Source organism: Amphiura filiformis, chromosome 2, assembly GCF_039555335.1.
Source record: "Amphiura filiformis chromosome 2, Afil_fr2py, whole genome shotgun sequence".
NCBI lineage: Eukaryota > Metazoa > Echinodermata > Ophiuroidea > Amphilepidida > Amphiuridae > Amphiura > Amphiura filiformis.
Window position 1 is genome coordinate 41,594,020 of NC_092629.1, and position 72,089 is coordinate 41,666,108.

General features: G+C 37.1%; 2 protein-coding genes and 1 non-coding gene across 3 annotated transcripts; 2 read left to right on the top strand and 1 right to left on the bottom strand.

Annotated features, from left to right (window-relative positions):
• Positions 1 to 5,799: 5,799 nt before the first annotated feature.
• Trnak-cuu (transfer RNA lysine (anticodon CUU)) lies at positions 5,800 to 5,872 on the bottom strand. Its single transcript has one exon. It is a non-coding gene; the product is annotated as a tRNA-Lys (tRNA).
• Positions 5,873 to 13,121: 7,249 nt separating this feature from the next.
• Positions 13,122 to 25,961, top strand: LOC140146231 (uncharacterized). The gene is made up of 6 exons (XM_072168015.1): positions 13,122 to 13,336; positions 14,337 to 14,633; positions 17,844 to 17,900; positions 18,389 to 18,478; positions 19,747 to 19,893; positions 22,362 to 25,961. Exons 1-6 carry the CDS (start codon positions 13,237 to 13,239, stop codon positions 22,613 to 22,615), a joined length of 945 nt encoding a protein of 314 aa, XP_072024116.1. The 5' UTR covers positions 13,122 to 13,236; the 3' UTR covers positions 22,616 to 25,961.
• A 3,963-nt stretch (positions 25,962 to 29,924) lies between these two features.
• Positions 29,925 to 50,435, top strand: LOC140146237 (uncharacterized). The gene is made up of 12 exons (XM_072168020.1): positions 29,925 to 30,135; positions 30,737 to 31,033; positions 33,722 to 33,796; positions 36,234 to 36,377; positions 37,123 to 37,332; positions 37,522 to 37,665; positions 39,804 to 40,013; positions 45,580 to 45,642; positions 45,966 to 46,022; positions 46,177 to 46,251; positions 48,771 to 48,914; positions 49,573 to 50,435. The coding sequence occupies exons 1-12, from the start codon at positions 29,997 to 29,999 to the stop codon at positions 49,779 to 49,781; spliced, it is 1,767 nt and encodes a 588-aa protein (XP_072024121.1). The 5' UTR covers positions 29,925 to 29,996; the 3' UTR covers positions 49,782 to 50,435.
• Positions 50,436 to 72,089: the final 21,654 nt, after the last annotated feature.

Here is a 72,089-nt window from a genome sequence, read left to right on the forward strand (position 1 = left end):
TATATGGTGTATGGTAGTAAAAAAAATATGCCGGTGCGGCTCTGCATAGCCAGAGTCTTGTTCAAGAAACATGTTTAAGCTTACCTCACAGGTCATGCAGTATGTCCAATTATTTCAAGATTTTTGTGCCAATAGTGTCCCCTTTTTGGATCACAGGTTCAACCCTTTGGATTGGAATATTAGAATTTATTTTTTGGGATTGGGATGTACCCAATTCTCCACATTTCCAAGAGAATTTTGAACTGCAAGTCCAACGTATTAAAATGACGACCATGGCGATTGCAAAATGAAGTTGGAAGACAAAGTAACAAACACGCCAGTCTCGCTTGATCTATTTCCTAATGGGTAGTTGTAAATTTAGTAATGTATCGAAACGTATGGAAATGGATGGAAAAGGATGGAAATGGGTGGAAATGGATGGGAAAAGGATAGGAACGGATCGAAAAGGATGAAAATGGGTCGGAATGAATCAAAATATGACTCGAACATCTCGAAATGAGTACAATAAGAGCTAAAATTCATCAAAATGTGTTTTCTTATCCTGTGTCTTCATTTGTTTTCCTGTCTTCCCTATTTTTGCATTTCTTTCTTTCTTGCTTTTCTTTTCATGCAAATAAAATTCAAATACTAGTAATCATGGTAATGGAAGGAAGAAAGAACAATTAGGCCTCGATTTTCTTTTAATTAATCAATTAACGCAAGAAAGAAAGAAAGAAAGAAAGAAAGAAAGAAAGCACAATTCTTCTTTAATTTTAGATTAATATTAAAAGATATTAATTAATTAAATAAATAGTTGTACTTTATTTTTCTCAATGACATTATTTATTAGCATTAAATTAAAACTCCATGATTTCAGTTAGGTGTAAGTTGGGACATATGACTTGACAAGCATTACAAAAATTAAAATGCCAAACAATCAGGTTTGAAAAAAAAAAGACCAAATTAAAAGATCGTACATTTATGGCTTTAACTTTTGATTTATATACATTTTATAGGCCTATTCCTGCATATTGTAGGAGGATATCGCTAGTATGAGTTTTCAATTCCCCTGTCAAATAGACCTTAAAATGTGTTTAAACTTAATCTGAGCATAAAATTCTAGAATTTGATTTAATATGATTTAGATATCATATCTATAGACCAATTTGGTGAATGAATTGTGGAAAAATAAACAATTTTTATCAAGACAATTTTCACCAAACTTTTTTATGATGCAGTTCTTCTCCAGGATTGTTACTTTCTATTTATAGTACTTTATAATAGCTGATGAACTACTTCAAAAAAGGATTTTAAAAGATTTATATTTCAATAATTATCTTGAAAAGTTTGCAACTGGTGTATGTACAGGGTGTCCCAGAATGATCTATACCGGGAAAGAAGGTATGAAGGGCATGTTAAATGGTCATATTGTTTTGCATTTTAAGTTCTACGTATATTGAGCTTTCTCAGATTTTTTAGATTTTAAAAATTGGACGTTTCTAGTAGAAGTTATAGAAGATTGCGTAAAAAAGGTGAATTCTAAGTTTTGACAACGCAACCTATTTTGAAAATCTGTAACATTACTAACCGTTCAGCACAAAGTTATTTGGAAAAAGTTATGCAGGTATTTTAGTTGTGCCCTGTTCATATTTCCACTAAATAGCCGATATCTATCTATTATTTATGACGTTACGAAGCAATCATTATATGGAATGAAGGATTTGTGGCCTAATCCCATTTTCTCTTTGGTGGTAGTTTTAAATATAGTTATTGTGGTGTGAGGTCCATGTCATTTGAAATGCTTGCAGAGATCGAACTGGTTGTGGTACAGAAAAGACGGCTCCTCAATTTACTGTACAGCAGCGTGGATTTATTTCAAAAACTTACTGGCAAACCGGCAGCTATGTTGAGACGCAAAGAAGATTCATTAGACGATAGTGTATAACGTAAAGAAGTTTGACGAGCACGGAACTGTCAGGAATCGGCAGAGTGAAGCTTCAGGTGCTCGTAAGACTGTAAGAACTAGAGCGAACATTGCAGCTGTCCGGCAAGCTTTAAGGCGCAACCCCAACAGTAGTTGTCGTCGAAATGCTGTGCCAAACATCCCACGTTCTTCATTTAATCGTATCGTGCCATTTCAAAGGTATGCGAGTCGTTTTTCATCGATTTTACATTATTGCATGCCACGCCAAAAACAAATAAAGATAGCGTGCTGAAATTAACAGAATAAGTAGGAGACATGTCCAACATTATAATGCTGGTATCAAAAATAGATACACTGCCCGTCTTCTATTTTTAGCAATTTTTGCAAACACGGTACAAATCATTCTGGGACACCCTGTATGATGCCATGAACATTTAATTACACAAATTATGTTGAAAATTTGTATACATTATAGCCTTGACCTATTGAGATCTACCAATGTTTCATCACAGATATTGGAATGTTATCATAGTATCTGTGGTTTCATGCTGCTGTGGCGGCTTTTACTTGCCACACTGTCCTGTGATTTGAGCATTTTGACCGACGGGTGAAACACATTTTGACGAATTTTAGCTCTTATTGTACTCATTTCGAGATATTTGAGTCATATTTTGATTCATTCCGACCCATTTTCATCCTTTTCGATCCATTCCTATCCTTTTCCCATCCATTTCCATCCTTTTCCATCCATTTCCATACGTTTCGATACGTTACTAAATTTACAACTACCCATTTCCTAATTTCGTCTCCATTAAAAACATCCTAGAGCATTAATTATCATGCTGGATTTGGTGGAAATCCAACCAAAAATCCTGAAACTCATTGATTTATATAAAGGAAAGCCAGCAAATAGTTCCAAATTATTCAATCGTCGTGTTTGTAAATACCCCGGTAAAATTTCACACATGTCGAAAGTTCGTTCACCCAGCTTGTTTACAAACTTAGAAGTTCGTGGTTGTAGTGCCGCTCCTTTTGATCATGTTCAGATTTTTTACCAAATTTTCTAGGCTGGAAGCCATCAAGACTATCATGGATATTGATAAGTTTAAAGAGGTTCAGCCAATCGGAAAGCCTCTTATATTTTTCCTTGACTCCACAGTTCAAGAAAAAGACATATAAACGTGTGCTGATTGGTTGTATGTTCTGGCCAGGTTGTGACCTTGTCCGTGGACTTCGTGTTTACTTCTTAGTAGTACAGGTACATGCTAGCTGGGCCAGTAGGGATCTGTCATCGCAGACAGCTGAATGGCTTTTGGGCGTAGCATTGAAGTAGGGAGAAGACAGACTTTTTTTCTTTCACTTTTCAAGAATGGAAGAGAAAGCACAAAATCCCAAACTTGGCAAAACTACCCTAAGTACGTAAGACCTCCAAAAACATACCCTTTTACACGAAGTTTACATGAATTTGATACCCTATTCACGTTACGCACGTAACGTGCCCTAGTCTGAAAAAATACCCTTTTTACGTGAATTTACGGACGCGCCTGATACCCCCCTTCACCACTACAGTGCCCCCCCGGCAATGCAGTTTTTGCCAAAGCTCACTACCATTCGTAAGATGCTGTGAACTACCAAATCACAACAGTTTAAAATAGTTAATAACCTTAAAACGTAACGTGTTCTAAACACGTTTTGGTTTGGTCAAAACGTTTTTATGGTTTTAATAACATATAAAATGTCGGATTATATGAAGGTCATAAAAACATCTTTAAAACGTATGATATGAAAAAAAAACACAATAAGACAACATTTGACTTAAAGCCATATAACATTTGCTGAGGAGGACGCCCTCACTGATTCATTTTTTACACGATTATATTGTACTTTATTAAACCAATATACCCTGCAAAAATCAAGACTCTAGGTGCTGTAGTTTTGTCAAAATCCGAGATTTTGAATAAAACGATGGAACCGACGTTTGATTATTACGATGGAATTATTAGTCGAACGCATACACGATGTTCATAACACACAGTACGTACACGGCGTGCGGGACGGTGATCTACACAACAAAGGGTCGTATACCATAACATGACCGAAGGAGTGGTACGCATTGGCGACATAATGCGCTGGTAGTAAATTCCAATTTTCTTTGCTTTGCCGTAGTTGTTCGGCTCAAAAATAAAAGGGGATATGTCTGACAGTAAAAACTAACATTTTATGGCAAAGAAATGGTAATCTATTTTGTTTGAAAATGTTATAATAATATGGCTTTAACAATTGTCAAAATGTTAGCGCAAAATATTGTTGGCAAACATTTTGCAAATTTGTTTAACATTATGTTAGAATGTTTCGCATCAGGTTTTCAAAAATGTTTTCTGAAACTTATTTTTTAACCCTTAATATATTATGTTAACGTTTTTGTAAAACGTTTTGTGCTTGCTGTCATTTTTATCACATTAAAAATAATGTACTCATTTCTTCTTTTTAATTTTGCGATATACCAGTAATAAGAATTTGATCTCCAAATTGCTTACTTTGATCTGAAAAGCCAGTATGATATTCAAATTTGAAGTTCAAAAATTTACTGACCTCTGTTGTTCATTAATTGATCACCAAAATGCTGATCTCCGTTGTTCATGTTCAAATGCATGTCATTAAAATAAGGTCTATTGACCTAAGTTGTTCAAGTTCAAATATCATTTAATTAATAAGGACTACTGAACTATAACCATATATCTGGAATGATTTTGGGGCAAATTAGTGAAAATCGGTATCTTGCAATTTTTTTCATCAGAAAAATAATCACTGTTGGATATTTGCTGTAAACACAGAGACAACAAATTATGTTTGGTGACCAAATCTTTGGAACAAAGTTTTTGGCATGCTTGAAGGATATTCAACAAATTGGACTTGGGCTCTTCAAAATGTCAGGCATTTTTGGTAGGAGTCAATTAAGGTCAAACAGGTGTCAAAATTCTAAAATAATTATAAAATTATAAAATATCCTAATTCTTTTAAACAAAGTAGGCGTATCCCAAATTACTCGTCTGGTCATAGGTTTGCCCTATCTGCGAGCTTTAGTTACGACGCTATCATGGCTATGGGCAGAAATAAAAAACAAATGGTCACCAAACATTAGCACTGGTCTGAGTGGTCTCTTATAATACCTACTATAAGCAATTTTTTCTCCAAATTTATTACACAATGCTAAAATTACAGAATTGGAAAGTTTCTGTAGGCCTAGTATTATCATGTATTTTGATGATGAAAATTCTACAAAAACAAAGGAGTGAATTAGTCTTGGTCTATTAACAGACATGGCACATATCCGTCCCTTACAGTGCCCCCCGATCCCGATATCTATTTACTTAAAACTTTAGGTTTTAGCCGTATAAACTTAGGCCCTACGGTATGTTTTGGTTCTTGTCCAGGTCGGAGGATTTTCATGAATTAATGAAGGAGGGGTTTTTATTATTTTTTATTTTATTTTTTCCTTCAATGTAAATGATTAGGTCGCAGGAAAGAAGGATGCACTTTTTCTTTCTTTTTTTTTTTTTTCCTTTTTTTTCAAATGTGAGATTCTGAGGGATAAACGCTAGAGTGCCACAAAAGACTTGGAAGTGATCCTTGTTCTCTAATCAAGCTTATTTTATGTATAAAGTTTACCTAAATCATTCCAAAGTCTTTTATGTTTTGAAAAATCTAAAAAAAAATCTGACAAATCCCAGAACCAAAACATCATTTTTTGCGGCCTAAACAACTTAGTAATGGCGATGCAATGCACTATTATTTTAAATGCGAAAAGCTGGAATAATAAAAAAAAAAAGCTATCCTTCGAAGATAATTTGGAACCATGAATATGTTTACAAAACTAAAAATTGTAAAAAAATTTGCGCCCAACGTGGGGCTCGAACCCACGACCCTGGGATTAAGAGTCCCATGCTCTACCGACTGAGCTAGCCGGGCATTCAACTACTAATGGAGCATATATAGATTTCATACCAACAATTTAGCCCGATTTACCAAGCCAAAACTCAATTTTAGAGAGATTATAAATATACATTTTTGTTTCATTCTTTTATAATAAAATTGTATCATGTTATTACCTGTCGTTAAATGTACTCTATTTTTGTAATGTCGAATAAAATAAATAAAATCATCTTCTTGAGTCAATGTAGGCTATTAAACTCAATTTTATTTTGGTTTGTTTTGGCTAGTTTCGCGGGAGAATACATATTTCCCGCGGTTTGCTAGTTGCTTGAGCACGCATTTTCAAATTCGTATTTATAAAGCAATACACATGTTGAGCATGCAATAAAGACTAACGAATAATGTATTCATCTGACTATAGAGGGCATAAATACGTTGATTTGACATGCCAGATGGTACACGAACCAGCTTGTGCCACAACCACGACAACTATAGTATAGTAAATAATATTATTATTTATAATAATAATAATAATAATAATAATAATAATAATAATTTATTCTTATATAGCGCATTACATCAAAGACCACAAGGCGGTTTACAATTAAAAACATAAGTAGGGCCTATACGTAAAAATAAAATGCCCATTTGCCCATTGAATTATAATAGGCCCTGTATACATCATTAAGAAATAAGAAAAATGAAATAGGCACACGATGAAAATTGCACAAAAGGGATTGCACGAAAAAAAAATACATGCAAAATGAGCAAAGAAACAACTAAGTGAAGTGTTCAAAGTGACGGCATAAGCAATAAAGCAAAATAAGTTTAACCAAACAAATATAACAAAATATGGCAAAACACAGTCAAACATATTTACACACCAGGTATAATAAAATTATAATGTCATGACTTTATGCATACGAGTCATGTCTAGTTTAGAGACATATGAAATTGCGATAAGACACGACTCAAAGAATCAGTGACTTGTTAGAAGTCACTTATTCGATAATGTGTCTTTAATTAGGACATGAAGTAAGACATGTCCCATTCTGCTCTTATAATCAAGACATGACTTAAAGCAATAATGTGTGATTTGCATAAAGAATAGATTCTTATTTAAATGTTTGTTTTCACTGATCACATTATCCCCTTTTAATTTCGAGCCAAACAAATGAGGTATAACGAAGAAAATTGCGATTCACTCCAACGCCTACAATGCGTGTAGCCTACTACGCTCGCCGATCGTATTACATGTATACTGCACGGAGCATCGCGCTCGACGTGTGTACATACAAGCTGACATCCACAGTACATGTTAGCAAGTACTCGATCGTTGAACTCTGAATAAAACCCGGTCGACCCGGTTTTAATACAAAAAAGTTAAATTTTACTGTTATTAAAGCACTTCAGGCTTAGTCTTTTACGTGGTATTTCAGGGCATTATAATTATGCGAAAAGTAGAAATCCGAGTAAAATTGAGGGCGTCGCTGTGAAGCAAATCACACATTATTGCTTTAAGGCTAGCCTACATACTTTGTTGATGTCTTGTAGCTAGTCATGTCTTGGATAAGGACATAGCTCAAAGTCCTGTCTTTCCACGAGCCATGTCTCCATGCAAGACATGACTTGCATAAGGACATGGCTAAAAGGTGGCTTCAAAGTCGCGTCTTAAGTGTCCTCAGGTAAGACACAATTTTTGCAGTGTAGCTTTGAGATGGTTTCAGCTGGTATCCATACACTAAGAAACTGTGATTCTTTTTAGACTTTTAAGAACTTCTTAAAGACTTATTTATATAACAAATGGTTATACTTATTAATGTATTTTAATGTTTAACTGTACTTATATATACTTATACTTTTATAATTATGTATATTTAAATGTTTAATTGTACTTATTTGTTTTTCATGTCTGAGCCTCGGAATAGTGCTACTATGTTGATGGCGCATTACTTAGTGTTGTTGTTATTATTATTATTAATAATAATATTAATAATAATAATACACCCAACAACCTTACCATTCCTTGCTAACCTTGCCATTGTCATTATTTGCCAACCTCGCCCTTCCTTGGCATTCCACCCACCCAACAACCTTGCCCTTAGGGTCAAAACCACTAAAAACGAGCAATTCGGCGAAAATCCTGTCGCAACCATTCAACTATAATATATTGTACCAATGTGGTAATATAAGGAAATGATCTTGGAATATCTTTAACACATAACAGGCTATAATATCTGTAAATTTGATCATTCAAATCATATTATTTTGGAAGTAGCGATGTTTTGAAGTTGGCTGAGTGGTCAAAACCCCTATGTCGCAAATCATAAACTTCACATGTTTGTGCAATGTGCTTAAAAGGAACACAATGAATATGCCTTGAAATAGTATTAAAATGTACTTTATAGTGTATTCCTGCAAGAAAAAAAAAGGAAAACACCATCCCTAAATTATAAAAGATGATTTATTTACAATTAAAATTTGTCGCAATACTCCGTGTAACCTACGTTACATTGACATGTTATATAACCCTTGATAACCTTTTTATCAATTTAGGTATCATGTTTTGCCTTTATAATGTCAAATTAATAGCGTGAAAATAAAATTCATGTCTGAAAACGTAATGTGGGTATCCATTTTAGAGAAAAGCAAGACAAAGTACCATGATTTATGACCGTATGGTTAAGGAAAGTAACATACGTTACCAATTTTATGAAAATCAAACGGTAGAATATATGGTCGAATCCAACGAAAAGTGTACACGGCATGTTCAGGGCCATAACTTAAAAGTATTAATCAATTGGCATTCATTTTTGTATTGTGTTTATTCGCCTTGATCATACGCTTCGCGCCATATATAATAAGACCCCCTTCTGTGAAAAACTTAGACACAGAGACCCCAAAACATGCTATTTTTACCAATTTTTTCAAAATATTTCTTAACGTATTTTTAAAAACATCTAAATCAGTTATGAAAAGAAGTCATTGGATTGAATCTAAATTTATTTCCTGAAAGGTGTGTATTCAAAGATTGCCTGTTCAATTTTTCACATATTTGTACATAATTATGAATTTTTTGTGATAATTTTTTGAGTGGTATTTTTACATTACCTACGAATACAATTTTTCATAGCACTAGATATATCTTTGAAAAATGGAAATCACTAATAAATGCGCAATTGATACAAGCTTTGATATGTCCAATACTGAAATGCATTGCATTCGGACATCTTTATTATTGTGTTTAGCTGCCAGAAATTCTAAATGGCACAAAGGAAGGTTTGGTAAAAAATATGCATTACCTCCCAATACATGTTAAAAGCTGTGTCATTTCCACAAAATGAGAGAATAGTAAACAATAATTAAGCAATAGGTGCAGGGTAATACACTCTTTATTTCTACCAAGTTTCAATAGCCTGCGTTTAAATATATCTGAGATGTCAACAATAAAAGCAAGTATTCGTAGGTAAATTTCGGTAACCGAATGTTACCTACGAATACAATTTGACATCATGACAGTATTGTGAAACACCGCCATTCATGCCAATGCCCATATTGGTACATTATTAACGAAGGCTTGTATGTTTGCTATCAAATCATATGTCAATGAAAGTTGCGAATTCACATACATGCCCACCATGCAAAACTGAACACGGCTTAATTGTTGAAAAATATGTACTAAAATAGACGACGGTCTGCTCATTTGAAAGAAAAATCAGATTCGAAGACGATTAGAAGGGGATAAATACTTGGATGTGTCAGCTGTCATGTGTGTTTCATTTTAAATGTTTACCGACCTTCTGGTTTCTGAGTAATTTGTGTCCAAATTGGTTTATTCGAAGGTAACTTTTGACGTTTTCGCTAAGTTTACCTACGAATACCATGGACAAAAACGACTTTTCTCATTGTCTCATGATCTAGACAACACAGTGGTGGACCCTAGTATAAAGCTAATTATAGTTGCCCTCAAACGAAAGGCAACAAGACGTAACTGACTCCAAGATGGACTTCACAAGTCTGCAATAACGGTTTTAAGCGATTTGTGTACAATTAAGCAAATTAAAGTCACTTTAGTGCCTTTGTTTCTTATTTCAATCCTCTTTCAACCACTGTGAACCGACATTAAATATACATGATAGGGTCTCAAGTATCAATAAACGCACATAAAGAAAATAATACATTCAAAGTGCTTTATAAAATGAAGATTTGATTGCGATATCCACCAAAAGTCTAATTCTTACCTACAAATACTGAAATGTTACTTACGAATACAGCATAACACATGACATGTGCAATGAAGTGTCCCTACCAATAGAAATTAATTGTCAAAAACTTTAAGCGGTACCCCCGGACAATATTATTACCCATATACGGATTCATTCAACAATTATGTATTATGTAAATTTGCTGTTTAACTACTTGTATATCAAAATGAAGTGTTCAAAATCTTGCTAAAAGCATCAAAACAATTTTGATCTAAGGTAAAAGCACTTATTCATTTGGACGTACCATCTGAAAGAGATCTAAAACTACCATTTTATTCATTCATTATCATACTTGCAAAATGTGAACCTCTAAACTCAATATAGAAATTGTTAAATCGCTCATGTTACCTACGAATACTCGGGATTCTTCACCTATCATTTTATAAAGCATTAGGTGTATGCGTATAATTCCTAATATTCCTGAAAACAGATATCCCACTCGTTCTTATACAATATGTAAATTTATTCATACTCATTTGATAAATAAAATACAGAAACTAACCTAAACTTCATTTTTAAAAATAAACTAGCATAAATTGACTTCTTAGTCATATTGATCACGTTATAAAAATAAAAACAAATATTTTCTGGTTGAGCTAGCATTTTTCTGACACCCCGTGGTCTACATTACACGAAAAAAGTGTTAATGGGAATATTCCATTTGTTTTAGGTTGATTAGTATTGCGATAGTGAAAGCATCCTAGTGGTGTTCCCTCCCTGACAAAAACACTGCTGAATTTAACGAACCAGTTGTAACGTATGTTACAGCAGTAAATTTTGCTAGTTTACTTGTAAATGTCATAGGATACCAATGGTAAGGGTGAAATAAGTCTTTTGGGTTGAAGGAAGCACTGTTCAAACATCCATTTCAAATGGTGAAAACCGATCATTAGTAATGCGCTTCCCTCACTGACAAAAACATTGCTGCGTCTTACAAACCATAGTAACGTACGTTACAGCAGTAAATTTCGCTAGATTACTTGTAAGTGCCATAAATAAATAAAAAAAGTTCACAATATTACGTGCTCATATTTGTCTGGGTCAGAATTCGAAGTGTTATCTCTGATTTTATATGTGCAAATATGACTAGAATAACATTTTATTTTTCCCATTTTTGGAAATCCGAATTGCTCGTTTTTAGTGGTTTTGACCCTTCACCCTCTGCATGCCATGACTACCGCCCACTATAAGACCTGAGAGCAAAATGTGAATAACAACACACGCTATATAAATCAGTACAGACTTTGGGACAAGCATTTGGTGCAGAAAGTATCCAATGTCTGTTGCAAATATTGGAATAGTATATAGACAAATAAAGTCACTGCAACAAAAAAAGACCAAAAATGGAATTTCTTGATTTTTAAAGAGGATTTTACTATAAAGAGATGGCATATTTATTATTTTTTTCCCTTTTTAATTAAATCTAATTAAATGTAGTACATATTTATTGTCATGCTTGTGCGTTTTTAATCATGTTATGATCATTAAAAAGATACAGATAGCGAAACGTTATTGTTTTTTTTCCTTTTAATTAAATTCTTTCGAATATAAAAGCCAAACTTTGGTTATACAGGGTGTCCCAGAAAAAATTACCGGGCGAATGAATTTGGACGTAAGTCGAGAAATAGACATCAGAATCCAGAAAACTAATAATCAGCGTGTAGCTCCTCTTATTCTGCATCGTATACGCTAATTTTACTGAAAACGGCTGACTGATTGCGAAGAAATAAGCGATTACATAACACATGCGTCAATTCACTTCATTCCAAGTTTGAAAGAAAGATCATTCAGCACAATGCGCGGTAGTGGTTAACACTGTCAATGGGCTTCATATTTTGTTCGGTGAAATCCTTCTCGGGTTTTTTAAACAATCTGTTTCTTGCAAAACATATAATTAGGTTTTATTCAAAAACGAAAACCTGCACGATATTGAAAATGAAAACTTTCATATATATAAGATGATGCCCGGTACTTGTAAATAACTTTTTTCGTTAATGTTGATATAAATGTTGCATAAAGAATTATTGCATAAAGAATTCCAATTGGCTTAAAATATTTCTCACACACATTAATGTTTTTGTAATATTTGCAAGAAATTATAATTTAAAACTTCAACATCAATGTTGCATGGTATAAAAAATTACACGTAAAGCTGTAAGCACTTGATCATTGTCATTCTTGGCTCAAATGTTCTTTGGAAAATTAAAATATAACATACTTGCACAACCTAAAGAATTAAAGTTGAGCTTCCAATTGCAGAAATCAAAGTTTTCTCGGACAAACTGTTATTTCTCTTCAGTGGAAGCATGAATAACATAACACCGTCGGATTATAAAATAGATGTGGACTAAATTTAATGAGATACACAATTTATGAAATGGTGAGCGAGTATGAAAAAAGGCGTCTGTTGATCAAACTTGGAATGAACTGCATTGATGCGCGCATTATGTAATCGTGAATTTCTTCTTTGTTTTGTATGTTATGCCCAATAAAATGTGCTATGCGATACATTTTAAATTTTTTGATTTTGATGTCTATTTCTCGACTTACGTTCAATTTTATTCACTCGGTAATTTTTTATGGGACACCCTGTACTTTAATTATAAAAACCCAATACCTATGTATGGCAGTACATTAGGGCCTATTAATTTTAATTATAAAAGAAACAATATCAAAAATTAATCAATCCTGCTGGAATGTTATTATATTAATTTTCATTAAGATAGTTGAATGTATACCATTTTTCTATAGGGGCGTCAATTTGCATATTTTTGGAGAAATCAAGCTGTTTCATGATTTCAGTGAGAAGCGTGCGAGAACTTTTAAACCCATTCGCTCTTATGAAAATATCTCACATGTCAAATGAATTGAGTATTACCATTTATATTTTAAACTTTGAAGTCAAGAAAGGATACATGCGCAGACTCATTATTCATCCCTGCAACTTAACTTTGTTCACTTCCGGTAGGTCGTGTCATCAGAAAAGTGTCATCAGAAAAAGGCAAGATTGGACGGTTTTGTGATGCAATTTTGATACTTTGTATAATGTTGCCATTATTTAATACTGACTTATATACCAGGTAGACAGAGCTAGAAATGTATGCAGACCGGAGATATACACAAAACTAAAGTAAAATGCTAATCTTTTTATGGGACCGCTTTTACCGTACGGCTGAGGCGAGGATGGTCAGCCATTGTTCTTTTCAATTTGTAGCGACTTTCCTACTTTTGATAGGTAATTAAATTTTGATTACTATTATACTGTTGTTGTTGTTGTTGTTGTTGTTGTTGTTGTTGTTACTGTCGTTGTATTTTATCATTATGTACGAGTAAAATCGTTTTTGTTTTCCTACTTAATTTTTAACAAAATGTACATTAATAAAATATAATTATTTATACTTGATTGCAGACCGATTGCGATGTGCCGATTTTGGAAAGGGATAGGCTTTTCGCTTTTGCATTTATACTTATCATGGCGATTGCGATTGCAGACAACAATTAAAATATTCAAAAGGCCACAAAATTACTTTTTAGAACATCCATTGCTGTCAATAAATTATTGGTTTGAATTAATTCATCTCCGAAAGGTAATGATCGACAAAGGTAAATTAATTAGCGAAATATTAGATCTAGTTGATAGGAAATGATTGGTTGATGCATTTACGTGTCAAGCGACGACATCGCTCAGGAGTTGAGATTTCTTCAACTCGCAAAATCGACGTCGTTTTTGCCCCAGCAATTTGTATCGATTGATCGGCTTGACACTCTGAAAACGAAAATTAAACACTGAGCATGCGTGAGAATCGCTTTTCTGCAAAAACGGCCGAGTATAAATTTAGCTTGACGCTCTATGATAAGGCCAAAAAAATAAATGGCTGTGTTTCCCTCCATATGGTACAATGAGTCAGTTCAGAATTTTTTTTCATCTGAGCATTCATTTTAGTGACATGCCCCAAAAAAGGTATAGGTAGGGGGCAAACTAATAATATTACAGAAACTTATGTTCTTTAAAATTGTCGATCATAAATTCATAAGCATGAAATTGCATTTCAGCATTAAACTTGTTAAAATATGAAAGTGAAAAAAAAACACCCGAAAATCTAAAATTATGGTCGATTTTCCTTTGTACAGAAAAACATGTTTGACAAATGATTTTCGGGAAAAAATGGGTTGGTCGTAGAGGGCAGCACAGCATTATTTCTGTCTAATTTAATCTCTCATTGTGTCTTCCACAGGAAATAATCATCTTGTAGGCTCAGACACATGTTTTACTAGTCGACAATTAGATCCTCTGGAAGGCCGATTACGATGGGCGTTGCCTTTTCAACAGCGCTGCTCCTGTCAGCGAATTCTACCATCCCCTTCAAAAACTCGCTTCATAGGCTCTGCTCAAGAGTGTCCATTTCCTTACTTGGAACCAGATACTCCAAATCCATGGTGGTATGTTGATGATGTAATGCCATTGTTTCAGCGTACGAATTGGTTTACAGATAACTTGCAGGGATTGCTTGGGTGTCCTACTACCGGAAGTGGTGAGTGATATGGACGCCATCTTGGATTATCATTTGTTATGTGACAACATTGAATACCGTAAAACCTCGTCTATAAGCATATAGATTGTTTTCCAGGAAAGCTAAATTAATACGAAACAGCCGTAAATATGACAATACAATACATTGGTTTTTACAATAGTACTTACTTGTAGATACTTGTAGCCTATCTGTAATTTATTTGTTCAAACTCCTTGTCGACGGACGGCGCCTGTATTAATTTAGCTTTAATCTAAAGCACTCTATATGCTTGTAGACGAGGTTTTACGGTATTATAAGCAAATTTTGAATGTTTGCCATGTTTGCTCAGATCGGCCAGCGCACATAAGCGTTAAAAAAACCAGTGCATCTAACCGAATTCGAATCGGCAATCTTATATTTATTAAATTATGATGACCAGCACGACGTTCTAACCAATACGTGGATCCCGGGTTCCTCAGCAGAAGTCAGTTTGTACCGAAATTCATTCCCACATAGCGTTTTGCATAACAATAGATACAGGGGTCAATCACCTTTGTTATTGCAATACGCATATGGTACTGTGGGAAGGAATTTCGATCAATTGACTTCCGGAGGTCAAACACAAGATTCAAGTATTGGGCTACTGAGGCATGTTAGAGCAGAGGTTTGGTGCATCGTCGTTTTCCTAGCGGAAGTCATCAAAACTGCATATTGTAGTAAGTATGTGAAGTCACGTAGTGGAGCCGTTCGAACCTAATACATGTACATTTATCAATCAATACGTGTGTCTCTGCGGTTCAATTCAGAGCGTCGTGTTATTCATCATAAGAGGGTTCCGGTTCGAATCCGGTGGTCAGATGCATTGGTGTTGTTGTTTTTTTCAACGCTTATGTGCGCTCGCTGCTCTGGGGAAAGATAAAAATTGTTCATCCTATCAACCCAGAGAACTATACAAGATATAGTCGAGTACTACTGCTGCCCTCATTCATCAACCGTCTGGATTGACGACTGAGAAAACTCCGTGAAAAAAAAAGTGGCGGACTTTTGCAACCAGATTCTATTTGCACTTTAACTTTGAACTTACACTGAGACTGCGCAGACCGTTGTGTCCAAATTGACGTTTTGAAGATTTTGTTGTTTTTGAACTTCAGAGCACGATCTTGCCACAAAGGTGCGGTACAAACGATGCGGTACACAAGCGCCGCTAGTCAGAGTCGCGCTATGAACTGTAACTTATTCGGTCGTCACTACGAAGCATACAAATACATGCGCAGTGTAGTCTAGTCGAGTAGATGCCATTTTTTCCCTTCAGTGTAAAGTTACATTTACGATAGGTACGATAGTACACAGAGTCAACACTAGGTAAATAATTATTTTGTACAGACGGTAAACTAGCCAATAGAAATGCACCTGCAGCGAATCACGTGCTCTGCAATATACTCCGCCAGGCGCTACTGAGTTACAAAATTAGCTGAATTACTACTACGTCGCTCATCATCATCAGTCGGCTGCGGAGCAGGCGACTACAAGCTTTCTCCAACTAATGCGATCTTGGGCAAGCGAAACAATTTTGTTTGGCTGCAGCATCCCTTCAGTATCTCCCAGGAGGTGCTGGACATACTGTAAGTACAGTGTGCGCAGCCGTCCCGGTTTCCTCTTCCCATGTGGTGGAATATAAAGCGCATATTCTTTCACAGGCTCGCCATCTTCAAGACGCAGTATATGGCCGAGAAATTTGAGTTGATGAATCTTGACTCTGGCAACCAGTGGAGTGGTGTTGGTCAGGTTGTAGATGGTTTCGTTTGGAATCCGATCCACACGCTTGATGTTTAACATGACTCTGTAGCAAGATGTTGCAAATGCATTGATCTTGTTTTCCATGTCCTTGGTAATTACCCATGACTCGCACCCGTACAGAAAGACAGTAACACACGTTGTCTGAAACAGCTTGATTTTTGTTTCGATTGGCAGGGACGGGCTTCTCCAAAGGCGTTCCAGTTTCCAGAAAGCTGCCCAGGCTAGTGCTTTTCTTCTTTTTAGGTCTCCAACACTAGAGCCCATCTTGGAACCCAAATACCTGAAGTCTGTGACATGATTGATGGTACTACCATAGACTTCAAGTGCTGGTTGGGCGTTACAGTTTGCAGTCATATATTCTGTCTTAGGTGCGCTGATTACAAGGCTTAGATCTGCTGCTGCAGTTGCAGTCCTAGTAAGCTGTGACTGGGCCCGGTCTATGGAAGATTCCAGCAGGGCAATATCATCAGCAAAATCCAGGTCATTCAGCATCTTGGCAGGATACCTGCTTGACCGACGTGGGTAGGTAACAATTCCAGCGTCAATTCCAGAAGTTGATTTCATCAGAAGGTAGTCTACTAGGATAATGAACAGGAATGGTGCCAACACATCACCCTGAAGCACTCCAGTTGTTACTTGGAAAGGCTCTGAGATACTGCCATTTACCATAACGGCACTATTGGAGTCTTTGTAGAGCACCTGGATGGCATTGACCACAACCTTTGGTATTCCATAATGCCGCAGCACTGAAAACATGACGGACCTGTTGATGGAGTCGAAGGCTTTTTTGAAGTCCACAAAAGTGACTGTTAAGGGAAGTTGGTACTCCTTGAAGCCTTCCATGATCCTCCTCAAAATGTGTATTTGCTGAGCACAGCTGCGACCAGATCTAAAGCTAGCCTGGTTGCTTCTCAGTAAAGGATCAATGTGGGGTCGGATCCTGTTCAGAAGGATCTTGTTGTACACTTTTGCGGCAATGGACGTAAGTGAAATACCACGGTAGTTTGTCATCGCTAAGCGATAAGTATTTGACCAATAAGGTAGCTAACTTTTCCCGACGCAACAAAGGCAGTTCTATCTCATTGGCCTCTCTCTCTCGAAACTATCAAACATGGCGGAACAAACTCGCTATGAGTGGCTGTTGAAAAACTAGTGGATTCGTCCTACTATCATGGCAATTTCTGACACGAAGATATCAGGATAATGACGCTATGCAGTGTGTCCGTGATGGGATAAGACCCTCCGTAGGTTTCTGAATAATGACTGGTAATCAGTGGCGTAGCCAGGACTTTTTCAGAGCGGTGTCAGGGGGGCAAGGCAAATTTACGGGTTCACAGGTGTAATTTAACTGAAAGATATCAATAAACGACATATTTTTTCGGAGCTGAAAGAGTACTTTCATAATTATTTTACTTTTATATTTGACATCATCAGCGGCAAAGACCACCAATCCAGTGACAACTGATATGACCACAAATACACCATCAACAGGTATGAATAATTATAATTGTTTCCTCAAAAATTTTAAAGTAAACTTTAAGTACGAGAAAGAAAGACGAGGCGTCGTCGTCATAAACTACGAACATGTTTAAGTATAGGCGTAGATCCCGGGGGATGGGGGATAAATATTTTGCCAGGGGGGATGGTTAATACAATCATCCCCCATGTTGACGCCTGTATGTGGGTTTCTGACCAAATTAACCTCATATTTGGCCATTTTAGCCCCTAAAGTGCAAAGTTTATTGCATTTATTCCACTTTTGCACCATATTTCATCAGTTTAGCTTCAATATGGCAAAATTTTTCGCGCTCTTCGCGTGCATTTGTACCACCATAAACTTATTCTGTCACAAAAAGGTGCTAAATTCACTATACTTCAAGAAAATTTTTCCAACACAATCCCCCCCCCAATGTCAAAAAGAAATGTACGTCACTGTGTTTAAGGGAAATAAATTCTTTACAATTATCATTTCACTTCAGTTTTATCATCAACAGCGATGACCACTAATCAAAAAACAACTAATATGGCCACAACAACAGATTACATGACAACGCCCTACACCTTTACAGGTAAGCTGTTACTATGCGGGGCTTCTTGAGTCTAAAAGGGCTAAATTTCTCATGATTTTTCACAAAGTTCATTTATTGCACCGTATGCGGTAAATCGGAAAGAATCAACAACAAAGGAGGGGGGCATTTTCCTTATAGTCTCCCTCTTCCCATATTTTTCCTCAGTCAAAATAAGAAATAAACCAAGCCTCCCCCCACCCCAATACCCACAGAAAAAATCGTAGTGCCGCCACAAAATGAACAAGACTCCTAACTCCTATAGCATACTATTAATAGGTATTGAAGCTTACATAACATTTTTGTTTTGAAGCTGAACATTTTCACTAAATTCGCCACAACTTCTGCGAACAAAAGAACAATATTTTTCGTCAGTTTCTTGTTACTATGGTTACGGAACGAATTTCATTGGGGGAGGGGGGAACACATCATCAATTGTTGGTGTGTTTGATACGCCCAGAATTTTAGATGACCATTATTAGTCTTTGGGAGCTGACGGGCACATCAAATATTATCCGTGTTGGTCCTGGTCATTTTGTAATGATGACGACTAACGAATATGAACAACAAGCAAGACAAAACAGATATATTCATTTTAAGGGCGCACCATTTGAGTTCCAGGGGCATGGGAGTGTTTTGTTTGGGGGGAGGGGTGTAATCGCCACTAGTGAGACGGGAAAAATTCGCAACAAATTCCCCACCCAACTCTGCATAAAGGTATACATTAAAATTTTGCTGCCGGATGCGGCAAAAACAAATCCACCCAACATTAACTCCATCCCATATCCTCTGAAAATCAAATGGTGCATCCTAAATAGTAACATCATTACATGTTTTTTTCTTAAAGCCATATTTGCTGAGGAGGACGCCTTCAATATTTTTCAAAATTCTGTTTTTTACACAATTATATTGTACTTTATCACACTGTTTATTAAACCAACATACCCTGCAAAATCAAGACCCTGGGTGCTGTAGTTTTGTCAAAATCCGTGAGTTTGAATAAAACGCGGGCACCGTCGTTTTATTATTACGATGGAAATATTAGTCGAACGCATATGCGATGTTCATACGTACATGGCGTGCGGGACGGTGATCTACACAACAAAGGATAGTAAATTCCAATTTTCTTTGCTTTGCCTTAGCTGTTCGGCTCGAAATTAAAGGGGGATATATCTGACAGTAAAAGCTAACATTTTGTGGCAAATAAATACTAATCTATTTTGTATGAAAATGTTATAATAAATGGCTTTCAATGTATTATTCTTAAACAGGAAATGCTTTAGTACCAGCTGATTGTTTGCAATGCATCTGTGAATCACTCTCGACGGGATGTAAAATGCCAAATGCTCTCGAAATTTCAGAAACCTATCACGCCTTTGCCGTCAGTCATACATCTTCATGGACTGGACCTAGTTTAAGTTAGTGTAAATATTTTATGTATATTATAGTTTGATCAGCTCGTAATAGACTGGAAATGTTACGCTTTTTACCACTACGCCGAAAAGTAGCCCCACGTTAAGAGTACTATTAGTTGACCTGTCTGGTCTTTATTTTGTGTGAAAGTGAACAGTAGACTTGTATATATAAATGCGCTTTTATAAATGCGCACGTGACCAGATGGCCAGCGCCATATTTGCATTACATCACTGTCAATCACTGAAATGGCGACCATTGAAGGAGTGGCTACAGTTGTGACCTTGTTTCGTGGCTAGCACTGGCAAGGAACATTGGCTGGAGGTTCGATGCTATAAATTTGCAAGGAAAAATCATGGATATCAAAGGATCATGATTATTGCACAGCACCCCCATGTACAAACATAACTAATGTTTATTTATTTATTTTTATTTATTTATTTATTTATTTATTTATTTATTTATTTATTTATTTATTTATTTATTTATTTATTTATTTATGCGACGAAAAACGAAAACCCTGTTCTATTTTGAACAAATTGGGAAACAAATTTTTCCTGTACAAATGAATGCCGACCCCAAATTTCGGAAATTTCAGGACAATTTTTTTGGTATTTTCTCAAATTGAAATTTATTTGCAGATTTGTGTGATTTTTTGGGTTATTTAAAAATTTTTTAAAAAAATACCAACCGACCGACCGACCCTACTTGAAAGGTCCGTTCGCCTGTAGAACAGGGTTTCTCTCTTTCTCGCCTTTATACTTATAATTTTATAAATATTATTTGTCCCCCCTTCCCCCAAAACCTCCCCTCCCCCTTTTACACTCATAAATTAATTGTTTTTTGCTAACTTTCCCCTTCCGTGTAAAGTAAAACTTTATAAGCCGGTTGAATCAAACTGAACACAATTACAATATACCATGACAATAATGTGTATGACGAGATCTAACTTACGAGCTGAATAAACCTCAAACCATGCATCACATACGTGATTGTACGTCATATTGTCATATAACGTATGAGCGTGATGTATAGTATACGAGTCTTCCTCAACATCTTCCAGCCGGGATGATTAGATCATGTACAGTCATCTACGTGTTTATACTCTAAATTGTACGTCAAAGGGTGACAAAGGGTGTACAGATTACCGATTTAGCATGGGGGATACAAAAATGTGCTTAAAAACACATTTTGAATTTGTTTTTTGTCCATTTGCGAGCGAATGAGTAAGTTAGAATTGAGGAGGTCGGGCGGGGACATCTAGCCTATTAGTTTGAGAGGGTCATTATACCGAAAAGGGCTAAAGTTATAGTTTCCTCAATTTACGTTATAATTAGAGTTAAAATTAGGGTCAGAGTTATGTTCATTGGCGGCGCTACGGGGGGATACTTATCTTGACTCCCAAATAAATAAATCCATGACCCCTTCCTTCCGAAGAAAATGACAGCCCCTAAGTTCCCTACGTGCAAACATTATCAAATAACATCATCGGCAGCTACCCAGTTCTGACCTTAATGCCAGTAAGAATCACATTTCGTCATCAATATGGCCAATTGCCACGCCCATTTAGCACGGAAATAATGAAATATAACTTTTTAAATCAGCTATATCTAGCTTTTCCGTCATAAATTTTTTTTCCGTAATGGAAAATCCAAATAAAGAGTTTATGTTTCGGGTCAAATTATTTTGCCCTTTGCAATCAATGCCACTATTTTGCAAAACCAATTTTGCTTGTAACCTGTCATTTTCGCCTATACTTTTGCGTGTGGAATTTGTGCACATCCGGGTACCTTACATCGTTGAACACGGTATGGCGACTTGTAGATGTCACGTGCGCATTTATAAATGCGCATTTATATATACCCGAAGTCCACTGGTGAAAATAGACACAGTGTATTACACAAATTTACTAATTCGTGATGCTTCTGGCAAGATGTCACAAGAAAATTCTCAAAATAAAATATTTCGATATTAATCCTCAAAATAAAATATTTCGATATTAATCCGCGAGTTTATAAGGCCGACCGATTACGAGCTCATCAAAGTATAGATTTTTTTTATGTTTTGTACATTAAATATATATGGGATGTTGAAAAGTGCAACTTTCTCTGAAAGCATCATTTTTGGAAAATGTGATTATTTTGACCAAAGAAATTGTTTTTGGAAATGGGGCAACTTTCATTGGGAGGGTAGCAAAACGATTCTGCTGTTCACAACTTTTTGAATTTTTGAAAAATGTGATTATTTTTGATCAAAGAAATTGTTTTTGGAAATGAGGCAACTTTCATTGGGAGGGTAGCAAAACGGTTCTTCCGCTCACAGGTTTTTGAATTTTTCAAATCAACAAAATGTATGTCAAGTTGTGCAAAGAAATGTTTTGTAATTTTAGGGGTCTTTCATTTCGATGTTTACGTTAAAACTTTAAGTTAGATGTAAAGAATAATTATTATTCCGTAATCTTTGTCATTTACAGTTTACCCTGATTGTGTAAGTGACTGGCGGTGCAGTGAGCTCACCGTTATCTCCTATATGGAACGGTTTGCCAGAATGGTTCTCGATCCGCCGACGTGTGAAGAAATATCAAAAATACATAAGAGTGAATATCATTGGTATACATTAGAAAGTGTGAATAATACCGTATTTTGGGGTGTTGTTCAAACGTGTCTGCTTGACGGGTCGCTTGACGATCCGGCATCGTCGTCGGTATTTGAGATTGAGCCTAGATAGCTGTTAACCTCCCTTTTGAAGCTGGGAGGCGAGAGTGCATTCCATCGGCGGGACAATCCAGTCAGTATTATATCAGTATCAGGTATTGTAACAAGTCGTGACTTTTTTATTTGACTTGACTTGACTTGACTTTCTTGACTTGACTTGAAATTAGGTCAAATGACTTGATTTGACCTAAATATTTGGTGACTTGTTACAACCCTCGTATATACAATCAGACCTTTTCACACATGTAGACACAGGTATCCAAGGTTAACTTTAAGGACAATGACTGCGCTAAGATGAACTCATAAGCTTCTGAAGTGTAGGCCATTAAAATGTAGTGGTAGTGCGTTTAAAACTACCCTCATAAGGCACATTTCATTCACATAATATTTTTGATTATATCCCAGCAAACACAAAACATTTTACAGAAAATGTTTAAATGTCAGGTCATATAAAGGGTATAAAAACGTTTCAATAACATTCAAAAACATTTTTGAACACTTGCAAAACATTCTAAACAAAATGTTATTTAAGTATTGACAAAATATCTTTCAAACATTTTTACCCGAAATGTTTTACAATAACGCTTTAAATACGTTTTCATTACCTTTATATAACCAGACATTTTGTGTTTGCTGTGATCTTTGTTACAGCAAAGAGATGTGTAGGTATATATTTTTCACTCCGAATATCTAAGATCTTATGTCACAGTGTAGACGGTTGCAAATTATGAATCCTCTCAACATGTTGGCGTCGTTACATGAAATTGAAAAATATGTTTTCTTGATTCAATTTTACTTTTGCTGAGAAATACTGACGTTGTTACAAAAATGTTGCTATCGTTTTGTAGCTAATTAAATCTTCTTTAAAATACAAAAACATCTTGTCATTTGGATGTGTAATACAAATGTTATGCCGGCGGCGGTGGAGCCCAAAGACTTACACATACCCCACACATATTTCATATCTCATATAAATTCAATAAGAGGGGAACAACATTTTTGTTCTTTTTGAACATTTCATTTCCACCTTATATTACAATTATAATAAAATATAAAAAATAAAAAAAAAAAAAATAATTCATTGACATCCTGTATAAAATCTCTGACTTTGGCATAGCCCTATCTGGTATCTTTGTAGTGTCAGCTGTCCAAATTTGTTTACCTTCATCCGATGTACACGATCACAAGTTAAGTTCTATCGGATCAGAATTAGTCATTTTCTCATATTTTGCAGAGTGTAACAGGCTGTTTAAGACTAATACACGTGGTTCAATACCACTAATTCTTTACAACACAGTTTTCAGTGTAAAAATAGGTGATTTTAAACACGATTCTTTACAACACAGTTTTCAGTGTAAAAATAGGTGATTTTAAACACGATTTTCTCCTACACGACATTCTCACAGTGAAAAGATATTTTTATCAATTAAGAGTAGTAGGTTGAATCCCAAATAAAACATTATGATGACCGGAGACTTTTGTTTTTGTTTTAAACCACTGAAGTGTAAAGACCAGGCGGTGGTGGAAGCGATATCGCCATTTTTGACGTCGCCATTGCATTAACACATAATCATGAAATCTTCACAAACAATTCTAAATTTGTTATGTGGTGTCAAAGCAAAATTATCTTACTCTAAAACCGTCGGGGTACGAAAAAGTACCCCACTGCAAGTATGTTAATTTTCCATTTGTAATTGCTAACCGTGTATTTTCAATGGGGCTTTCAGCCCTGTATCTTCGCCAGCCTCGTACGTCACGTGCTGCGTGTCCTATGACGCCTGGTAAAGACCATAATTTTACAGTGCGCCCTCCTTTTTGGGTCCAAAAAGGAGTACACCAGCTAAGTGGGAAAATCGAAGTGTAGCGGATGAATTTGGTGGAACTATTCGTAAAGACTGCAAAATAAATGGTAGAAAACATAAAACTGATCAACTGGACTCACATTTATTTGAGTGGCTACAGTATCGCACCTATAATCCATGAAAACATGTTATTTCTGCATGTTTAATACTCAGAAATTTGCATATTTTTCACTATATAGCTTGGTATTTTGATTTTTAAGCACCTTTTTCAGATGCCATGCAAGAAAATAGTCCCTCGGGTTTTTTGGTGTGTTTTTTGTTTGTTTTTTGGGGGGTTGTTTTCAAGCACTGCTCAGCTCTAATTGGTGGTATTTAATTATGTATGACAGTTGACCAGACAGCTCAAGTAACTTTATCGAAATGACGATAGTGGGGAATATATAACTATTAAAGATTTGCCGAAGGAGTTGAAATATGAAATACTAGTAGTTTGAAAAGTCACTGTTTGGGCAATGACGTCAGCTTATGAACTACGTTTGCAAGAGATAGAGAAATAAATTTGTGCTTTGCAACCACAGACTACTACAGACCATCCTTCAACAGTCAAAGTCCCAGTGCTTTGTATGCTGTGAATTCTCGCATATTCATGAGGACCGATCGTTCGATCGTGTGTGTCTAACAATCACGACAGCGTTGCGTGCCTTCACGATACAGTGTTCCGTGTCTTCCAATTTACGCGAAAGACCGTAAAGGTATGTGCGTAGCAGTTTCGTCTGTCGCACGTCATTGTGCAATCGGCCCTCATAATCGTGTGATACTGAGACTTTGGCTTTGTAGGATGTTCGTCTGTAGCAGTCTGTGGTTGCAAATGCATCATGCTCGTTTCAATTGCCAATTATGACTAGGCTTTAAACTATTTATGGTCAAACTTGCATTTGCAGATGATCTTATTAATACCCTCCTTGATTGGTTGAAAATTGAACACAATATTCAATTTGGCCAATCGGCAGGTAGTTCTCATAAGGTTAACCCTCTCGTGTCTTCTATTCATAAATCAGAATTGAACTTTTCGGTAAATCCCATAGACCTTTGCGAGTACACCTGAGATGTCTTCATTTGACGTCAGGCCGACTTGCAATTCGCAGTAATGATTTTCTATAAACGATGTGCGCATCGGCGCAGATCGGCGTGACGCCAAATGACTCCATCTCAGGTGTACTCGCAAAGGCTTATGGGATTTACCAAATCATGAAATGTCAATAATGCGACTTGAAATGTCCAGAATATATAGTTTATGACTTGTTAAACAATGTATCTATAAATTATGTGGATCATGTGTTAAATTTATGTGTCAGACTCATCTATTATCAATGGAAACTAACGGGTACCAATCATTTTGATACAGCTTATAGCTTACATGTGGGAGTAGTGTGAGTGTGAATATATGAGTACCAACGCAGGGTTATTTTTTAGAATTTCTGTATTTGAAGAGCTTAGTTTCAAAACCCCTTACATCCACTTGCCGAATTTGAGAACACATCAAAAAAGTCACTGATATATGGGGGTTTGCAACAAAAGCAGTTTTTGGTGGGATGCTCATTCTACCCAAGCATCCCAAAAAACTGCTTTTGTTGAAACTCCCTTATATCAATGATTTTCTTGATGATTTTTTTATGTGTTCTCAAAATTCGGCAAGTGGCTGTAAGGGGTTTTCAAACTAAGCTCTTCATTTGTGCAATAATGGTCTTGATGATGTGTTCTAATACTTTAAATTATGATGATGTGTTTTAATTTATTTCTTAATATTTTTGAATAATTTATCATTTTGTATATTTTATATTGTTCAATCTGTATTTGTGCAATAGTGGTCTTGGTGATGTGTTTTTAATAATTCAAATATAACTTGTATAATGTATATAAATCGTATAATAACGCTTTATTGTGAGAAGATGTATGGATGGTGTGTGTTTAGTGGGTGAAATGGTATGACATTATGCATGGTGAGATTGGAGGGTGTGTGTGTATGTAAGGGGTGAGTGGAGTGTATGTTTGTTACATAGTGACAGGGTGAGTCGGTAGTAACTTGAATGTGGGAGTGGGAGTGTGATTTTATGAGGATGAACGCGGCTACTTTTATCATAATTTTAGTTATTATAAATATTTTATCTTTTAGTGAAATATTCATGTATTAATTTTAGTAATATCTTAATAGCCACATGGACATGTGGAAGATCAATATTGTATTGAACATGTTTTTACCGTGTATAAAATAATAAAGTTATTATTATTATTATTATTATTATTATTATTATTATTATTATTATTATTATTATTATTATTATTATTAGTGTTATTATTATTATTATTATTATTATTATTATTATTATTATTATTATTATTATTATTATTATATTGTTATATAGGCAAATCCAACATATCGGGTACAGAATTAACAATAGAAAATGGAAGATTAGATTACCATAAAAACAAAACAGTAATATTTAGCGGGGGTTTATGTTGTTTTTACATATATTTTTAACCATCTTTTCCGTCTTCATTTTCACTAAATTCCAAAAATATTTTGGCGTTTATAAAATTAAAATAAAATTATCTGCCCCCTAAAAGACATCAACTGTACCACAATTGGGTACCACGAATCGATTTTATATGATGTGCAGTTAATATTCATATATTCTTTTATACATAGGATGCTTCAATTTTTACACAGAAATATTTCATTGAAAACCCTCCCACTTGGCTATTTCAAAAAGATAATCAGACTTCCTTAGCACGTGCAATACATTAGCATTAAAATTTTTCTTAATCTAACAGCATTCTAGAAACACTTGGAGCATGGCGCATGGCGCAGTGAGGAGTGATCTATGACACTGTCACATCAACTCCAGTCGCTTATTCCATAGAATCCCTGATTAAAACAGAGTCTCAGGTGCTCTAAGTTCGTTAGTTGATGGAATATCCTTCACATGCAATTCAAAGATTAGTCCAAACATTAATGTTCATTTTAATATTCAATCTAAAAATATAATCATATCTGTGGTTAGATATGACTGAGAATGGGGTATTCCAGTTGAAATCCATACACCCCTATGGAAGACATGACCTTGAATCAAATGTGGATACCTGAATGGGTGACTCCATTTGAAATCTACATCCCCTGTGTGGGATATTTAATATAGGTGATGTATGGATTTCAACTGGAATAGCCCTATGGTAGAAAGAAAAAGGGCAAGGTATACCAACTTGACGTGGGGAAATAAGACAGGTTAGACGGTACGCAGAGTAGGACAATTGAAAAAAAAACTAATATAGGCACAGAAAATAACTAATCTACACCCCCTGTGTGGGAGATTTAACCCGGAGCACTACCACTTTGGAGGTGACGCGTATGTATAAGAGCCCTTTTTCAGCATCGCTGTCACCCACAGGCCCCATATTTTTTTTCGAACACATGCTCTGTCACCCAAAGACTCTTATTTTTCAATTTGAACAGCAACTTTCATTTTATGACTGATTTTGTTACATAACATTAAAGCCATTTGAAACCATTTACAACTAGAAATTAAATGTTCGAGGCTTCTTTTGTCTCTCACTCAAAGATTCCATTTAAAAAAATTTTGCTCTCCCCAACAGTCCTGTACAATGATTTTATAAAGTCGATAATATATTATCGACTTACATCACTTGCGCCAATTTAAACCAATATTACAGAAAATTCTCTCGATAACTTTTTAAATCTCTCGACAAAGATTTTACAAATATTGTTTTGTGCATTGTATGTGAAATTTAGAATCGCCCAGTGCTCAGAATTTTTGCCGTAAGCGGTTTATCAAAATGTCATGATTCATTTTCAAAATTCTATTCATTTATGTGTGTAGCTGAAAATCATCCATTCATCTGACAATGGGTGGTCTGCTAATTTCTGCCTCCATGAGCTCTACTCGATAATATATTATCGACTATATAAAATCATTGTACAGGACTGCCCAATGCCAAAAATCGTGATCTCACCCAATGACCCCGTATTTTGTATATTTTGCTTTCACCGAGTATCCCTTTACTGTCAAAGTGTCAGCCCTACACATATATCCATTTTATATTGAAGTGAACCGCACGGGAGATTTAATAAGGTCATGTCTTCCAGGTGGTGTATGGATTTCAACTGGAATAACAGAAATGGTAGAAATAAAATGGGCAAGGTATGTCAACTTAAGGGCTGGTAACAACGTTTGCACAATATTTTTGTGGGACATGAGAGCACATCAAACGTATCGAATTGTATTCTGAATACGAGGAATTTTGATTTTTTTTTAAATTGGCGATAAATACAAATTTTATGGTAAATTACTAAAAACTGATATTTGTTTTTCTCATATTAAACAGTCCTCGAAGTAACATTTATTAATCTAATGATATGTACTTAAAGTTAAAGTGTATGTAGCTGGGTTGAAAATTTCGTATTGAAGATGCACATTTTTCCCCAAAAATGCCGAAAATATGACTTCTCAAATGCATTCAACAAAAGCATGACTGCAATCTACCGCGACAGTTCGTCTCACACACATAACAAATGCACTACGATAAAAATAGGTTGATGACAACATTTGATTGCACTGCGCCATGATTACGGTGAAGAACATCGGTTTAAATCCTTTGTTTGGAGCCATGCAGGACCTCTATGGTGTAGTTTACCGGCTTTGCATTCAAATGTGCAGGAAGAACACCCGCTTTGTCGAACGTCACTCCCAGACTGCCTGTCTACAAGCTGTTATGGCCGCGTGAAGGTGGTCACGTGCGTATTTATAAATACGTATTTATTAATATAGTCGAAGCACACTGACAACGTTTTGAATGTGCCCTTGATTTGGTATGGTTTTTAGGGGGTTCTTTTTGCAATTATCTTTTGCTATATATTTATGGTCATGTTTGTGCGTTTTTAATCATGACGTTATCATTAAAAGGATAGAGATAACAAAATGTATACCAGTCTACGTGAAATTAACCAACGGGTATATTTGATGTGCGCTTGCTTCCGATTATATATTTATTGTTTTCCCTTTTTTAATTAAATTGTTTCGAATATATCAGCCAGACTTTGGGTATACTAATTTATATATAAGTACATGGAACCATGTGTGCATTATGTTTTTTAATTAGAAACAAAACATTAAACAATATCAAAAAGTAATCATGGTGGCATATTATTTTATTAAGAAGGGGTCTGTACCATTTTTCTGTAGGTGCGTCAATTTGCCTATTTTAATAGGCAAAAAACTGTTTTATTTCGTTTTATGAGAAACGTGCGAAAAATTTTAATCACCTTGGCTCACATGGCCAATGAATTGAGTATTAACTGTTACATCTATATTTTAAACGTTGAAAATAAGAAACGATATATTGAAGCATTATTCACATCCCTGCAGCAGGCTTAACTTTGTGAGTGTTTACTTCCGGTAGGTCGTGTCATCAGAAAGGACCAGAAAACGAAGAAATTTAATAAGATCGGACGGTCATTGCTATCTAACGTTGCTCTGTTATTTATTATAATGTTGCTATAGGTAGACAGAGCTAGAAATGGATACAGACGGTCGGGAGAGATACATAAAATGTAAAGTAAAAATGCTTCTCTTCTTGTGGACCCGCCTTTACCGTACGTCGGCGGAGGAAAGGAAGGCTTCTGTACAATTTGTAGCGACTTTCCTTCTGTTGATAGGTAATTAAGTTATTATCATTAATAATAATAATATTATTATTATTATTATTATTATTATTATTATTATTATTATTATTATTATTATTATTATTATTATTATTATTATTATGCGATAAACAACACGAGACTCCTGTGCAGCAAAATTTTGTTCAATTTCTGTTAATAATTTTGCTATTCAATTAATACTTAAATTTGATGATCTTTATCTAAAGAGTATACTATACTTTTCAATGGCATGAGGATTTGGTCACGCTTGGTGGTCTTGGTATGTCGTGCCCATGGGTCACCACATGATTTTTAAAAAATTGTGTCGGTCATAAAAGGCAGCACAACCTTATTTGGGTCTGTCCGGGAGGACACACACTTGTGTCCTGATTGGACAGGCTCAAGAAAATAAGCTTATTTAAGAAAAAAAGCCAATTTAAGCAGCTGGCCAGTATGGACAGAAAACTAGAAAGAAAAGTGAAGAAAAGGGGCTAGGAAAAGAAGGGCCACTCCCAACAAATCAATTGCACAATTTTGCTCTTAGCCCTTTGGGTCGAGAAATAAGAAATTGGGAATTATACAAAAATATATAACTCTCTCGTTGCATCTTCTGCAGGAAACAGTCATCTCGTAAGTTCAGACACATGTTTTGCTAGTCGACAATTTGATCCTCAGGAAGGACGACTACGCTGGGCGTTGCCTTTTCAACAGCGCTGCTCCTGTCAACGAATTCTACCTTCCCCTTCGAAAACTCGCCTCATAGGCTCTGCTCAAAAGTGTCCATTTCCTTACTTGGAACCAGATACTCCGAATCCATGGTGGTATGTTGATGATGTAATCCCATTGTTTCAGCGTACGAATTGGTTCACAGATAACTTGAATGGATTACTTGGATGTCCTACTACCGGAAGTGGTGAGTGTTATAGCGTACATAAGCGTTGAAAAAATAAATAGTGCATCTGACAATCTTATATGACTAGCACGACCGTGAGTTTCTCAGCCTACAAGGCGTATTGCATTTAACTATATGAGGGGGGGTCAATCAGGGAAGTTTGATGAATTATACATCACGGTTCAAGAATATGCATCTTACAGGTCTAGTCAATTGGCGCCATATTACAGGAGGGTTAGAGTTCATAGGGGAAATGGAAACGTCAAAGGTTTAGCTCAATTCCCCGATAAATATAACCACCTGTTACGAACTATTCTGTAGTTAATAAAAGGCCTGTTCAGACGATCGCTTGTAAAGTCGCTTGTAACTACATTCGAATGTAAACTTGCATGATTGTCAGGGCCGGATTTACCTTTGGGGGGGCCCTGGGCAAGGCCAAAATTTGGAGGCCCCAAACGCACCGTGAGGAAGGCATGTGCCAATTTTTAGATTGTACTAGGACATTTGCGCGCGAAGCGCGCGAAAAAATTCAATTATAGGTTATTTTGGCCCAAATTGAAGCTGTATACAGGCCATTTCGCGCAAAATTTTGCAATTTGTGTACCCTATTTTGACCCAAAACATGGTGTTTTTCGGCTAAAATGGAAGATGCACACTGCACAGGGCAATTTTGGGGCCCCCAAAATCTGGGGCCCTGGGCCCGGGCCCATCTGGCCCTATGGTAAATCCGGCCCTGATGATTGTAGTGCCCGTCTAAACACATTCGCATGTAGTTACATGCAAGTTACAAGTGACGATTTTACATGTAAGATATCTTACATGTAGTGACCTACATTCGAATGTAAGGTCAGTGTGAACAAGACTTGCATGTAAACTCACATGTAAGCATGACCTTGATGACTCAATCCTATTCTGATTGTGCATAATCATGGCATAATTTACCAGTGAAGGTCACTCTTACTTTTGAGTTGGCTTGCAAGTAAGTCCCATGTGGACACACACTCGCTTGTAGCATAATTTAATTGCTGGCTCGCTTGTATATAAGTTACATTCAAAAGTAGGCTACCGTCTAAACACACCTAAAGATCATTATTTGTGACGTGTCATGTCAAAAGGAGACACTTTTGGGCAGGATCGTAAATGGAGAAATAGCCAAAAATCTACCCGGTGGTAATTTTTTCACAATTTGGGTTTGTTGTGAATTTGTGATGTTATTAATGTTAAAAATATTGTCTGATAATTTAAGACCGGAATATACCTGACATCTTGTATTTTTTGAAAATTTTTTCAAGGTAATTCCTACTCTCAACATTGTCAATAATATTGTTAAAGGCCGATATCTCAATTTCCAATTTTATAACACCATAACTTACGAACTCAATATCTTCGCTTAGGAATGTCTGATTTCATTGGGGAAAACGGCGCTGTGGAGCAAAATATCTCTATATTTAAGATATGCAAAAATCTCAAAATTGATAACCCAGCAAACACAAAAACGTTTTAAAAACGTTTTAAATAAGTTATATTTTGGCTTTTGGTTTAGGCAAAAACGTTTTAATAACATTAAAATGTCGGGTTATATAAAGGTCATGATAACGTTTTATAACGTTTTGTATGAAAACACACTACAACAATATTTTTAAATGTTTTCAAAAATGTTATTGTAAACTATTTTGCAAACATTTTTGCCAAATATTGTGTCAATAGTTAAATAATATTATGTTAAAATATTTGAACGCAGGAAACACAGAAATGTTCTTTAAATGTTTTTTTTTCAAAACCTTTTAATAACATTTAAATGTCGGTTATATAAAGGTCATGAAAACGTTTTAAAACGTTATTGAAAATATTTTGGGCAAACATTTTTCGAAAAATATTTTTTCAACCCCAAAATAACATTCTATTCAGAATGTTTTGTATCAAGTTTTCAAGAATGTTTTTGGAATGTTATTAAAACGTTTTTATACCCTTTATATAACCCGACATTTAAACGTTTTCTGTAAAACATTTTTGTTTGCTGAGCAGTAGATTATCAAAAATGTTTTTAAGGTTATGAAAACGTTTTATACTCTTAATATACCCTTTATATAACCCGACATTTAAACGTTTTCTGACAACCTTTTATAACCTTTCGCGAATGATATCGAAAACGTTTTGTGTTTGCTGGGAACCTGCCCAAAAGTGTCTCCTTTTGACATGACACGTCACATATTATGGTGACTTTGATATATCTGAGCATATCGTAAAACATCTTCCTGATTTAGCTAGGGTGGGGGTTTAAAGCGCATGGTCAAAGGTGCTCTTATTAGACTAGCCACAGGCAATCCGATGGAAACGTTAACAAACACAAACCATGCGTTACAATTACTACATGCGACATTGCCTTTGTGTACTTTCACCCTCCATGGTCATGATGGTTAATCCATCTCCTTTGTAATGGCAATAATACGCATATTTATGTTACTGTAGGAAAAAATATCGGTCAAATTGACTTCCGGAAGTCAAACACAATATCCAGGTATTGGGTCACAGAGGTGTATGTTGGAGTATAGGTAGATTGATTGATATCTATAGGTATTTAGGTTCGATAGTGTGTTCTTAGCGATAGAATTGCATTTTATAGCAATATGTGAGAAATGATAAAAAAACCTATCAACCAAAGAACTATAAGTTACTTACGATCGACTAGCGCTATTTTTGATTTTCTAGCATCAGCAGAGACGACCACTGTTCCTATGGCAACAACAGGTGCCATGACAACTGATGAACCTTATGTTGCAACAGGTAAGAATTAATGCCATTCAACGATGCAAAAATATGTTACTAAATGTTTAAATTTTAACGTTACTGCGCAGTTTGGTCCGCTAAGAAGGCCCACTGACCGGAGGTTTACCGTTACAAACAACGCTTGAAAGTTTTCAAAAATGTTTTTGAATACAAAGCAAAAATAATAATACTTCTAAGCTACTCATATTTTGTACACTCACCTGAGCACTTTCACCGGGTCAACCGGGGTCTTCAGCGGATGTTATTGCTCTGAAGATTGTCGTTGCTAGTGATGTAGTACTAGGACACCTCCGGCGATGTCACAGATGTTTATGACGTCAAACGAAGATGTTGTGCAGCCCCTTGGTTCCGGGTGGTCAGGAGGTTGTCCCAGACCTGGTCGATGTCTAACTCTTTGTCACGATTCAGTCTGGGTCTTTTAGTTCTAAGGGACGCACCATTAGACTTCCAAGGGGGAGGAGGAAGTTTTTGAAGCATAAAACAAGAAATGTCTTTAAAAAGACAACACCATGGATGAAATTCATGTTTCATAATTTTACATTGACAAGTACTTGGAATGCTAGTAATTTTTTTTGTGTAGCACATGCACAACTAAACCGGGTTGGAAATGTTGTTACCACGAATACCACCAATGACATACTATAAGCTAAATTGAAAAATGTGTGTTAAATAGGTCTACATTTAATTTATACTTAATTTATACTTGTACAAACAAAGGGATCAATGGAAATCACATCCACCAAGTTTCGCTCAATCCAACAATCTATATTCAGACGACTTTGTGATTACGTTTTATGACATGACTTTGAACATTCTGACAATCCAACAATATATACTTATTCCACCTCAGGCTCAGATGAGTGAGATGACTTTTAACAATTATAATCAAAAAGATTGATTACTCAATCCCAGGGCTTCCCTGGCTCAATTCAATCTTTATTTTCTGAATGTGTTGATTATAATTATTACTACTAACTGCCCAGTTGTTCTACCAAAATGCATACTCCAAAGCAACTATCTACCCCAATTACTGGTATTTAACCCCCCCCACTAGTGTCACTCCCAACATCAATTAGTGATGGTATAAACTAACCCTAGTTAACAGTGCAGGTGCCTGGGCACCTAATACCCAGCTTGGTTCCTGTCTGGTCAGATAATTGCTCATTATAATTGTTGAATTAGTGGTCACTTGTTGACAGTTTATCAGTAGCCTGGATCAGCAGGGGTGCATTTATATCTTTTTTTATAGAGCAATTGTTCAAAATATTTAATGTCAAATAGTTCCTAAAACCTTATTTTTGAATGGATTTTTATCGTTAACAAAACAAAATGTATGTTTAATATATCAATTATTCCATTAACAACAATTTCCTAAGTTTCCATCCATAAATAATCACAGAGTATCATCTGTTTACAAAATAAGTGTTTATTTTCAGATTTCCAATTAACCATTATCAGTATAGCTTTGTAGGGTGCCAAATCCAGACCTTGCTAATAGTTATAGTCAGAAACAGGTATTTTGTCCTGTAGTCCCTGGCAACCCAGTCTGCTTGTGGCTCACTCGCAAACATACACGACAGAAACCGGCTGTGAATGAGCCTAATGCACGTAAACAACTTCCTTTACAACATGTATAATAAAATCCGATTTTGAGTATAATAAAGAAAGTCATGCATATGCAAAATGAAGCAATTACCTATTGCTAACTTGGTAAAATGCATACTCGTAGCCCAATCTTGTACATCATAGCACCCAGTTTTGGTTTGTGGTTTCGAAATGTTGCAATTAAACATTAGTTCTTTCAAATATGAAACGCTAAAACCCAAATCTAGAACAAACAATCATATATTTAGAATGATATAGCAAACTTTCCATGATAGAGATTGGACCCAAGACAAAGTACACCCAAATTAAGTGTCAATTCAGAATTATCCCACCATGGTGGAAAAAACTTGCCCAACTACATGAGCTAAAACAAACTTTCTCCAATATCACTAAAAAAACTTTCCCCACCAAAAAATAACTCATGGGCAACATCTAGTGCAAAAAAAATCTTGCCAGCTTTGGCGGCGAAAAAGAGAAAAAACTTCGCGGCCTTCGGCAAAAAATAAATTTGCCCCGACCCCAACTTCCTGCAACTCCCTTGAAGTCTAACGGTGCGTCCCTAATATGGATTGCTTCCAAGACCCTACGTAAAATAAACCCTACACGTTGAAATGGACACGTGATATCACTAAACAAGATAGGGGAACCTCGCTTTAACGTATCTCATGCATGTGACCGGGTCATCATGACGATACCTAGCCGTCTATGTCCAATGGGTCAGTTGCCTGATTGGTTGTTAAAGTTGCAAAAAGTAGATTCCAGTATTAGCTTTATTTTCAAAATTGCATGGCTACAGTACTATAGGCATATATCTGTACTTTGTTAATAGGAAATGCTTTAGTACCAGCTGATTGTTTGGAATGTATCTGTATGAAGTTGGACTCGGGATGTAAAATGCCAAATGCCTTCGGGATTGGTGGAGCCTATCACACTGATGCTATCACTCACTCGTCTTGGACTGGACCTGGTTTAAGTTAGTATGAAACATGGATGTATTACAGATTCAGATATAAATTAACATTGCAGTAAACTCAAGATGTTGTTATAAGACATACATATCCATGTTTTTAAATAACAACAATGCATAATGAGACGTTGTAGGCCATCCAGAAACAATATTTAATTTTAACAATACGTACGTTATATCTCAAAGAGCATTTCCTGGTTGTAGTCCTCTTTCAATAGATATTAGTAGATATGTACGAAACAAGCTTATTCCCAAAATGTCAGTTAATTCTGATTTTGCGATACGGGTTATGCATGCTTTTGTGTATAAAAATCGGCCATGACCGTAGGCCATGCCTGCGTTATAATTTCATTCTGTTAAATTTGACGATAATTTTGCTAAGCGAATAAATCTGCAAGAAAACTATTTTGCACGCAAACGTAATTATAAAGATGCCTATCGTCCATGATAGGTGAAACTTTCAAATCGTGAATAAAATTTTGGGTTTTGTGCAAAAGAAATGTATTCAGTCTTTTGACTTTTTCGGTAACTCACATAAACCTTTGCGAGTATACCTGAGACATCGTCATTTGACGTCACGCCGATGCGCACATCGTTTAGTGAACATTGCTACTGCGCATTTCAATGCAAGCCGCGAAGTGCGCAGTAACGATGTGCGCATCAGCGTGACGACATCTCAGTCTACCCGCAAATGCTTATGGGATTTTCTGAAAAGGTCTTTTCACTTTTTATCATACATGTCATATTACAGGTTTCGCTGATTGTGTAGAAGACTGGCAGTGTATTGAACTCACCGTTATCTCTTATATGGAACGGTATGCAAGATTGATTCTTGATCCACCGACGTGTGAACAAATATCAAGGATACATAAGAGTGGATATTATGGATATCATTCAGATAATGTGACTAATGTTGCCTTTTGGAATGACGTTCAATCATGTTTGCCTTACGTTGCAACAGGTAAAGCTCTCCAAAGAGGCATTAACTCAAGACACAACAGAAAGGGTCACAACGTCTTGAATAGAGGCGAGGGGACCGCTTTTTTCTAAATTTTCCCATTTTAGTAAAAGAAGTACTAATAATGACTAGACAGCCATTATATTCACTTTTACTAATAATATTTTTCTTCATTTTATGCTACTTAAACAGGGAATGCTTTAGTAGCAGCTGATTGTTTGGAATGTATCTGTAACACGTTGGACTCGGCATGTAAAATGCCAAATGCCTTCGGGATTGGTGAAGCCTATCACACTGATGCTGTCACGCACTCGTCTTGGACCGGACCTGCTTTAAGTAAGTTCAAAATCATTCTTATGCCTATTTCAGATATCTTTTAGGGAGTGGTCAGGGTTCACAAAGGCGAAATTTCAAATATTAAAAAAAGGTCCTCCTTCACGACTTACAACAAATTTCAGGACCCCATCTGATTTATTTTCTCCCCTTATTTCCAGGACAAAAAATCGCATCGGGAAACATTTTGCCTTCCCTCATAAATTCTAAATTCCTCCTTTCTCCTTGGAGTAAATAATGACCGCTCCTTTAGGCCTATACAACATGTTCGACGTTCGTGGACTTCTACAACATAAACACTTATATTAGGGGTGAAGTTTCTGAAAGAAATGTACCATCGATAATTTTATTTTTTGAGTATTTTGTTGCGGCAATAAAATACTCAAACAATAACATAACAAACATGATAAACCAGCTAGCATTTCGAAAATGTACTGCTCTGTACGTTTTTGAATCGTAAAACTTGAATTAAACGAAGTGGTCAATTTTCAAAATTCAAAAAGTATATTAACGCTGAATTAAAGTTTTAACTTCATCACGATACTATATTTGCGCTCACCTGGAACGTTTTCACTAGTCCGACTAGCGTCTTCAGCAGATGTGATGATATCTTGTCTACAATCGGGATATCTCTCACTGACGACGTCATATAATTGACAGAATGACGTCATAGGATGTTACGATGTAGCGCCGCCCCCCTGGGCATCAGCAGGTTATCCCAAATAGGATCTATTTCTAGTCCTTGGTCACGATTTGACGTCATCAGTGAGAGATATCCCGATTGTAGACAAGATATAATCACAGCATCACATTCTGCCGAAGACGCTAGTCGAACTAGTGAAAACGCATCAGGTGAGCGAAAAAAATAGTGTCGTGTTGAAGTTAAAACTTTAATTCATTTTATCTACCACTACGTATGAATATCCACTCGTATATATTAACGCTGTTTTACTATGCAATTGCATAAATTATTTAATATTGTTTGGTTCAGAAACTAAAATACTCACAAATTACATTTTACGATGGTACAGTTTTTTCAGAGACACCCTGTATAATAATGAAAATAAAATATATGAGTAGCTTGACCAAAGATTTTATAAACCTATCCCAAACATTAAATTGATACGCGCATACCACTATCCTGTTCATCAGGGCACAGCATACTGCAGTTACTGTCCGTTTTCCTATACACAATACACAGTGCTCTTTCCCATTGACGCGTGACCTCTACAAATAGCCCTACGTTAAAAGTATGGGGATATGACTAGTTAACGTCGCTGTGTGAAAATAACCGGCCAATATTAAAAGTACTCTTCTAAAGTTCTAGAAAATATAGTTTTTAACATGTCCTAAATTTTTAGCTAATTTAGATGTTTGGAAATATTCGTACTTTGGTGTTTTAGTTAATGTTATAGGTAATAGTACATTGCCTAGTTAACGTCGCTGTGTGAAAAATAACCGGCCAATATTAAAAGTACTCTTCTAAAATTCTAGACAATATAGTTTTGTAACATGTCCTAAATTTTTAGCTAATTTAGGTGTTTGGAGAGGGTCGCACTTTTGTGTTTTAGGAAGGATATGTAAACGACAGATAACACCAAAAATATGAAGAAATTATTTCCAAACCGTGTTAAGTCAACAATCATTATGTTGCTCATTTTCAAGAATGCTGGTTTACAAAAAGCAGGCCATTGTCTCATTTCGTGAACAAAGGTACACATACCATTGTTTCCTTTCGTTTCCTTTATAATCGGTTACCCAACTGAAGCTATAATACCAGCTTTATTGCGATATCGCACATGAAAACAGACACAACCAGAGAAGATCCGATTTAATCAGTTGAGCTGTTTCAATGAGTGTTATCTTGGTTTAATAGCTTTTAATGGGGTTTAAGTCCTGCAAAGGTCGAGATGAATTCTACTGTAGACATGACTGCATCATGGCTCTGTAACCCAATACATTTGCCAATTCATTATATTGAATGACATTTGAAAATTTGGGTACAAAAACTCATACCGTACTCTGTAACTTGAGGTCAAACCATGATTGTTTAATTTAGGTTATTGAACTATGCCATTGGGATGCGGCCATAGTTATACTAAATAATTACACATATTTTAAATCTGTGTCGTGTATAACAGGTTTCTCTGAGTGTGTAGAAAACTGGGAGTGTAGTGAGCTCACCGTTATCTCCTATATGGAACGGTATGCCAAGTTGATCCTAGATCCGCCGACGTGTGAACAAATAGCAAGGATACATAAGAGTGGATATTGGGGATATAATTCAGATAATGTGACTAATGTTCCCTTTTGGACTGATGTTCAATTGTGCTTGCCTGGTGCTTCTACAGGTAAGATGGTGTGTCCGTAGTGGGATAAGTATTGAGTTCGATTACACCCGTCTCCAGGTCCGTAGATAGGATTTTATCAGGGAGGTGAGGGTGGCAATGGTGGTGAAGGCGTGACTTTCAAAGGAATGATATCATGAAGTGTATTTCCAACTACAAAGGTGTTTTTCTAGTACTCCTCGATTTGAGCAGTGCTTTTGATACTGTAAATCACAACATGCTGATCAACAGATTACAGAGTGAAATTGGAATACAAGGTAAAGCTTTGCAATGGTTCAGATCCTACCTGTCTGAGAGAACCAGCAGAGTTTGCATTGATGGTACTTTTTCTGACCCTGTTAAGCTCGAATTTGGCCTGCCTCAAGGTTCAATCATCGGACCTTCAGGGTTTTCTTTGTATATTTTACCAGTTGGTCGTATCATCAAATCATTCAATTTATCCTACCACTTGTATGCAGATGATGTACAGTTGTACACCTGCTTTGATCCCAAAGACCCGGTATCCATTGCTGCTGCTTTAGATAATCTATCTCGTTGCATTGATGCTCTTAAGGCTTGGATGAGAATGAACATGCTGAAACTTAATGACAGCAAAACTGAGTTTTTTGTGACCACTACTCCACACCTGAAGCGCTCAATGATACCGGTTGCTTTAAGGGTTGGGGACAAATCCATCTGTCCTTCAGATTCTGTGCGTAACCTAGGGGTTATTTTTGACTGTCAAATGTCTATGTCCATTCACGTCAAGACTCTTTGTTCTAACCTTACATACCAGCTTCGCAACATTTCCCGGATACGTCGGTACTTGGATTATGACACTTGTCATCTGGTCATAAGAGCCCTTGTCCTTTCCAAGATCGATTATGGCAATGGGCTGCTTCTTGGCTGTTGTAAAGCAGACATTCAAAGACTACAACGGATCCAGAATTGGGCTGCGAAGCTGATATGTAAGGCCCTCAAATATGATCATGCCACACCGTATTTAAAGCAGTTACACTGGCTCCCTGTTGAAGAGCGCATCAATTTCAAAGTTTTAGTCACTGTGTTTAAATGCCTCACCAAGAGTGTTCCTGAGTACCTGTCTGATTGTGTTTCCCTGCACTGCCCTGCGCGTGCAGGCCTGCGTTCTGCTTCTGATACCACCCTCCTGACAGAGCACAACACAATCAAAACACTCATGTCAGCTGAACGCAGGACCTTCTCCTATGTTGCGCCTCGAACCTGGAATAGACTGCCAATTGGTATCAGGGAATCACAATCAGTGGGTATTTTCAAGAGGGTTCTAAAGTCACACTTGTTTCCATAGATTTTGTAGCCTTTCACAGGCAGTTCTCATTTATTTATTTTCTTCATGTTCTTCTTTTGCTTTGTTTTGTGTTTTTTGTTTTGAGCGCTACGTTCTAAATGTAGCAGCGCTATATAAATATTTATAATGTATGTATGTATGTAAGCGAAATTTGACGAACATTGTCAAAAATTAGCTAAAAAATACAAAAAGGCCTAAAAATAATAAAATTAACATCAGGGCGGCGGCCAGCATCGGGGCGGGGGGGGGGGCAAGAGGTGGGAAAGGCTTTTCACATGGGGGAGCTGCCTTTTCCCTGGATATACCTCTGCTGATAAATCAATCCAAACCACGGACCCTCCAAATCTGTAGGCGTACAGGCCTCCCACTTCCCATAAGTTAATGACCGTTTGTGTAAGCGACTACTTAGCCAGATTACATCAATAAAGCTCTCGACTGCGCGTCGATATTTGAAAGCAATAACGCTCAAAGACAATATTGTTCAAGGTTGCCCCGCAAGGCTACATAGCCCCCGATGTTACCCATTGCTTTTTAGCCCTGAGGGGCGTTTGATATGTTGGAACTCCATTAGTAAGGAACTCAACTTTGGCCCCCAGTATCGACAAAAAAAATCAAGGCCGTAGGGCCGGCAGGCCCGAGGCCGGCGACTCCCATAATTGAGTTCTTTACAAATGGAGTTCCAATATATTAAAGGTCACGCATGGCTAGAAAGCAATGCGTTACCGTTAGGGTGACGATCTATCTCTATCAGAATTGGAATTGACATAATTATTATGTATTCTATGGTGTCAAAACGTTTAATATAATTATCTTAAACTGCCGTATATGATCATTTTGTAATCTGACTATATACGGCAATTTAGTTGGGAGGCCAGACTGGGGGGACAGTTCGATTGGAGTAGCAACTACCCAGTTAACCATGAGTCGACGTTGACGGCAGCAGCATTTCTCTGTGAATAATATTATTATTCATGAGGTCCGGTCCGCCATAAATACAATATGCTGCCCTGTGTTGTTCTCCTGTAATACATAGAGTATGTATTGCGCTTTGCATTGTGACGCTGCAAGGGCCTGTCTCGTATTATTTACGGACACCCGAAACGGACACATTGCTTACGTAATCAGGGTATTGGGTACTGGCCCGGGTACTATATACTGCAGACATTAGCGCCAATGCGGCTTGAAAAATGGGGGTGGGGTGCCCTGAATTGTCAAAAAGTGGTTGACAAAAACAAAAATGGGTCATTTTGCCGAAAGGTGGGGGACACGTCCCTCCTGTCGCCCCGGAACTGACGCCCATGACTGCAGATTATTGAACTATGTCTTCAGGGGTGCGAACACTTTGGGTACGTTCTGTGTGTGATGTCCCAGGCCCCAGGTCAAGGTTTCTGCACCTTAGCTTTTATGTATTACGGGTTCGTAGGTGTTGAACGGAAAGATTGCAATAAATAGAATACAAGAATTTGTGTACCATTGAGACGATACTTTCATAATTATTTCACTTTACTTAAGGGAACTGGAATGAGCGTTTTGAGCGTTTCGACAGTATTTTTGTGGGACATGAGAGCACATCAGACCTATCGAATTGCATTCTGAATACGAAGAATGTCTTTCTGATATCAAATAATTTTCATTTTATGAAATTTACGATATAATAATACAAATTTTATGACAAATTATTAAAATTTGATATTTTTCACATTTTTGAGATATAACAGTCCTCGAAGTAAATTGTATAAATTTAATGATATAGTCTTAAAGTGTATGTAGCTGGGAGGAAAAGTGACCATCAGCTACTTGTAGCCAAAGTAAAACTAAAACTGAGAGCTAAGAGAGACAATGCACCACCTACCAGGTATGATGTTGACAACATTCCCACTCAATATTCAGTAGATGTGAAGAACAGGTTTGATGAGTTACTGAAAGTTAATGAAGAGGAGCAGACCCCAAATGAATTGTGGGAAGACATGAAAGAAGCAGTCCAGAGCACAGCAAAGAAGTACATCCCTAGAAAGATGAAACGGAAACAGCCGTGGATCTCTCAGCAGACCTTAAACCTAGCTGCTGACAGGAAGAGAGCAAAGGCAGATGGAGGAAAGGAAGAATGGGCACGCTTAAACAAAGAGGTCTCCAAAAGTGTTAAGGAGGACAAAAGAAACTACGTCGAAAGGAAGTGTGTGGAAATGGAAAGATGTAAGGGTGACTCAAAAATAGCTTTTGGTATTGCCAAAGAACTTACCAAGAAGTGGACCCCCAGGATGGATGTTATAAATGATGAGAAAGGTAACACTCTTACCGAAAGTGTAGACATCAAAAGGCGATGGGTTCAGTATAGTTCCCAGCTGTTTGAGGCACAAGATGACAAGGTGTATGTACAGTGTGAAACGAGTGAGGAAGAACCTCCACCATTGAGATCTGAAGTTGAGCTTGCCATGGAACAAATGAAAAATGCTAAGTCACCTGGCATTGATAATGTAGCTTCTGAGTTGTGGAAGGCAACTGGGAAAGAAGGATAGACCTAATGTGGCGTCTATGTGGTATCATCTGGAAAAGAAGAAATGGCCGAGAGACTGGTGCAGGGCAGTATTTATTCCACTGCCAAAGAAGGGAAATTTGAAAGAGTGTGCCAATCACCGGACCATCAGCCTGATTTGTCATGCAAGTAAAGTGCTTCTGAAGATCATCATCAAGAGAATGAAGAACAAAATGGAGCAGGAAATATCTGATGAGCAGGCAGGATTTCGTGAAGGAAGGGGTACTAGGGACCAAATTGTCAATATCAGGAATGTGATTGAGAAATGCAGAGAGCATAGACTTCCTCTTTACATGTGCTTCATAGATTACAGTAAAGCTTTTGACTGTGTTAGCCACCCTCAGATGTGGGAAACTATGAAAAGATGGGTTTTCCAAGTCATCTTGTGGATCTGATCAGCTGCTTATATGAAGACCAAGAATCGGCAGTCAGAACAAGTAGTGGAGACACAGATTGGTTCAAGATTGGAAGAGGCTTACGACAGGGCTGTGTGCTATCACCAAACCTATTTAACATCTACTCTGAAGACATAATGAGAACAGCTTTGGAGGGGTTTGAAGGTGGAGTGAAGTTTGGCGGTACAAGAATTACTAACCTGAGGTACGCCGATGATACCACTCTTATTTGTAGCAGCAGAGTAGAGCTGATTGATCTTTTGAAGCGCATCAAAGAGGCCAGTGAAGAAAAACACCTTCTCCTGAACACAAAGAAGACAAAAATAATGGTTGTAGACAGAGAGAGAAAAAGTGATGAGTTTGTGATAGATGGACAACAGATTGAGGAGGTGAAGCAATTTGAATATCTGGGTTCAATGATTAACAACAGTGGTGACAGCACAACTGAAATTAAGAGAAGACTGGCTATTGCAAGGACAACTGTGCAGGGCATGTCAAGCATATGGAAAAGCAGAGGCCTATCCATTGACCTCAAGGTACGCCTACTTCGTGCAACTGTGTTTTCCATTGCCACTTATGGATGCGAGTCTTGGGCTATGACCAAGAATGATAGGAAAAGAGTAGATGCTTTTGAGATGTGGTGTTACAGGAGGCTTCTACGAGTGACATGGAAAGACAGGAGAACAAATTCCTGGATCCTTGACAAGATTGGTACAAGTCTAACCATCAGAAGCGGCATAATGGAGAGAAAGCTGAAGTACTTTGGCCATATTGTCAGGAAACATGGAGGTGTAGAAAACAGATTTTGCAAGGGGCCATGGAAGGCAAACGAGGAAGAGGACGTCCACCAACATCTTGGACTAATGACGTGAAGCTGGTTTCTAACCAGGGAATGCAAGGTGCAACACACTTGGCATCGGATCGAGTGAGATGGCGTACTCTTGTGAAGACCACAGCAGCGCTACACAGCGCCACCTGACACAGAGAGAGAGAGAGAGAAAGTTTTGGGGAAAAAATCCATATCTTCAATACGAAAGGTCAAAATTTTCAATTGATCGTCGGATTTTCATCCCACCTACATACACTTCAAATATAAATCATCAGATTTATAAAGTTTACTTCGAGTACTGTTAAATATCAAAAATATCAATTTTTAATGATTTGCCATAAAATGTGTATTACATTTCGAATTTCAAAAAATCAAAATTATTTGATATCAGAAGGACATTCTTCGTATTCAGAATGCAATTCGATATGTCTGATGTGCTCTAATGTCCCACAATAAATACTGTCCAAACGTTCATACCCCTTCCCTTAATGTGTTTGAATTTACAGCATCAGCGGCGAAGACCACTAATCTACTGACAACTGATATGACTACAAATACACCATCAACAGGTAGGCCTTTAATGAATTTATATTGCATCAGAAACGTAACAAATTTATAATTAATGTAGTACGAGAAACAAAGAAGAGACTCGTATGCGTAAGTCGCGCTGTGCGCCGGAGTAGAAAAAATCCTGTATATACCTCTGGTTCTCTCATGGGCGGGGATCAAACTGGGACCAAACATGCCTTTTCTGTGTTTTACTCGCGACTTCGTAGGCGTAATTTAATGGAAAGATATAAATATTAAGAAATGTTTTTCGGAGCTGAAATTTTGCCTACCTAAGACGTTATACCTCATATAATTATCTAACTTTTATGATTGACATCATCAGCAGCGACGACCACCAATCTAGTGACAACTGATATGACCACAAATACACCATCAACAGGTAAACCTTTAAAAAGAAGTTTGAATGAATAATTGTTTCCTAAAAGACTGTAAATTGAAATTTATTTATCCACTATAACTACGAACACTTTGAAAGGAAATAATATCTTTACAACATGTACAATGTCATTTTATTTCCGTTTTAACATCAACAGCGATGACCACTAAACAACAAACAACTACTATGGCCACAACAACAGGTGTTATGACAACGCCCTATCCCTTCACAGGTAAGGTGTTACTATGCCCAGATTATGGAGTCTCTAAAAAATGATTAGTTTTCAGGGGACCCAACTCAACCTTTTGGGTCAACCTGACATGGGATGCTATGAAAGCTTGTGGGGTATTTGCGTTTTCAGGGGACCTCCCTTATCAACTTCCAGGTGGCAAACCCTGAAAATATGTTGCTCAAAAAACATGACGGCCATTTTTCAAAATGCCCGCCATTTAAAACTAGTTTTGATCATATCTCAGCCCACGATGTACCTAGAGTTGTGATTTTGGTGGCTATATCCAGGTTTTAGGGGTCAAATAATCTTTTGGAACAATCACTTAATGTATAAAGTCGATGCATCTACAAAAAATGGCTTCAAAATGGCGCCAAATATTGTGAAATATATATTTTACATCCAAATATTTCTCAATACGTCCTCCAAGTTGTGTGACATAATTATATTTTACGCTAACAATTTATGCAAATTTAAGATACGCTTAACAACACTATTATTTTAATTCATTACAGCTAAGATAAATAAGGTATATATAAGTGAATTTCCAAGAGTTGGTATTAATTAAAAACACAATTATTTAAAGGAGGATTTCGTGATCCTAGCATCCTCTTTTTATGACATTTTTCAGTAGATATCCACGAAAAGGCTTATTTCCAAAATTTCAGTTGATTCCGATTTTGCGTTTGCGAATTATGCATGATTATGTGTATTACACTGCTCCATAGACAATGTGTTGTAATTTCGTTCTGGTGCACCAGAACGAAATTCAAATTTGGCGATATTTTTGCTAAACGAATTAATCTTGAAGAAATATTTGGTACATAAACATTATATAGCCAGAGGTATCCAGTGGTGTAAAAATCTCAACTTTTTTTGGGAAAAGTGGGGGGATGAGGCTGTGGATCACGAAATGCCCCTTTAAGAGGAACCTAATGAGGATGTTGAAAAGATGCTCCAGACCCTGGGTGATCAATCACGATCTCGAAAGAGCAGTTGAAACTAATTGAAGCAAATCATGCGAAGTTCAATGCTCTTCAGGAACAACTCGTAGTCTTCCGTGAATCTCTGCAAGACAGGCCAACTGCACTATTCTAGATCAACTTTCTAGATATGTCTGACATTCTCCATACATTTATCTTACATGAAAGAGAGGGAGATTGTCAGGAGCGGCAATTATCCTTCTTTACTTAACAGCAACAGTCATTGCCGTTATCCCTGTATGAGATGAAACATGAAATAGCATCCGACGTTCATCAGGCATTCATGCGAGGAGCCTTTGTTGGAAGAAGAGCTGAGGGTTATCATATTGGTGTCTCTCAATGCTACTGGAGTAGAGCTACAATAAAAATGCCAAGTGAAATAAAAGTGGAAACAGATGTGAGTTCGTTTCCTCAGTTGCCAAAAAGCCAGTTGAAACAGAAATAGCAGTCATAGTAGATGCCATGTTTGCCATTCGTCATTGATCTTTTCATAAGGATGAAGCCTAATTGGAGATTTTGCCTAGCGATTCAAACAATTACTGATCTCAGATGTATCAAGTAATACAAATCGATTCACTCTTGCTGCAACAACAAGCCTTAAGGGAACTGAACGTCAAAAGTGAATCAAGACAAAGTCAGTACAACCCAAAGTGTTTGACATTCAGAAACATATCCCTGCACCACAGCTACTTGAGTTCTTTTCGGTGTCTTCAAACAAAGCTGGATTGCAACAGTTTCTTTGTGACATGTGGTCTGCGGAAGAATCAGAAAAGACATCTCTGGGAGGAGGCTTTCAGGAGACTGTCGTGATGAGTAAAGAATCTGTCACTCGATGGTAGAACTAGAATCCACTCAGGAAGAAGCAAACACCAGACTCATCCTGCATTCCACCTATAGTGTACAGAAAGATAACGTTGAGCGTTGGTTATCCGTGCCAATGACACAGACGTGGCTGTCCTCTTCATCTATTATGCCTCCTCGCTTTTACAACAAGGTGTGTCAGAAATATGAATAAGAACAGACAGAGATTCATATATGCTGTTCCCTACCTTTCATCTAGTTTCTTCTGCTTCACCAGTAAGGTATGGACATCCACAAGGAAGTCTCTTAATCTATCAGCCCTACAGGATTTTGTTGAAACTGCTGACTCTTCTGATTTTGAAGTTAATCTTACGCAGCAAGCAAGACGGCTTATGCTCAGTGTGTATGCCAAAAAGACTGATGTAGATCAAACTCTTGAAACTTCTTCCACCATCAGAAGGTGCCTTTAAGCTCCATCTGAAACGAGCATCATTGGCAACCATGATAGACAAGTCGACTGATATTCCCAAGCCAAATTTACCAGCATTTCAAGAACTGGCTGGACTGTCAACGATAGCTCTTTTGTGCCTGCAACAACTTCTGATCCAGTATGGCCTCAGGAAATTGCTCTATCTATTGCCTGTACCCACACCAAAGGATGTGGATGTGTTAAGTAAGATGTGCCATGCTGTATTAAATTAAACAACTTTCACTGTGAATTGTATTATTCTTAAACAGGAAATGCTTTAGTATCAGCTGATTGTTTGGAATGTATCTGCGTATCACTCGTGACGGTATGTAAAATGCCGAATGCTCTCGTAATTTCGGAACCCTTTCACACTGATGCCGTCACGCACTCATCTTGGACTGGACCTAACTTAAGTTAGTATAAATAGTTTATATAATAGATCCATAACTATTTTGCGAAATGTAAAGAGGTATCCATTAATAGCGTCACACATCATTACGTTCGATAACAATGTTTCATTGTGTAGTTTATGTATTTAGTGTTTACAATTCCCCGCAAAGTTTGTCGAAATTTCAAAACTTTGGCTAGATTGAGGCAAAATTGGGCTATTTTCCGGGGGAAAATGAGAAAATTTTGAAAAAAAGGACCCATCCAATTACCCTAGAAAAGGGGGTTGTTGATATACCAAAGGGCTAGAAATGGTACCCATGTTTGCGGCACTTCCCCGTATGGTCATTTGTACTGAGTAGCCCCCCCCCCACTCCACCGGGATGAGACTTTAACTGTTTGTGATTAGTCTGTAATACCGTAAAACCTCGTCTACACGCATATATTATAGTGTTTTTGATGAAAGCTTAATTAATACGACACAAGCGTATACCGTATAACAATAGATTGGTCTTGCAATAATACTTGCTTGCATATGCTTGGATCTATAATTTATTTGCTCAAACTGCATAATGGCGCCTGGAATAATCTAGCTTTCATGAGAATGCTTGTAGACGAGGTTTTACGGTAGTCTGTGCAAAAATTCTTTTATTTGAATGTTAACGGTATTATTGTGATTTACAGACTACACTGATTGTGTAAACGACTGGCGGTGCAGTGAACTCACCGTTATCTCCTACATGGAACGGTATGCCAGAATGATTCTCGATCCACCGACGTGTCAACAAATCGCCAGGATACATAAGAGTGGATATTATGGATATGCTTCAGATACTATCAATAATCTCGCCTTTTGGACTATTGTTCAATTGTGTTTGTTTCCTTTGGGGTGATGTTCAAAACATATCTTACTGCTTAATGTACATCACTGATTCAACTACAGTTCCTCACAAACTGATTTCCATTGTCTTATTCACCTGATGACGGACATGGTAATGTTTGCCTGGAATATACATGTACATAGAGTAAAGTAAAGTAAAGGTAAAGGAGACGATCCTGTATAAACAGTGATCGATTGGGCCAGACTCCTTCGTGTAATATTGCTATCTACCAAAAAAACGTTGACAACGTAAAGAAAGCAGCAAGTTTAAAAAGCCCCCACCTCGGCTCACTTTTTGAAACTTGGTCCCATTTTGAATATCAACAGCAAATCGGTGTTTTTTAGCATCATTGCCATTAACATGCCTACTTGTTATTCGTTTAATTCAATCATTGATCATGAACTTAATAATTATTATAAAACAAAACATATATAGGATATTGGCCAAGAACAACATAATAACCTTTCTGATCGTTCCAGAATGCTAACAACTTTTAAGTAATATATCGCATCGGCACATTAAAGATTCATAACACTTCTGGAAATGTTTTAAGTTGATAATTATGACAAAGTTTAAATCAGTATATTTTACAAATGGGACCAAGTTTCAAAAAGTGAGCCGAGGTGGGGGCTTTTTAAACTTGCTGCTTTCTTTACGTTGTCAACGTTTTTTGGTAGATTTCGTTTCTTTTTATGAATGAAGCCGAGTAGCTCCAAGCTTGAAAAGTCATCCGGTTACGAAGTACTCCATAAGACGAATAAAGCGAAAAATAGAATTTTGAATAATATTATCCTTGATTTATGACAATAAAAAATACGAGTATATGTAGCTATAACTAAAATGTACGTGGTTCTTTGTAGCACTGGGGCAATCTAGTTGGATATCCAAATTTCGCCGTTTGTGGTTCTTTGTAGCCCTGCAGGCAATCTAGTTGGATATCTTTATTGAGCGGCGGTTGTTGGCGGTCTTTCGCGGTTCGTGGTATTCCTTTATTCTTCAAGCCCTGTCCTCTATCGGGGCTAATTTATTGTATAAGCTTGTTGGAAATCCATATTTCGCGGTGTGTGGTTCTTTGTATTTGCGGGGCAATATAGTGGGATATCTCTATTGAGGGGGTTGTTGGAGGTCTTTCGCGGTTCGTGGTTATAATTTTCCTTATCCTTCAAGCCTTGCCCTCTATTGAGGGCTAATTTATAGTTAAAACTTGTTGGACATCCATATTTCGCGGTGTGTGGTTCTTTATAGTTGCGGGGCAATCTAGTTGGATATTTCTATTGAGCGGCAGTTGTTGGCAGTTTTTCGCGGTTTGTGGTTTTAATTTGTAGGATATCCATATTTCAAGATTTGTGGTTCCTGAGTCCTGCGGGGCAATCTAGCTAGATATCCAAATTTCGCGGTTTGTGGTTCTTTGTAGCCCTGCGGGGCAATCTAGTTGGATATCCCTATTGAGCGGCGGTTGTCGGTGGTCTTTTGAGATTTTCCCTTTAATTTCTGGCCGCCCTCTCCTCTTCATCCCGAGGATGCTTTTCAATAATTTAAATTATACGGTGTCAACAATTACTATTACTTGGTATGATAACTTATCTTACCATGTTGACTTATATTGTTTGTTAAGGCAACTTTCGCGGTTCGTGGTTATAAGTTCCCTAATCCTTCATGCTTTGCCCTCTATCGAGGGCTCATTTATAGTTAATTCTTGTTGGACATCCATATTTCGTGGTTTATGGTTCTTTATTGCGGGGCAATCTAGTTGGATATCCAAATTTCGCGGTTTGTGGTTCTTTGTAGATTGCGGGGCAATATAGTTGAATATTTCTATTAAGCGGCAGTTGTTGGCGGTTTTTCGCGGTTTGTGGTTTTAATTTGCAGGATATCCATATTTCAAGATTTGTGGTTCCTGAGTTCTGCGGGGCAATCTAGCTGGATATCGAAATTCCGCGGTTTGTGGTTCTTTGATTGCGGGGCAATCTAGTTGATATCCCTATTGAGCGGCGGTTGTCGGCGGTCTTTTGCGGTTTAATTTTACCTTTAATTTCGGGCCGCCCTCTCTCTACATCCCGAGGATGCTTTTCAATAATTTAAATTATACGGTGTCAAAAATTACTATTCCTTGGTATGATAATTTATCTTACCATGTTGACTTGTATTGTTTGTTAAGTCAACTGGACGTGACAAAATATCCTGCTATGTAGACATTAATTTGTTGCTAAATTGACTTGGCATAATAATTTATTTCGGGAAGAAGACATCCATTTTGGTATGTCGACTTAGCATGATAATTTATCTTGCCATATTGACTTGTTTGTTCAGTTGTCTTGGCGAGATATTTTATATCGTCATGTTGACATAATGCTGATAATAAGTCGACATGGCAAGATAATTATCTTGTCAAGTTGTGTCACATAGACGCTTCCGTACTATATATGCTTGATAAATGTTATTTGGATTTTTTTTTTTCTGCTGGCCTTCCATACTAGCGGAACAATTTTCCACACCTACAGAGTGTTTGTAATCAACCTACCGGGACGGTATGACAATTGTCATGTACTACGATAGCTGAAGATGACAGAGAGTCAGGTCTCTTAATCGATTCAACAACCATTCATACATATCACAATCATCATTGTCCTATTAGCGTTGTTGCGGCTCCCGTATGCATACGCACCGTAGATTTTGATGAATAGACCTACGGTTAAAAGTCAATCAGCTGTATAATTTGAAGTACTCAACATGCGTGACACACCACGAGGAGCGTGCTGATATCAATCAATAAATCCGACTTGAAATCGAATCCAAAGTATAATACATATAACAATGAGAGGGTTTGTGCATCGATGCATAGTAGTCCTCTTCAATGAGGGCGGTGGTTTTCGATTCACAAGCTTCATGGTCATCGCCACGTGGGTCATCGCGGAGCAAAATTTCTGAACGATTTTGAATATAGGGAAGGGGTGGGGGGGGGCAATTATTTTGAGCCTGCTCCGAGACCCGATATGCTGAAGGGGTGGGTGCGGGAGGGCGGGTTTCGAAATGCATACATGTTAACCTAAAATCAATTACATTATGAATTATACCCTAAAATTAGGAATTTGACCTTAAAATACAATACAATAAAATAATGAATAGGCCTACCTCCAAATTATGAATTTTACCTTGAAATTGTGAATTTGATCTTAAAATTATGAACTTTACCCTTAAATTATGAATTTTACCCTAGATTATTGGGAGGTGCCTAGGGTACTTGGCCCCACCAAAATTATTCCCCCAGCCCTGGGCGATTCCTGGGCCACTGCGGAATTGATTTGATTATATCTGTAGGTTCTTGTTCTGGCCTTGGAAAGCTAAATAAATTCTATACCTCTCTCCTCAAATATTTAGGGGGGGCCGGGGGCAGTGGCGGCTGCAGGCATTTTTTCAGGGGTACAAGGGTGGGGAGGGGTCAAAGTGAATTTCAGGGGGAATCAACCCATTTTGCGCAAAAATGGAGCAAAAAGTCTTTTCTATCTCAATTTCTGTTTGTGTATTGTACAAAACGAAAACCGAAGGGGTTATGTGAGTTGATTTATAATTTGGCTTTTTAACAAAGATTTGCTAATCAATTTAGCTTTTTAAATACAAATAAGCATGCTGCCAAATACTGGTAGATATCGGGCTGATTATACTGTCATTGGAAGTGGTCAGGTGCCCCCTCTCTCTCTCTCTCTCTCTCTCTCTCTCTCTCTCTCTCTCTCATAATAATAATAATAATAATTATTATTACTATTTGAACCAACTCGATATTATGAGTTCAGTTAATAAAACTTCAAGGGTCTTTTGGTGAAAGTGGTGCCGCGATTGGGAACTTGATCCATTTTTTTCCTTCCCCTCTTCACCTGTGCCTCATCTCCCGGTCCCTTTCTCACCCCAATCTCCCTTTCTTCTCTCTCCACACACAACTCCATGAAACACACACACACACCCCTCTTTCCCTCTAGGTGGGGGGGGGCTGATCGCCTTTGATTGAAGTTACCAAGTACAATGCCAGAGTCCGCTTCCCTCCCGTAACATTAACTCTTCCTCGGCCTCCTCTCCCAGTCCATCCCCTTTCCTTATCTGCTCTCTCTCCCTTTCTTCTTTCTCCCACACATGGCCACAACCCACCCACCTGTCTCTCTCATCCCTCTCACCTCCACTCTCTCTCTCCCCGGGAGTGAACTTACAAGTAGGCATACGTCTCGTGTGGACACACTCGGAAGTTACTTTCGAAATTAAACGAACATGTAAACACACCAACTTCTCTGGGATTAGGTGAATGACCGCTAAGGTTATTCTTTTGTTAGTATGCTAATTCTCCTTTGTTAGATACCGTACGTTTGATTGTTATGGATAAATGATAAACCGTAGCCATGACTACTATGTTCCTTCATTGTTAGTTACCGTAAGGGATTAGAGAGCGCATAAGGTTGCTTGTTATGCTAATTCTCTTCATTGTTTGTTACGGAACAGGTTACTCACCTTAGGTAAATGTTTAAACTCAGTCGCTACGCTATCGCGACGATTGATTGACTTTTATTGAATAAAACCGCTGTTCCAAAGGCGACTGGGTGTAAACCTTTACCTAATGTGTCTAATACGGTAAAACAATGAAGAGAATTACCATAACAAAACAATGAAGAGAATTACCATAACACTTATCGGGCTTGCGCAGCTGAGCAGTTTCACTAATCCCTTACGGAAACTAACCATATCAGTGGTGGTGTGGGGGAGGTGGGGATTAGGGGGGCCGGGGGCAGTGGCGGCTGCAGGCATTTTTCGGGGGTACAACGGTGGGGAGGGGTCAAAGTGAATTTCAGGGGGAATCAACCCATTTTGCGCAAGAATTGAGCAAAAAGTCTTTCTATCTCAATTTCTGTTTGTGTATTGTACCAAACGAAAACCGAAGGGGTTATGTGAGTTGATTTATAATTTGGCTTCTTTAACAAAGATTTGCTAATCAATTTATCTTTTAAATACAAATAAGCATGCTGCCAAATACTGGTAGATATCGGGCTGATTATACTGTCATTGGAAGTGGTCAGGTGCCCCCCCTCTCTCTCTCTCTCTCTCTCTCTCTCTCTCTCTAATTATTATTACTATTTGAACCAACTCGATATTATGAGTTCACTTAATAAAACTTCAAGGGTCTTTTAGTGAAAGTGGTGCCGCAATTGGGAACTTGATCCATTTTTTCCCTTCCCCTCTTCACCTGTGCCTCATCTCCCGGTCCCTTTCTCACCCCACTCTCCCTTTCTTCTCTCTCCACACACAACTCCATGAAACACACACACACCCCTCTTTCCCTCTAGGTGGGGGGACTGATCGCCTTTGATTGAAGTTACCAAGTACAATGCCAGAGTCCGCTTCCCTCCCGTAACATTAACTCTTCCTCGGCCTCCTCTCCCAGTCCATCCCCTTTCCTTATCTGCTCTCTCTCCCTTTCTTCTTTCTCCCACACATGGCCACAACCCACCCACTCCGTCTCTCTCATCCCCTCTCACCTCCACTCTCTCCTCTCCCGGGAGTGAACTTACAAGTAGGCATACGTCTCGTGTGGACACACTCGGAAGTTACTTTCGAAATTAAACGAACATGTAAACACACCAACTTCTCTGGGATTAGGTGAATGACCGCTAAGGTTATTCTTTTGTTAGTATGCTAATTCTCCTTTGTTAGATACCGTACGTTTGATTGTTATGGATAAATGATATACCGTAGACATGACTACTATGTTCCTTCATTGTTAGTTACCGTAAGGGATTAGAGAGCGCATAAGGCCGCTTGTTATGCTAATTCTCTTCATTGTTTGTTACGGAACAGGTTACTCACCTTAGGTAAATGTTTAAACTCAGTCGCTACGCTATCGCGACGATTGATTGACTTTTATTGAATAAAACCGCTGTTCCAAAGGCGACTGTGTGTAAACCTTTACCTAATGTGTCTAATACGGTAAAACAATGAAGAGAATTACCATAACACTTATCGGGCTTGCGCAGCTGAGCAGTTTCACTAATCCCTTACGGAAACTAACCATATCAGTGGTGGGGTGGGGAGGTGGGGATTAGGGGGCCGGGGGCAGTGGCGGCTGCAGGCATTTTTCGGGGGTACAAGGGTGGGGAGGGGTCAAAGTGAATTTCAGGGGGGAATCAACCCATTTTGCGCAAGAATTGAGCAAAAAGTCTTTTCTATCTCAATTTCTGTTTGTGTATTGTACCAAACGAAAACCGAAGGGGTTATGTGAGTTGATTTATAATTTGGCTTCTTTAACAAAGATTTGCTAATCAATTTATCTTTTTAAATACAAATAAGCATTCTGCCAAATACTGGTAGATATCAGGCTGATTATACTGTCATTGGAAGAGGTCAGGTGCCCCCCCTCTCTCTCTCTCTCTATATAATAATTATTATTACTATTTGAACCAACTCGATATTATGAGTTCACTTAATAAAACTTCAAGGGTCTTTTAGTGAAAGTGGTGCCGCAATTGGGAACTTGATCCATTTTTTCCCTTCCCCTCTTCACCTGTGCCTCATCTCCCGGTCCCTTTCTCAACCCACTCTCCCTTTCTTCTCTCTCCACACACAACTCAATGAAACACACACACACACACCCTCTTTCCCTCTAGGTGGGGGGGGGGACTGATCGCCTTTGATTGAAGTTACCAAGTACAATGCCAGAGTCCGCTTCCCTCCCGTAACATTAACTCTTCCTCGGCCTCCTCTCCCAGTCCATCCCCTTTCCTTATCTGCTCTCTCTCCTTTCTTCTTTCTCCACACATGGCCACAACCCACCCACTCCGTCTCTCTCATCCCCTCTCACCTCCACTCTCTCCTCTCCCGGGAGTGAACTTACAAGTAGGCCTACGTCTCGTGTGGACACACTCGGAAGTTACTTTCGAAATTAAACGAACATGTAAACACACCAACTTCTCTGGGATTAGGTGAATGACCGCTAAGGTTATTCTTTTGTTAGTATGCTAATTCTCCTTTGTTAGATACCGTACGTTTGATTGTTATGGATAAATGATATACCGTAGCCATGACTACTATGTTCCTTCATTGTTAGTTACCGTAAGGGATTAGAGAGCGCATAAGGCCGCTTGTTATGCTAATTCTCTTCATTGTTTGTTACGGAACAGGTTACTCACCTTAGGTAAATGTTTAAACTCAGTCGCTACGCTATCGCGACGATTGATTGACTTTTATTGAATAAAACCGCTGTTCCAAAGGCGACTGTGTGTAAACCTTTACCTAATGTGTCTAATACGGTAAAACAATGAAGAGAATTACCATAACACTTATCGGGCTTGCGCAGCTGAGCAGGTTCACTAATCCCTTACGGAAACTAACCATATCAGTGGTGGGGTGGGGGAGGTGGGGATTAGGGGGACCGGGGGCAGTGGCGGCTGCAGGCATTTTTCGGGGGTACAAGGGTGGGGAGGGGTCAAAGTGAATTTCAGGGGGGGGGGAATCAACCCATTTTGCGCAAGAATTGAGCAAAAAGTCTTTTCTATCTCAATTTCTGTTTGTGTATTGTACCAAACGAAAACCGAAGGGGTTATGTGAGTTGATTTATAATTTGGCTTCTTTAACAAAGATTTGCTAATCAATTTATCTTTTTTAATACAAATAAGCATGCTGCCAAATACTGGTAGATATCGGGCTGATTATACTCTCATTGGTCAGGTGCCCCCCTCTCTCTCTCTCTCATCATAATAATAATAATTATTATTACTATTTGAACCAACTCAATATTATGAGTTCAGTTAATAAAACTTCAAGGGTCTTTTTGTGAAAGTGGTGCCGCAATTGGGAACTTAATCCAATATTTACCTTCTCCTCTTCACCTGTCCCTCATCTCCCGGTCCCTTTCTCGCCCCATACAGACTTTTTATTGTACGTACAATATTGTATGTACAATATGTACGTTATTTAATCTATTGCCATTCTATTTCCAGTAAAGTTCTAACGAATGTTTGATGACGTAAAATCGATAATATATTTCTGCTAGATATTGTATGTAACATATTATCGATGTTTCGTCATCAAACATTCGTTAGAACTTAAACATTACTGGAAATAGAATGGCAATATATTAAATAACGTACATATTGTACATACAATATTGTACGTACAATACTCGGAGTCTGTATACGACTTTAGTCCGAATTTTTAGGGTTCGGATTCGGGTTGGGTTTAGGTTTAGGGTTAGCGGTAGGGTTAGGGTTAGGAACCCTAAGAACCCTAAGCCTAACACTAAAAATTCGAACTGACAGTGGTTCGAACTGACGGTGTGTAGGCCTACCCAACAAATTAAACTTTGTGGAACCTTTGAGAAAAATGCGGACATTTGTGGAGATGAGAAAAGAGGAGAGGAAAGGCGAAGAAAAGAGATCGAGGACAGGATAGGAAAAAATAGGCCTATATTTTAACGCATGTGGTATAATCAGTTGATTTTTCAGGATTTTTTTATTTTTTCAGGCGGAGCTTTGCTTTATTCCGTGTTTGATTATGAAAAACGGAACAAATTTTCAAATATGATGTACGAACAAAATAATCACGAGCGGGGGAGGAAAAGCCCCGGCCGGGGAGAAAGTGGAAGGAAAGGAGGAATTAGATTTAGATGATGTTCCCAATTTCATCACTATCACCAAAAGATCCTATTTTATAAACAAAAAAATAACTCGCGCCGATTCCAACAATAAAAAAATTATTATGAGCGATGAGGACGCTAGACCAATTCAAACACCGTGTCTATCAAACCACAGACAAACCTTGAAACCTGGCAGATAAAGTGGACAGCACCCACCCAGCTCTATTATTGGTGTATGAGGCACAACTTTCAGGGTCACATTTATAAAGACTTAACTGCTTAACGGTGGGATTTATTGATTGATATAAGCTTGTATTCGTGGTGCGTCACGCACGTGAAGCTACTTCAAATTTTACAGCTGATTGACTTTTAACCGTAAATCTATTCATCAAAATCTACGGTACATATGCATACGGGAGCCGCAACATCGCTACTATCATGCGAATTTGCCCGTGGTAGGACAAAATATATTTAAATGAGAATAACAATGAGTAACGTCGTATTGCATACCCTATAATACCTGATCTGGTTTCTTGTGTTATTCAGATTTCTTTTGATCCTTGATGGTGTTGTATCACATTATGCTGTGTTTTTAAATAGGCCCTTAACACAAAAAACAATTTACATGAGAATCAAACAACTTGCTTTAATAAAAAAATAATATCACAATAGCACTGGATGTTTAAAATTATGTTATCCTTGATTAATGACAATAAATTGTTTAATAAAACATTGAAAAAAAATCAGTTGGTCACCGGGTTTCGAACTCGGGATAGCGTATCTGGAGTCAAGCGCACTAACCATTAGGCCACGGACCTCTGCTGTAAAATACTTTGTCGAAATACAGCATTTATTATATAAATGGATGCGTCGTCCGATAAGAACAAAAGAATTGTGAAAAACTTGATTTTTTGGCGAATGGGGCTCAGAATTTGTATGTAGGGTATCCAGGAACCTGCTAGGGTATATTTGGAAGTGAATCTGAAAAAGTAGTGTGAAGGTGATAACCAGGTAGACCTGTAGCAGTGTCCAAAAATTCTGGATCAGTATGATTTGCAACTAATTTTCGGTATGAAATACCGCGTGAAATGGAAGCAAAAATATTTGTTTATTACGAACAATGATTGACTGTAGGATTGGTGGCCCTTTTGGAATTAATGAGTTGTCACGATATTACACCTGGGACTGTAAATAACATTTAGCATGGTTTTAGATACATTTTGTACCCAGCGAAAAATAACATTGAACAATAGAAGTCAAGTGTTTTAATGTTACGTGTAAATATAGTCTCGCGGGAGCATCTGTTATTAGTCTTCTTTATCAGTCTTTTTTTTTTTAAACTTGCTGGTCACGGCTACCGCGTGACTCTAATAGGGGGATCGCTACACCTCCACAGCGAATCTGTTACCTTCCAAGCATTTAAGAATGCCGGTACCCATTTATACATCTGGGTGGAGAGGAGTAATCGAGATAAAGTGCCTTACTCCAGGGCACTACACGATGGCGTCGCTGGGGCTCGAACCCGCAACCTTCCGATTATGAGTCGGAGCATGTTCCGCTCGGCCATCGCTCCTGTATAATATATGAAAATAAGATATCTAGCCATGATAAATAACCTGATACCCAGCAAACACAAAAAATGTTTTAAAACGTTTTAAACGTGTTGTATTTTTGGTTTTGGTTTAGATTGAAACATTTTAATAACATTAAATGTCGGGTTATATAAAGATCATGGAAATGTTTTAAAACATTTTGTATGAAAACACACTACGACAATATTTTTAAAATGTTTTCAAAATATTATTGTAAAATATTTTTTGCAAACATTTATTGCCAAATAATTTGTCAACGCTTAAATAACATTATGTTGAAATATTTGCAAACAAATGTTTTTGAATGTTATGAAAACGTTTTATACCATTTATATGTCCTTTATATCACCCGACATTTAAACGTTTTCTGACAACCTTTTCTAACCTTTTGCGGATGATGTCGAAAACGTTTTGTGTTTGCTGGGTTTCATGAGAAGTACTCTGCAATACTTTCTGCTTTCATGAAATTGATGTCCTTCAAATTTTTAAATGTTCTTCTTGTCAATTTAAGAGCAAACATTTTAAAAAGTTTCGTGTTAGTTTAGATCCTTTCATTCTCGCTTCAGATCTTTCACTCAGTATACTGCCCTACCATGGCAAAAGGAAGTAATGGACAATTTCATGACAAAAATATTTAAATATTTAAACAAATACCCAGATAATGTGATGTATGTTGTAATTATAATAGGATATTGATTTGAATTCTATAACGTCCTGTGCATTTACTTGAAAGAAATTTTACTATACCATTTTCCACCCTGATGTAACGTCAACACGCCGAGGCAGCTGTTTCTCGCATCTATGCGGCGTTTTAAGCGCGTGCGTGTGTACGTCAGCACTTTGAGCGAACACTAACGATTAGAAGCTGCGCCAAATCAAATGCGCAATGACGTCACTGCCACATCAGGGTGAAATGTGGTATAGCCACTGTGTGTCTAAATTTTCAGTAGTCTAGCAGTTCGGCAGTATAATGGGAACATATCACATTTTTAAAGAAGTGTGTATGTAATTGTAATTTAAAGATGGGTGACCTGATTGACAACCTCATCCCCAACTTTACCCTATCAAAATGCAGATTTTGGTATCAGGTGAAAGCTCATATTTTTCTCATTAACATATTGAAATTAGGCGTTCCAAATCGGTATATTAACGAAAAAATCGTCAAAAAACTGCCGAATTAGTCTCAAATATGGTATACCACATTTTTGACTAATTCAGCAGTTTTTTGATGATATCTTACATGATCATGATGATTATCATTAATAAAAGCACTGTAGACTACCAGTTTTACGCTGAATAAAATGTCAGTAATTCCATGAAGAATTAGTCGCATTTACAATGAACATTTATATGATCTTTTTGCATGAATGCTTGAAAGGGACAACAGTTTATGTTATACATAAGTTTTAAAGAATTTGATTTTCCAAATATATCAGGTCACCTTCCTTTAATGTAATGAAAACGTCCAAAGAACACTGCAATAAGGACGCTCTAATCATGATTTTCCTAACGATGCCTTGAAGCAGCTTTGGCTATTCCAATTGAAATCCATACACACTGTGGGTGGAAGACACGACCTTAATCTCCACACAGGGGGTGTGAATTTGAAAATTTGAAATGGATTACCTGAATGGATGACTACGTGTGAAATCTACACCCCCTGTGTGGGAGATTAAGGTCATGTCTTCCATAGGGGGAGTATGGATTTCAACTGGAATAGCCCATTATTTGGTGCTTATACTATTTCATGCACTTAAATGAAAAATAATTCTTTGTATTGATAGAAGATCTAATTCTCACCGTTATCTCCTGGGCTATATGGAAAGGTACGCCATACGTCCTCCAAGTTGTGTGACATAATTATATTTTACGCTAACAATTTATGCAAATTTAAGATACGCTTAACAACACTATTATTTTAATTCATTACAGCTAAGATAAATAAGGTATATATAAGTGAATTTCCAAGAGTTGGTATTAATTAAAAACACAATTATTTAAAGGAGGATTTCGTGATCCTAGCATCCTCTTTTTATGACATTTTTCAGTAGATATCCACGAAAAAAGGTTATTCCCAAAATTTCAGTTGATTCCGATTTTGCGTTTGCGAGTTATGCATGATTATGTGTATTACACTGCTCAATAGACAATGTGTTGTAATTTTGTTCTGGTATACCAGAACAAAATTCAAATTTCACGATATTTTTGCTAAACGAATTAGTCTGCAAAAATTCTTTTGTACATAAACATTATGGAGCCAGAGGTTTTCAGTGATATATATAAAAATCTCAACTTTTTTAGAAAAGTGGGGGGGATGATGCTGTGGATCACGAAATGCCCTTTTAATGTACATCACTGATCCAACTGCAGTTCCTCACAAACTGGTTTTCACTGTCTTATTCACCTGAAGACGGACATGGTAAAGTTAAAAATGAAGGCTATAGCTTTCGTAATGTTTACTTGGAAATGTGTACATATTAACCCCTGTATCATACTGCAGTTACTGTCCGTTTTCCTATACACAATACACAGTGCTCTCACCATTGACGTGTGACCTCAACAAATGATGTATGTTGGGAGAATGGACACTTGCCTAGTTAACATCACTGTGTGAAAAATAACAGCCAATATTTTATTTATTCTCCAAAACTTCTAGCAAATATATTTCTCTAACATGACCTAAAATTACAGCTAGGTTAGATGTTCAGAAATGGTCGCACTTTTGTAAAATATGAGGCATAGCTAGCCAACTCCCCGTGTTAATTGAATGGAGATTTGACCGAAAATATTGGTATCGGACCGCTCACTTCTGAAGGATGCCACAAAAAACGGTAAAAGCTACATTTAAATTATTCTAAATAGGTTCTAGAAAATAAAGTTTTGTAACATGTCCTAAATTTTTAGCTAATTTAGATGTTTGGAGAGGGTCGCACTTTTGTGTTTTAGGAAGGATATGTAAACGACAGATAACACCAAAAATATGAAGAAATTATTTCCAAACTGTGTTAAGTCAACAATCATTATGTTGCTCATTTTGAAGAATGCTGGTTAACAAAAAGCAGGTCTTTGTGTCATTTTGTGAACAATGGTACACATACCATTGTTTCCTTTCGTTTCCTTTCCTTATAATCGGTTACCCAACTGAAGCTGTAATACCAGCTTTATTGCGATGTCGCACATTGAAAACAGACACTTGTACACAACCAGAGAAGATCTGATTTAATCAGTTGAGCTGCTTCAATGAGTGTTATCTTGGTTTAATAGCTTTTAATGGGGTTTAAGTCCTGCAAAGGTCGAGATGAATTCTACTGTAGACATGACTGCATCATGTGTGAATATTCTAACAAATTTGTACGGGGATGTGTTACGCAGACTTTGGGATGCTGACTTTCTCTTTACCTACTTTTTGCTGTTTTGGCCGCCCATCAGTATATAAATCCCTCCCCCCACCAAAAAAAACACAGAAAGCATTTTTAGGAGCACCTTAAAACAAATGCGCCGATTTGGGTGCATTGGTATCCACTGAAAACCCACCCGACGATATACCGAAATCATTGAAAAGGTACCCCAAAACCGTAGCACATCCCTGTATACCTTCAACCATGAAAGAACCCCCGGATCTAGACATGATAAACAGCCTCATATTACGTAGTAGATAAAGGGTGAGAAACAGACCATTACCATAGATAATCGGTGTCTTGTTAGTCGCTCGAAGGCGAGACCCCGAAGGGTCGAGCCTTCCGAGCGACTAACGAATTTGTTGTTATGGTTTATTCATTTTCCAAAAGACAAACTGGAAAAGCTGATATGATTATCTTGTGTAAGTTTAGGGTTTTTCCAAAATAAAAACACACCGGGACAGTGTAATATTCTTCTCATGTGTCCTGCGTTCGAGTCTATGAGTCTTATCTTGTTACAATTGCAAGTGATTTAATCAAATCAATACAGCATTGATTTCAATCTATTTAACGCGTTAACGGGAGATTCTATCCAATTCACTCGATAGCCTTATTAATTCTTTATACATATTCGTAATATTAATAATGAATATGTAAATAGTTCAAAGGTCAAATTACCAAAGTGGATGTGTTTTACCTAGATATGACGGTAACTCATTTAACACCATAGAATATATATTTATCTTTAATATACTTAAACAACAAATGTCCTGAACCAAATCAACCCATATTCCTGGGTACCCTCCTCGATCTATTTTGGTTGGGGTTAGGCCGCGGATTGTTGTAGTTACTAGTTTTTCTACATCTAGTCTTGTGGCCTGTAATGTACTGCACTTTAGGTGTAAAATATCCTTGGTTGAACTTAATTTGTAAGACCTCATGGCTCTGTTTTGTTACCTACTTTGTCGGAATCTGCGTAAGTTGGGAAAGGGGGGACAAATGTAGATTGACATCCCCGTCCTAATTATACAGGCTTTAAGAGACATAATACAACTAATTTGCATTATTCAATACACACAAGTATTGTTTACCATCTTCATTTAAATCTAATATGCATAAACTTGCATAATAATTTATGCTGATCGGGTAAAATATGTAAAAGTCAAAATTAGAGCCCTCTCTAGTTTGATCACTTCATAATGTACTTTGATGCATTTTAAGTTAGTTGAAATGTCCAAAAAATCAAATAATGTGGCCAGTGTTTCTAAATATGAACATGTACTTCTCTTGTTCAAAATTTATTGACCTGACCAAGATTATCTTGACCTGTCCAGATTATCTTGACCTGTCCAGATTATCTTGACCTGTCCAGATTATCTTGACCTGTCCAGATTATCTTGACCTGTCCACATTACTTGATATAATCGACAGTTGACCAGACTTTGAACAAAAGAAATATACAATAGATAATGGAACAAAAGAAGAGGGCTAGACGTATATTGGAGGAGAATTACTTGCTGTGGGTTTCAACTGAGATTTGGTTGTTGTCCTAATTAAGGGCTCGGATAGCGACATTTTCACGTATTTTTGTGAGCACATCAGACATATCGAATTGAATTCTGAATACGAGGAATGCCCATCTGATATCAAATAATTTAGATTTATGAAATTCGCCATACAACAAAAATTTTAGAGCAAATTATTAAAAATTTATATTGATTATCCCACAAAAAATAATGTGCAAAGGTAGGTGACCCGCCCCTTAATGTACTAAAGAACAATAACTATTTTTATCTGTTTAATAGAAGATCATCCCAATTTTAAAATTGACATATTATATTAAGTGGATTATTATATTATATTATATTATATTATATTATATTATATTATATTATATTATATTATATTATATTTTATTATATTATATTATATTGTATTATAGTTATCTTATAAAGATTATTTATTGCTACAGTTGTATATTGATGTCTGATATGTGGTCAGCAGGTTTCAGCCCATACTACACTCATAATATTCCGATTGATTGTTCAATCGAAAAGATTGATTTTCCAATATTTTGCCAATTGCAGTTAAGGCTGGTTCAAAGTGAATATTCGAAGCCGAATATTCGCCTTCGAATACGTTTTGGGCGTCAAAATATATGCGGCTTCGAATATAAAACTATGAACCGGAGAAAGATATATTTCTACAATTCACAGCGTTGCCCGACTGTTAACAAGTATTGCCCGTTGACCAATGTAAGCAAAATTTATAGAATTTCTTTAACGAAGTTAATAAAATCTTATTCTCCATTGAACTATTGTCATGATTTAATGTCTGTATAAATGGGTCTAAATAGGAGCAGTGGCGTAACCAGTGGGGGCCGGGGTGCAAGCTGCCCCCGGACACAAAAAACCTGGAAGGAGAGTAAAAAATTGGGAAGGGGAAAGGGGGGAAAGGGAGAAAAAGAGGGAAGAAAAAAGAGGGAAGAGAAAGGGAAAGAAGAGAAAAAAGGGAAGGAGAAGAGAAAAAGGGAAAGAAAGAGGGAAGAGAAAGGGAAAGAAGAAAAGAAAAAGAGGGAAGAAAAGGGGAAGGAGAAGAGAAAAGGGAAGGGACTCAAGGGAGAAGAGAAAAGGGAAAGAAAGAGAGAAGATCTGTAGGCCTACTACTTTCATTGTGAAATTTGTACTCTGAAACACTGCTATTTTCTAATATGCCAAAAACCAGGAGCTTCATGGCGCTCAGCCCCCTTGATCCCCGCCTGGACCCCTGGACCCCACTGACTCCACCTCTTTTGATCAGAAATTGGGAAATTTTTCAATTTTGCCCCCCCCCCCCCCCCCCCGGAAGGTCAGGTCTGGTTACGCCCCTGACCTGAATAGGAGTCAAAAAGATTTGCTTTTTGGGGCATTTACGACCTGCCTGTAACAGGCGCGGAGGTTGACCCATACCCGGTACCTTCTTGTAGGTTTCAACTGCAAAGCAAATCAAGAAATGAATGAGTCAATAGATAAATAAGTAAATAAATAAAAAATAAATAAATAAGTCAATAAATAAGTCAATAAATAAATAAATAAATAAATAAATAAATAAATAAATAAATAAATAAATAAATAAATAAATAAATAAATAAATATCATAAGATATGATTGAAGCGACGACTAATATGACAGCCCTCACAAGTGTTATATATGAGACCACCCACGGTGACCCACCAAATATATATCTGTCGAGTTCAACAAAATTCAACTCCCACAAATATATTTCCGGTGAATACTTTTTCATTGGCTGATATCCACTTGAGATCGGTATCATCAAAGTAGTACTGCTCTCATTTCATGATTCATTGAGCAATCAATTTTGGCATTTGACCGAAATACGCGTCAAAAGATAAAAAGTCTCGTTCCGAACTTGTGTAGGCCTACATTGCTAGGGCCTAAGTGTGTTTTAATGCCTGATTCACAAATTATAGAAATAAACAAGAATTTATTTTAAAAGAACACGCAATGATAGGATACCAACGCTCGTGGTTTTGGATGTTCTGCATAGTTTATGAAGATATTCATTGCAAAGCGCTATATATCCATTCCTACATATTACTTATTTTGCCCTCTTAATTATTAATTATAATTATGAATTTGACTGATAACAACGCATTACATCTTTATTCCGCCCAAAATAACATCGTTTATTGGGGCAAAAGATTTAGTGCGGAAAAGATGACAAAAAAGGTTGAACCTCCATGGCAAACGCATTTAATATCAATAACCAATGATTTACCACCCCAGACCCTCACACATCGTCTGCCAGGGCAGATGCATATAGCCATGATATGGGGACCTAGAACTGGGGCCAAACATTATTTATGTAAAACCGGGGTGGAGGCATAAATCTGAATTTGGACTTTTTTCTGCATCAGTCGATTTAAAATATGGAAACATTCTTTAGGTTATGTTTGTAAGCCTAAATATCATATTATGTGCATAAAACATTACTTACCATCACTACAGCATTGGAATGCTATTGCCTGCCAGGCATTTTCCTTTACTTTCATATCATATAAAAATGGATACGCTTGTACCGCACTAATAAGGGAGCACACCACTAAATGAATGCGCCATTTGTGTAACCCTAATGAGTTCCGGTAAAATACAGAAACTATTTGAGGTATTTTGGGCTGGGCTGGACTTATTAATCAGAAAGAGTGGCGAATTATAGCTTAAATAAAAGTGGAAAGCCTATACATAAATTTGAGTCACCAAAAATGTCGCATTTTTATAATTATTGAGAAAATAGGTCCGCATTATACTTATAGTGTATGTAGGTGGGATGAAAAGCCGACAATCAATTGACAATTTTGACCTTTCGTATTGAAGATATGGATTTTGTTCCCCAAAACACAAAAAAAAATTAGGTCTTTTGGGGGACAAAAATCCATATCTTCAATATGAAAGGGCAACATTTTCAATTGATCGTCGGCTTTTCCTCCCAGCTACATACACTTTAAGAAAATATCATTAGATTTATAATATTTACTTCGAGGACTGTTATATCAATATGTGAAAAATATCAAATTTTAATAATTTGTCATAAAGTTTGTATTATATCGTGAATTTCAAAAAATGAAAATTATTTGATATCAGAAAGACATTCTTCGTATTCATAATGTAATTCGATATGTTTGATGTGCTCTCATGTCCCACAAAAATACTGTCGAAACGCTCAAAACGCTCATTCCAGATCCCTTGATTTTCATTGGGGATTTTGAAATCATCGTTCATCGAACGATATTCAGGTGACCTCGAGCCTTTCATATAAATCAATAGTATCTCGCTATCAGTTGCGCGATATTTAATCCGATTCAACTCGGCGTGTATTCGTTGCCGTATATATTTTGACGTCACAAAAAGTATTCGAAGCCGAATATTCGCCTTCGAATATGCACTATGAACCGACCCTTAAGCAGTATTCAGACTTTTTATTGTACGTACAATATTGTATGCAACATATCTACGTTGTTTAATCTATTGCCGTTCTATTTCCAGTAATGTTTAAGTTCTAACGAATGTTTGATGACGTAAAATCGATAATATATTTCTACTAGATATTACATGTAACATATTATCGATTTTTCGTCATCAAACATTCGTTAGAACTTAAACATTACTGGAAATAGAATGGCAATAGATTAAATAACGTAGATATGTTGCATACAATATTGTACGTACAATACACGGAGTCTGAAGCTAGCTTTAGAGACAAATCTTCTTCGACTGACCATTCAGTCAATTGATTTGAATTTCAATATATTTAATCAAAACGAATAAATCTTTACCGATTAACGTGCGCCATTTAGGAGTAACACTTAAATGGATGATGAAATCAGTCTACAAAAAGAATAAGAGACGATCCAAAAATCCATCTCAATCCATTTTTCAATCTAGTTAGATTGATTCCTGTCATCAACCGTTAAAAGATTGAAATATTTAAATATGTTAATTTAATAGAGTACACCATAGATCCTGAAAACAGGGAATAACAGTGGGGCTATGGTGAAGTATGATTGACATTCTCCACACTACGTGTGAGTTTAAGTTCATGTAACTTCTTCCAAAACTTGGTGCCTTGCAGTGTTGCCAACTCCACAATTATATTGTTCACATGTGGCTTCAGTCGTGAGAATTTTCAACTTTGACACAATGAATCAGATATTTTGGGTGACATGACATCATCGGACACCCAAGTTTAGGTGATCAAAATGGAAACACAGTCATACATAGAAAGTATAGTAGGCTACATCAGGGAAGTGATCCCGAGGAAGTGACTGCCTCAAGTTTCCTGGCTATGGTCCGATTCGCTTGCTCGAGAGAGTGACGTCATTATAGTAGGGGGGTGATCTCGAACCAAAGTTTAAAAATACTTGTGAAAATCATTGTAGTGACTTGGTGTGAGTGGGAAAATGGCCTTTATTTCATTCAATTCGGGCATTTTACCCCCTGGACATGGCTTCTGAAGTTTTCCCGTTTTTTGCCCATTTAGTGCATTATAATGTACAGTATTGTTAGGCTTACATGCGTTTAGCTAATTAAAGTTTATGGGTGGCTTCAAAACTCAACCGCTGGTTGACCGGCAGTTAGTGGCCGTTGAACCACATTCCATATTGTTTAGAACAATACAAGCCGGATCTAACCGGGTAGAACCGGGCGGAACTGGCGAGCAAACGGCGGATGTGTTTTGAAGCTGTCCCTATAAAGTATGTGATTTAACTTATAATTGTTTTCAGTGCTCTCAGACTAATGAATAACAAGAATCACTGATGTTACTGATGGAATATTCAGAAATATTTTCATGGTAGGGGTTGGTTAGATTCTGAATTTTAATCTCTTACTTATAAAGTTTAGCTGAAATGCGGCGGGAAAACAATTTGACTCCCTAATCCAACCCCTTCCACAAGAGTATTATTAAACATTTCCTAATTGAAGAAAATCAGTGTAGGTAAGCATTGGTAGTGAGGAAATATGTCATGATTTTGCAACAATGTAAACAAAAAAATGTCCAGCCGGGGGGTGGATGCAACTTGTACATCAGCCTGCACCCACTCTACTCCGGTCACAGTCCGGTGACAAGAGGCCATGGAAATCTGTAAAATTGTTGATCAGTGACTTGGTACGGACAATTTTACCTTGAAGATTTACATGGAAATTGTTCAGTTATTTTATTATTATTGAATATTATCTTTGACTTTCCCCATGTTCCATATGAAGGTTCTACAGATCTTTAGCATTGGATCCCTTATAAATGTACTTGCAAGTTGCAACCATGCTGTGCCACTCTACAGCACCGGTATTCTCCACTTGTAGGCCTATGTACATCTTTTGCTTTTGAACACATGATAACATAGACGGATGTATAATACTACTGACTACGAAAATCAATGGAACTTTAACCTCTTGGGGTCATTTCATTTCTATTTAATTGATTGGAAGAAATTTTGGCCATATGTGTGAAGTCAAATATTTTGCCTATTTTCGTCAAAATGTAGTCAATTTGATTTTGCCAGGTGTCAATCTAGACTGAAATGGAGTCATTTGCATGATTTCCTTGATTACAGCAAATGTCATCCATAAACAAATCATACATCCGCCACTTATTCATATTTGCCTAAATTCTTCAAACATAATAAACAACCCCATCTCTTTTTCTGAAAATAGCCACATCTCTTGAAGGGCATCACAAGAAAGTCATGAATATGCAATTAAAGCAGATCCCTATTGCCAAATTTGGAACTTGTATATTTGTAGCCCAATGTTGTCACAGTATAGCACCAGTTTTGGTTCTTGGGCTCGAAATATTGGAATTAAGATTGCAATTAATCTATACATTTTACACCTCTACATATTTGGGCACATTATTTATGGTAGAGACTTGATCCAAGACGCCGAAATTAAGAGTACATTCCTTATAAGGGGTGGTGCAATAATCATGTGTACCCCGGGGTGGTCAATTCCCAAAATGTTCTGCCAAAAATCGCTTGTCCACCCCACCCCCTTTGGCTGTGCCAAAAAACGTTTGCCCATGCCCCTTTGACATGCCCAAAACAAAAGATTCTTTACCCCCCCCCCCCCTTACACATACATGATTTTGGGGAACCCAAGTCTAAAACCTTAGATTGTCTTATCATATAATGCGAGCACAGTGAGCAGGAAATTTTGCATATTTGAACATTTCCTACACCTTTTAGAGCAAAATATAGAAACGGTGCCAAAAGATCTGTGCCAAAATCGCTTGCCCATCCTCCTCTTTCTTCGACCTGCCAAAAATAGCTTGTACCTCATTCAACCTGCCAAAAATGATCCCTGCAAAAAAATCAGTGCCAACCCCCCCACACACACACACACACACACACACACCCACACAATGACCCTGGGGTACACATAAATATTGCACCACCCTTTATTCCGTGTAGTGGGAAAAAAGCACTGCGTTCCACCTTCCATGCGTATTGGTGCAACCCACAAATATGACATCTATATTATGACGTCATTGTGATCTCAAGTGGGGGTGTTGGATCTTTCCGTTTTTTATATCAAAAGAATGAAAATACTATCCGATATACATTGATACCATTTTGTAAAAGATTTAATGACAAGTGATGTTACAAAAATAACATGGAAATAATATGGTTAACCTTATTTGTAATTGGCCTTATATGGCCAATGCTGAAACATGCAAAAAAGCTCGATATCTTCAGACCCCATGTCCAGGGGGTAAAATAACCAAATCGGATGAAACAAAAGGCATTTTCCCACTAACACAATGGCACTACAACTATTTCCACAAGTTTTAAAAAAATACCTCACAAAGTGGTTCAGAGATCACCCCCCTAATTATAGTGACTAGTCGTTCGCCCATGTAAAAATATTCGTTCCCCATGTAAAAAATCTGTGAAGGCAAGTAATGCCAGTCTTGGTTGAGACTAAGAAGTAAACATGACCGGTCAACTCACCAGACATCAGTAAGCTGGAGCAAGAAAGTAGTTCCAAATAAAATCGCATGGAATTCGACATTTTGAGAATTTAAATGTATTTATCCTTTCCAAAACTTAATTTGTATGCATTATAAAAATTAAAACGAGATTGATGTTACGATCGAGTTGAGCTTTTTCCCCTGACACACGCGAGCACACGTACAATGTACACGTGTATATGTGGGTCATTGAGTGGCT

Excerpts from the sequence above, each read along its gene's own strand:
- LOC140146237 (XM_072168020.1), top strand. The coding sequence starts at position 29,997 with ATGGATACAGACGGTCGGGAGAGATACATAAAATGTAAAGTAAAAATG. Across the intron at positions 40,014-45,579 it reads CTTGCCTGGTGCTTCTACAG|CATCAGCGGCGAAGACCACT; the intron begins GTAAGATGGTGT and ends TTGAATTTACAG. Across the intron at positions 45,643-45,965 it reads TACAAATACACCATCAACAG|CAGCGACGACCACCAATCTA; the intron begins GTAGGCCTTTAA and ends TGACATCATCAG.
- LOC140146231 (XM_072168015.1), top strand. The coding sequence starts at position 13,237 with ATGCTAATCTTTTTATGGGACCGCTTTTACCGTACGGCTGAGGCGAGG. Across the intron at positions 14,634-17,843 it reads GTGTCCTACTACCGGAAGTG|CGGCAAAGACCACCAATCCA; the intron begins GTGAGTGATATG and ends TGACATCATCAG. Across the intron at positions 17,901-18,388 it reads CACAAATACACCATCAACAG|TTTTATCATCAACAGCGATG; the intron begins GTATGAATAATT and ends ATTTCACTTCAG.